General features: G+C 42.4%; 5 protein-coding genes across 8 annotated transcripts; 1 reads left to right on the forward strand and 4 right to left on the reverse strand.

Moving 5' to 3' along the window:
* Positions 1-21,060: 21,060 nt before the first annotated feature.
* LOC115786492 (integral membrane protein 2A-like) lies at positions 21,061-27,626 on the forward strand. Its single transcript, XM_030738655.1, has 6 exons — positions 21,061-21,272; positions 21,661-21,798; positions 23,756-23,935; positions 24,025-24,135; positions 25,127-25,271; positions 26,314-27,626. The coding sequence occupies exons 1-6, from the start codon at positions 21,201-21,203 to the stop codon at positions 26,406-26,408; spliced, it is 741 nt and encodes a 246-aa protein (XP_030594515.1). The 5' UTR covers positions 21,061-21,200; the 3' UTR covers positions 26,409-27,626.
* A 170-nt stretch (positions 27,627-27,796) lies between these two features.
* Positions 27,797-33,645, reverse strand: gpr174 (G protein-coupled receptor 174). Its single transcript, XM_030738654.1, is given in 6 exon segments — positions 27,797-28,719; positions 29,346-29,558; positions 29,560-29,601; positions 29,604-29,808; positions 32,949-33,124; positions 33,403-33,645. Coding segments are annotated over 4 exon segments (1,101 nt in total). The 5' UTR covers positions 29,649-29,808; positions 32,949-33,124; positions 33,403-33,645; the 3' UTR covers positions 27,797-27,918.
* A 568-nt stretch (positions 33,646-34,213) lies between these two features.
* Positions 34,214-38,651, reverse strand: p2ry10 (P2Y receptor family member 10). Of its 2 annotated transcripts, none has more exons than XM_030738653.1 (4): positions 38,546-38,651; positions 35,920-36,148; positions 35,662-35,842; positions 34,214-35,411 (listed from the first exon to the last, which is right to left on the reverse strand). In XM_030738653.1, the coding sequence occupies exons 2-4, from the start codon at positions 36,066-36,068 to the stop codon at positions 34,563-34,565; spliced, it is 1,179 nt and encodes a 392-aa protein (XP_030594513.1). In that variant the 5' UTR covers positions 36,069-36,148; positions 38,546-38,651; the 3' UTR covers positions 34,214-34,562. The 2 variants fall into 2 exon arrangements, with proteins under 2 accessions (XP_030594513.1, XP_030594511.1); XM_030738651.1 differs by lacking the exon at positions 38,546-38,651 and adding an exon at positions 38,083-38,348.
* A 1,516-nt stretch (positions 38,652-40,167) lies between these two features.
* lpar4 (lysophosphatidic acid receptor 4) lies at positions 40,168-47,689 on the reverse strand. Of its 3 annotated transcripts, XM_030738587.1 has the most exons (4): positions 47,314-47,689; positions 43,217-43,332; positions 41,933-42,725; positions 40,168-41,811 (listed from the first exon to the last, which is right to left on the reverse strand). In XM_030738587.1, the coding sequence occupies exons 3-4, from the start codon at positions 42,506-42,508 to the stop codon at positions 41,323-41,325; spliced, it is 1,065 nt and encodes a 354-aa protein (XP_030594447.1). In that variant the 5' UTR covers positions 42,509-42,725; positions 43,217-43,332; positions 47,314-47,689; the 3' UTR covers positions 40,168-41,322. The 3 variants fall into 3 exon arrangements, with proteins under 3 accessions (XP_030594447.1, XP_030594450.1, XP_030594448.1); XM_030738590.1 differs by lacking the exon at positions 43,217-43,332 and having other exon boundaries at positions 47,318-47,689; XM_030738588.1 differs by lacking the exon at positions 43,217-43,332.
* An 8,271-nt stretch (positions 47,690-55,960) lies between these two features.
* On the reverse strand, positions 55,961-58,421 carry LOC115787406 (uncharacterized). The gene is made up of 2 exons (XM_030740100.1): positions 57,762-58,421; positions 55,961-56,872 (listed from the first exon to the last, which is right to left on the reverse strand). The coding sequence occupies exons 1-2, from the start codon at positions 57,794-57,796 to the stop codon at positions 56,089-56,091; spliced, it is 819 nt and encodes a 272-aa protein (XP_030595960.1). The 5' UTR covers positions 57,797-58,421; the 3' UTR covers positions 55,961-56,088.
* Between the last annotated feature and the right edge of the window lie 2,527 nt (positions 58,422-60,948).

The following is a 60,948-nucleotide window of genomic DNA, read 5'->3' on the forward strand; positions in this document are numbered from 1 at the left end:
CGGCATGTCATCAGCTCCAGTGATGTGTGGATGTGGATGTGTGTAAAATCACATCTGCTACTCATAACCTCTGTCTTGTCCCTCAGCTGTCAGAGGTCCGCAGTGTCTCTCAGACTCTCGGGATCCTCAGCGTGCAGGAATGAAACTTCTTCACTGCTTCTGGTTTTATAGCAGCACTAAAGTGGGAATCACTGAGATACTGATCACATCCTTTTCTGCTTGTAATTAAATAACTCTGCCTGCCAGCACATCATGCTCCTTGATTTGATGCTGAAAATCGTCCAATCTTCCAATCAACTGCCTGACAGAGAAATTTGTCTTTTAATCTCACTGGAACGAAAAAAGGGAAAATCTCACCTTTTTAACTTGTTTGATGGACAAAAGCTGGTAAACTCCAGGCTTTGGTATTTGCATCACATCAGGTTAGAGCAGATTAAAGAGCTTCCCAGATATCTGACAAGCTAGTGTTAAAAATACAAACAGTACCAAAATCATGTTAAAAAAAAGACATTTAGAAAAATAACAATCCAAAGGACTTTTAAGTGTTTGTTATATTTTATCAGCAAATGGAATGAAGCACCATAATGATGGTCTTATCGACAACCAAGCAAGATAAGAATTTAAAAATCGTCATCTACTCGACACTGAACACATGAAAAGTGAAGCGCAGACTTTCAGCTTTAATTCGAGGGGTTTAACAAAAGTATCAAAAAAAAGTATCACAATAGTATCACTTTCAGAGGCTCAGAAGTAATGACTGATGAGCAGTTTCATGACCTGCTGAGGCCTGTTCTCTTGTTATTTTATGACAAATTTAGCAGATTAACTGGAACTCTCAGTATGAGCTCCAAAGACGCGTTGGTGCAAGTGAGGGAGGCCATAATTAGAGATAGCAAAAACCTCAGGAGTGTCCAAACCCACAGTCCTTCTTAAAAAGAATGAATGCACCATCCAGCTCAGCAACACCAAAAGACCTGAAAGAAGAAAACTAAAGTAGTTGATTGCAGAATTCTTTCCTTGGTTAGGAAAAACAACTTTGTACCATCAAGCCAAGTCAAGAACACTTGAGGAGGAAGGGGTATCACTGTCAAGGTCTACAATCAAGAGATGCCTTCATGAATGGAAATACAGAGGGTTACACTCAAGAGCAGGAAGGCCAGGTTAGACTTCGCCAGAAAACATCTCAAAGAACCTGCACAGTTCAGGAAAAAACAAACAAAAAAATCTTTGGAGAGATGAAACCAAGAAGAACTCATAGCAGGATGATGAGAAGAGAAAAATATAGAAAAGGAGAGAAGCAGCTCATGATGTGAAACATACCACATTATCTGCCTAACATGGTGGAAGCAGCGTTATGGTACGGGCATGTGTGGCTGCCAGCGGTCATTAGAGCTCATTGATGCTGTGACTGCTGATAGCAGCAGCAGGATTTATTCTGCAGTGTACAGGCTGCACTCTGTGCTCAGATTCAGCCACATGCTGCAAAACTGATCAGACAGCGCTTCACGGTGCAAATGGATAATGACCCGGAGCAAACTGCAAAAGCAACCCAAGAGTTTCTCAAGGCAAAGAAATGGGATGTTCTTCAGATCAGTCACCTGATCGTAACATAACAGAGCACGTTTTTCTGTTATTAAATACAAAACTGAAAGCAGAGAGAGACCCATAAACAAGCAGCACAGACTCATTGCCGTTTACTGTATATGGACAAATTGTACTAATGTGTAAAATCACCCACCAAAGGCCTGTTCTGAGCTAGGAAACCCCTAAAAAAGACCTGGTTGCATTATGGGAAGCGAAAGATCTGAGTCTTTTCAGCTTGACACTTAAATAAATAATAAACAAGCCTGTTTCCTAGAAGTTATGTTGATGTACAGCTAATTTATAGTAAACTCACTGTGTCTTGTGCTTCAAGCTATGTTGACTTTTCCCATATTTAACCAAGACCACAATGTTAATCATGTGCTGGTGAACACACCCATTAATAATGGTAGTCATAACACTTCTCATAGTAGATATTGTGGATACTGCATTATGAATATTATGTTCAAAAGGTGTCCAAAAGGTGTTAAATTTGAATCAAATTATCAGCTACAGATGATTTAGACTTTTTTTTCCCTATAAATTATTACAGTGGTTATAGAAGTGATCAAACTGTGCCTCTGTCTCCGTCCTTTCCCTCTGTGGATCCCCTTTGCTCTCTGCTCTTTGGGTGTCTAGCCTGGCAGCGTGTGGGGATCCTGGGCACGGGGCCTGGTACTACTGCCCCCCCCCCCCCCCTCCCCACATTGTAGGAAGATTTAATGGCTCATGTGTCACGGCATCCAGCCTTTACTGGCTCCTTCTGTCTCAGCCTGGTAACAAGGGGTGAGGGCAAGAGGAAAACAGGAGAGGAGAGGAACGTCTCTGCCAAGATGCAGCCTCCTCCTCTCACCACAAGTGTGTTGTGAATTATCTTCTCCCTTCTCCCACCCTCTTTTCTCTCCCTAAGCTTTTACTTATCCCTTACTACTCACCCTCTTCCCATTAAAAACATATAGATCTTCATCTGTCCACAATGCTTTCATGAGGCCAACTGTGAATCTGACTCTACGGCACATTCGTCTCACTTGTTTGGATAGCTAATTCTTTTTGATGAAAATTGCTTTCTCTTTCTCTCTCTCTCTCTCTCTCTCTCTCTCTCTCTCTCTCACACTGCCCCCCCCCCCCCCCCCCCCCCCCCCCCTCCTGACTGCCAGTAACAGTGTGGTTAATGGCTGTGGTAAAAAGAAACAAAAACAGCCGTAATTGATAATGAGAGTCAGACTTTGCATGTGAGGATCTCGGCCGAGCGTCTTTTCTTCATCTCCGACAGACCAGACGGGGCAACTCTGCCAAGCAGGACGCTGATTGAACAGGGCACCAGGAAAGTTGGGTTTTGGGAACGAGAACGTCTTCCCAGAAGGATGTCAAGGGGTGAAAAACTAATCTGCAGGATGTTAGTGTGTAATTTTCTAATACCGTAATATGTAACTGCCACACGATTTTGGATCATTTGGATAGAATGATGCATAAAAGTGAACAGTGCTCCAACATAAATACACTTTCAGATGGTTAGCTGACTTAAGCAGGAGTTTGAAATGTGTTGAGTGCTCCTTTCGGTGTTGTTAACACGTATGGTGAAGGGGAAGTAGTAATTATTTAGGGGAAATCCATCGTTTTGTATGCATGTGGTGGAAAGCTGTTGAGGAACCATCGCACACGTCTTTATCTGTTTCTGTCCCACAGGACACAATCGTTCTGAACACAAATATTTTTTATCAAAGCCGCACAGCAGCGGAGGGGCATTATTTTTAGATTTCCCTGATAAATGCGGGGTTTCAAGTATCTGGATGTGGTCGTGGGGGAAGAAGGGTGAAAATTTAGGAGTAGAAGAAGTTGGGTGGAAAAAAAAAAAAAGATCTGGCAGAGGCACAAAAGCTTTTAAAACATGTGAAAAATCAGCAGTTCCTTAACAGTTAGCTTGTCATTTTTATTTGCCTCTTCAGATGGTGGCAGCAGTTGTCTTTCAGGCTATGCCAGCTGGGATTGGCTGCTGGCTTGAAGGCGCAGGCCTGGCCCCGGTTAGCACTCTTATTATCATCACCACACACTGTAATTCACATGCCAATCACAGCTCAGAGGAGTGCAGGATGGAGGGGAGTAGGGGCTAGTTAGAAGGGGCCGCCGACTAGAGTGATGGGCTGGGCGGGGTAGTGACTGTATGCTGAATACTTCCAGCAGGCTCTAATCGGACCTTTCATTCCCACATCTCTACAGAATGAGCCCAGATATGGATATGATTGGTTATACAGGGCTGGCCAGAGCTGAAGCAGGAGGCTGTGCTGGACTGGCTGCTGTAAGAATAGGAGTGACCTCTGAGGAAGGTCAAACTGTCAGAGTTTGGTTGGTCTGGCCTGGCTCAAGTTAGACACAAGCTGGGATAGACGGGACAGACTGAGAAGGAGAAAGGAGGAAATAATAATCTAGCAAGAATTCTTAGTTTTTAAGCCAAAAGTCCTAAAAGTGAAAATGCCCGTTTAAGCTAAAGAACAGTCGGTTATGTACTGTACATGAATAGTTTGGGAAATTTTGTTTTACGAGGAACACCATGATTCTCTTTTGGATAAAAACTGCCCTGCAATAGATATCTTTTTACTCCAGCGTTCTTCCTCCAGGGAAACTCTACGACCTTTACCAGATGAGCGTGGCTGTAGCAGCTCCTTGTAAACTCAAATGGAGGATAGTTACTGAATTTAGATGCATCATTAACATTTAAGCCCATTAAAATGGGTTGCACCACACATCGTTTTTAAATACAGATTAGTCGTTATTAATTCTAAATGATACTGCCCATAGTTTTGGAATGATGTCATGCACAAGGATATAAGAGATCTATCTATCTATCTATCTATATATATATATATATATATATATATATATATGCAAGAAAGCAAAACTGAAGCAGCCACGCACAATCCAGTCCACAGACTGTATAAAAGATGGATGTGCAGCGGGGGTTGGCTACTCATTGCCTCTGGCTATCTGGACTCTTGCCGTTTGGCCGTGGGGGGGTCCGTCTGGGGTCTCCCTCCTTCCTCCTCTGGGGTGTGTGCGCAGTTGCCATCGGGATGTGTGGCCTCTCGTCTTCTGATGTCCTGGTGGGCCGTGGATAGGCCGCGTCCCCTGGGTCCTTCCCTGTTCGCCTCTGGATCACGGGGGGCATGATTGCAGTTTCTTGCCTCCATTGGTGAGTACATTCCATGACAGAGGCACATACACACATTACTTGCAAGCAACAGCAGGATTGTGTGTGTGTGTGTGTGTGTGTGTGCGTATGTTTATAATACCTTTTGGGGACAATTTTCCTGACATATACTACGTTGTGGGGACCAATTGCTCCTTGTGGGGACTGGAACCTTGTCCCCACAAGGGGAAACCCTGTTTTTGGGTCAGGGGTCAGAGTTAGGGCTAAGGTATGAATTGAGTTTAGGTTAGGGTTAGGGTTAGGTATGTGATGGTTAGGGTTAGGAAAAGGGTAAAGGTAAGGTTTAGGCTGTAGAAATGAATGGAAGTCAATGGAAATTCCCCACAAAGATAGCAAAACACACTTGTGTGTGTGTGTGTGTGTGTGTGTGTGTGTGTGTGTGTGTGTGTGTGTGTGTGTGTGTGTGTGTGTGTGTGTGTGTGTGTGTGTGTGTGCGCGTATGCGTATGTGTGTATGTATGTGCATGTGTAGATATGTGGATGTGTATGTACATGTGTGGATATCATTCTTTGATTATTCTTTTCTCACCTTTATTTTGTTTTTGGTTTTTTTGGTTTTTTTGTTTGTTTTTTTCTCTTTTCTTTTTTCTTTTCTCTTTCTCACTCCTTTTCCTACCTTTCCTTTCTGCCTGTCACGCCTGGTATAAATAAATAAAATAAAATAAAAATACAAACTAAATACATACTAACAAGAGTAGCCTATTGTAAAACTAACAGAGCTATTCTTGGAAAAGCAAATATGTTTGGTACACCAGCGTATTCGGATCATATTCTGATTGCGAAAACTGCCAGACATGACAGGCTATTTAAAAAAAAAAAAAAGTTTCTGAACATCTTGTGAATGTGATAACTCGAGAATGATGTCAGCTAGGATCTTCAAATTCACACCATAGATGCATCTACTAAAAATCTTGGATTTAGTTCTTACCATAGTAAGAATGCCAATAACAGAATGTGACAATATTCTCACTGGTTTATATTTATTTTGACTTTAGCAGTTCTTATTCCTAGTTCATACTGAGACATTTGCAAATCACCAAGGCTCATTTGCACCCTACTATGATCTACTGAGACCTGCAATTATGTGTTTTAAAACACGTGCTTCCAGGGCATTTGTGCCACCTAAAGATTCTACTGCCAGGAGGCTGAGCGGCAGCAGTGGCAGCTGGCAGTATCTTTTTGTTCAGCCACTGAAAGCATCTTTCCATTCTTAAATTTCATTAAAAGTAAAACTGATCCAATGTAAAAAAAAAAAAAAAGAAAAAAAGATGGATGTAGTTTCTGCATTCTTTTAAATGGCCAGCAGGGGGCGACTTCTGTGGTTGCAAAAACTTTCACCATTGAATAGAAATCTATGGAAGACAGCCTTTGGCTCCCCTGCTCTGTGACCTCAGTAAACACTTTCCTGATGACTTTATGGGCTCGGGTTTCAGGTCACATTGAATAGAACATCAAATCTATTTTTTATATAATATAGTTATTCCTAAATTAAGAAAGGAGGATTCATTTCCAAAACACCTGCACGGAGACAGTCAGCTGGAAGCTTCATAACTTCACAAATTAATAGGTGACCCACTGTAAATGCTGCACAGTAGGCAGAATGTGTTTAAGTTAACAGAGTGCGACTTAGTGCTTTTCTGCTCTGAGCACTCAAAGCACTTTTTTAATATAAGCCTCATTTAACCAATCACACAGATTCATACAAGCACTTTTTTCTATACCTAAGCACTTTGTCTAACATTCGCACACTCACACACAGCATTTTGCATTTTGCCCAACCATACTTTGACATGCAGACTGGAGCAGCCGAGGAATCGATCCTCAGACCTTAAGATCCTGAGCCACAGCTGCTCAGTTAAGTTGCACTGAAAAGGCTTTGAGATTCTCATAACGAGCATGTTGGTTTTATAATACAACAGGTTATGCTGTACTCAGTAACTAATTACATTTGGAGTAATCTGACCCAGACCTGGACAACATTTAAAGACGTGTATGTCCATAAGTGGTTAGCCAGTGAGTGTGCAGGATCTTTTTTTTTTTAAATAACTTTTTAGCGATTTAAAGACAGCAGAGCAGGCTGTTGGTACAGCACTGACTTATCCCCTTTTCAGCTGACACAACAAACTTGATATCAAACAGCTTGTTCACACATGCACCGATGTTTTCAGCCTCTTGATTATAATAATATTAACTATAGCACACAGTCCAAAGTCTGAAACTTGCAAGTTTGAAACTTGCAAGAAACAGTTACTAAGTAATTAACAGTGACTTTTTACACATAAACTGAATTAATTTATGTGCAGCAGCTGGAGCCTAATGCATGCCCCTAGCAATTTTACTGAAAGCCGTCACCACAAGTGACACAACACCCGACAACAGGAAAATTCACTTCTGAGGTTTTGACACCAGTGTGGAAGCTGGAGAAACTAATTAATCCTGCTACTGCACCTCGACCTGCATTCAGAGGAAAAAATCAAGTCCTTCAACTTCCCTTCAGTCACATCCTCGCATGTGCAGGAAAAAAACATCTCCTCTTTTCTGACTTTATTCCCACCCTACGAGACGCTCTGCAGCCCCGTAGAGACACTATAATTTAAACGCTGCCGAAATGGGAGCTCAAAAGACAACATGCTATTTCAATCAAAAGCCCAGCTCTTGCCCCATCATCCCGCCTGCCAAAGCATGGTGTGACTCTCACACACACACACGCACACACGCCTGCATGCACACACACACACATAAGCAGGGCTCGCCTGCCAATGTGCGGTTTGCTTTCACTATGCCTTAATGCCTTGTGGTTAGTGCTCTATCAGGGCCATGAGAAATGATTTATTAGTGGCTCCCGCCTGTATTTATAGATAATGAGCCTCCGTCAGTGTTAATAAAGAGATCCATTCTCAGCCTGGAAACGCAGCACCACTTTAAGAGATTACTGCCACTGCTAAACAATAGCTTGTCCTCCAAAGATAGCCGTATGCTGAAAGTGTATTCGCATATATGTTCTGGGAATGGAGGAAGAGGGTGGGGCGCGGGGGGTGGGGGTGGGGGGTAGAAGCAGTGACAGGCCGGAGCAGGAGAAACAATCCCTCTGCCCTTCTTAGTGCAAGCTCATTCATTACAGATACACATTTGTCTTCACGCAGACTAACTTTCCCATTATTGTTGCAGTCAGAGCTTTTCGGTCCTCTTCACTGATCCAGTTTTATGGAAGCTCTTTGCTCTGCCTCAGATGTGGGAGACGAACTAAGCAGCACAAATAAGTGTTTCCCTTGTAGGCACTTTTGTCTGTCTTCATGTCAGTCACATGTACTAGTCTGAGTGTGTGTGTGTGTGTGTGTGTGTGTGTGTGTGTGTGTGTGTGCGTATGTTTATAATACCTTGTGGGGACAATTTTCCTGACATATACTACGTTGTGGGGACCAATTGCTCCTTGTGGGGACTGGAACCTTGTCCCCACAAGGGGAAACCCTGTTTTTGGGTCAGGGGTCAGAGTTAGGGCTAAGGTATGAATTGAGTTTAGGTTAGGGTTAGGGTTAGGTATGTGATGGTTAGGGTTAGGAAAAGGGTAAAGGTAAGGTTTAGGCTGTAGAAATGAATGGAAGTCAATGGAAATTCCCCACAAAGATAGCAAAACACACTTGTGTGTGTGTGTGTGTGTGTGTGTGGTGATTGGGATGAAAGGGGGACGTGGAGACACTTGAGAGCTCTGTGTTTGTGTGACATCATTCTGTCTCCTTCTGGTTCCAATCAGCCGATCCTCCCTTGTTAATGACACCTGATAGATTAATGACTGATAAAGACTCTGTGTGTGTGTCTGTGTGTGTGTTTGGTAGGGGCCCACACAAAGCCCGCAATCAGACAGCTTTCAAATTAGCGCTCCATAACTACATCCTGACCAGGGCTTTAGACTTCTGAAATGCAGAGTCCTTCCAGACAACCGCACACAAACTCACACCCACAAACACACACGTGGGCTATCACTTTCATCCTCACAGTATGTCTTCTTTCCAGCATGGTGAACTCTGACATGTTGAGAAACATGGGAGGTCATCACTTGTAGCAGCTTAGTTTGATATCATACAGCTCTCCCCTTCCATCTAGCACACACTCATAAACCTTCACACATGCACTGTACTGCCAAAAGTATTCGCTCGTCTGCCTTCACACGTATGAACTTGAGTGACATCCCATTCTTAATCCACAGGGTTTAATATGATGTTGACCCACAATAACAGCAATAATAGCTTCAGCTCTTCTAGGAAGGCTTTCCACAAGGTTTAGGAGTGTTTATGGGAATTTTGACCATTCTTCCAGAAGCACATTTGTGAGGTAAGACACTGATGTTGGACGAGAAGGCCTGGCTCACAGTCTCCGCTCTAATTCATCCCAAAGGTGTTCTACCGAGTTGAGGTCAGGACTCTGTGAAGGACAGTCAAGTTTTTCCACATCAAACAGTCATGTTGGAACAGGAAGGGGCCATCCCCAAACTGTTCCCACAAAGTTGGGAGCATGAAATTGTCCAAAATGTCTTGGTATGCTGAAGCATCAAGAGCTCCTTTCACTGGAACTAAGGGGCCGAGCCCAACTCCTGAAAAACACCCCCACACCATAATCCCCTACCCCCACCCCCCACCAAACTTTACACTTGGCACAATGCAGTCATACAGGTACTGTTCTCCTGGCAAGCACCATCTATTATGCCAGTCCAGAATTTCCCACATAGTTTTAGGTGTTCAGCTGGCTTGGGAACTGGTGACTATGAAGGCCACAGCATATGATTCACATCATTTTCATACTAAACTATTGAGGAAGCCCTCTTTAAAAGTTTATTCCCAGGATAAAGGTCATCCCTCAATGTAACTTTGCACTGATTTTCAGGATCCATCACAGTCACGGTGGTCAAACTTTAACACCAGACAACGTGTGTAATTCACATCTCAAAATAATTTAAACAGATTTTAACGTCTTAAACTCTGTCACCTCCAGCTTGCCCTCCTGTCTTTTTGTCAGTGCCACCATCTTCATACATTTTCTTAACCACTTTTTCACTTCAGGGTTGCAGGGGGGCTGGCTCCTGTCCCAGGTATCGGGCAAAATGCAGAAAACTTATTTTTTTTAAAAAGTTGATCCCTAAACTAAACCCACAAATAGATTTCTTGTGAGGTTTATGTGTCCTGTTTCCCGCCTAGAGTCTGTATCTGCTGCACAATTATGGTATCATTATAAACGTGTGTTTACCATAATGAATGTGGCAACAGGAAGCCTGGTAATTACAGAATGAATTATTTGAGGTATTATTATTGTGCTGTGGGGCTTTAGGGTTGACAGAATACACAGAGGTCTCTACCTCTGGGCTGCTTAAAGATCCAGTTTATCCAAATGACCAAAGCTGCATATACAGCAGGTGCTGTCAGGCTTCAGATATATACATCATTCCCCTCCACAGTCCATGGCCCAGTGTTTCAATGAGATCTTGTAAGCCGTTGTTTTACTGCTCATGCTTACATCTACAATAAGAAAATGGAGCTGAGCAGCTGCCATTTTTATGCATCTTTTCACACTAGTGACCTAAATACAGCTGTAGTCTACACTTTATTTATTTATACAATAAAAGTATTTTTATGAAATCAATCAATCAAATGTAGTGTAATGTAGTGTAGAATGAATAAAGAATTTTGAATGTAACAACATGAGACTTGCATGAAGTGTTTCCACGGTGACTCTTCTAGAATTCTGCTTCAAAGCTCAAAAACAATTCAGTTGTGGAAGAGAGGCGATCGTGTTTGGAGTGTTTTAGTTTGTGTCTTTGAGTTCTCAAAGTTTTCGGAGTATATTTGGCTGGTTTTTTTCCCCCTGTTGCGATACACAACAGCGGCATTTCGATGGAAAGTAGTAGAGGAATCTACAAACCCATCAGGGTATGAGAGCGTTTTTCTTTGTACTGCATTTAAACCATTTAAAGAGGTTGATGTATTTTTTAAAAGCTAAGAAACTGAGAATCAAATGAACTAATGATGAGTAACTTCTTATTTCTCTGTCAGGTGTTGTTTGGCACACCCATTTATGAAACAACTGTGGACACTTGTTGGCATCTTCAGGGCTACAAGACCCAGGTAAGATCCACTATCCATCCAAGCCCAAACTGACATCAAATATGTTGAAGTCTGCAAAACAGTGTGGTCTTGATGAAATATCTGCTTTTATTTTTAGATTGCAGTGATGAGGGAGTTCCTCAGGCTTCAGCAGGAAGATCATATTCCACCTCAGATCACTGCTGAAGATATGAGCAACTTACTGGTGCAGGAGAGCAAAAAGACAGTGAGAGAGCAGTGAGTTACTGAGACACCTACAGAGCATCCAGCTCTCAGCTGAAAGTCTACTTGTAATGAAGTGTAAATGCTGACATCAAACCTGTTTTGTTTCCTTTCAAGGCTCTGGGAGTTTAAAATGGAGGATTTTGAAGAAAAAGAGGCCAAACCTCTTCTGAAACTGGTAAGACTAGGAAGCTGATGAGGCTTGTATTGATCTGGAGTTTTGTTTTTGTTTTTTTTCACTATGTTCACAAAAGCTCAAAACAAAAGTGCATTCTCTATGTTTTTGTTCCAGGTGTGGGCAGTAAATGTTAACAACAGAATGAGGGATGTTGAGTTTCAAGCCCAGATGCTCCTGAAATTTCCGAAGGCCACACCTCCTACATTTCAGTGAGTCCCATTTGACAAACATTCATTAACAGTTCAACTACCGTGTTTCACTATTTCTGGCTTTAAAACAACACATATAACCTTAATCTACAGAAATCCTAAACTCCTCAGCATGGCCAAAAAGTACATTGAGATGCTCATAGAGATGCAGCAGGAAACCCAGACCTCCAGACTGCTCACCGCAGAGGACGTGGTGATAGAGGTGGTTCCACGAGTCCTGCAGGGCTTCTGGCAGCTTCCTCCCAAACCCCTCTTGAACATGGCATCCAAGAGTCTGAGTGTACTCTGCACCAGTGTTACAAAGGCAACTTTGGATAAGGTCTCCAAGACTGTCACAACAATGGAAAGCCAGGCCATCTTCTCCAGCTCCATCAGAGATGGCCTGGTCCAGACCATCTTGAGAGAAATTAGAGAGCAAATGCCACTTGACATTCTTCTGAACAGCATTTCAAACGTTGCACCAAAGCTGCTCAGTACAATTGCTGTTGTAGCACAGAAACACATTTGCACTCTCTTTAAAGAAACACCTTTCCAAAGTCTGCCGACGTCTGAGGTTCTGCCCAGTGAGGAACCCACTGCTGAACCTCCTTCCTCATCTGAGGCTCTGCCCAGTGTGGAACCCACTGCTGAACCTCCTTCCTCATTTGAGGCTCTCCCCAGTGAGGAACCCACTGCTGAACCTCCTTCCTCATCTGAGGCTCTGACCAGTGAGGAACCCCTTGCTGAACCTCCTTCCTCATCTGAGGCTCTGCCCAGTGAGGAACCCACTGCTGAACCTCCTTCCTCATCTGAGGCTCTGCCCAGTGAGGAACCCACTGCTGAACCTCCTTCCTCATCTGAGGCTCTGACCAGTGAGGAACCCACTGCTGAACCTCCTTCCTCATCTGAGGCTCTGCCCAGTGTGGAACCCACTGCTGAACCTCCTTCCTCATCTGAGGCTCTGCCCAGTGAGGAACCCCTTGCTGAACCTCCTTCCTCATCTGAGGCTCTGCCCAGTGAGGAACCCCTTGCTGAACCTCCTTCCTCATCTGAGGCTCTGACCAGTGAGGAACCCCTTGCTGAACCTCCTTCCTCATCTGAGGCTCTGCCCAGTGAGGAACCCACTGCTGAACCTCCTTCCTCATCTGAGGCTCTGCCTAGTGAGGAACCCACTGCTGAACCTCCTTCCTCATGTAAGGGTCATCTCAGTCAGGAACCCACTGCTGAACCTCCTTCCTCATGTAAGGGTCATCTCAGTGAGGAACCCACTGCTGAACCTCCTTCCTCATCTGAGGCTCTGCCTAGTGAGGAACCCACTGCTGAACCTCCTTCCTCATCTGAGGCTCTGCCTAGTGAGGAACCCACTGCTGAACCTCCTTCCTCATGTAAGGGTCATCTCAGTGAGGAACCCACTGCTGAACTTCAACATAAGAAAAAGAAGAAAAAAATTGGATTTTTCCGTAAATTCCTGAGAACTCTGTGCTGTTGTTGTGTCAGTCACACAGCAACTGACTGATTATAATTGGATTGAATTAAATTGAATTGTAGTGAATTGAATTGTATTGAATTGAATAAATGTTGAATATTACTCCACATCACCTACATTGGAAATTATTTGCTTAGTTAGTGTCCAGAATTAAATCCTGTCCATAGCAGGACATCAGTATATTTATCAGGACTCGGGAACATGAGTAAAAGCAGCATTTACACTCTGCAAAGAGTGTAAGAACCATCAGCATCTTCCAGCATTTCCAGATGTGTGTTTTACAGTGGTTTATTTAGGAACAGAGCTGTATCAGTCTAACATAAAACTATCAGCATGAAGGGATGCATGGAAAAATGCCCATTTAGATAAAGACCCTTGTTGTATGACTTCAACGTTTCACTCCTTAATTTTTACTTATAGTACAGCATGTGTGAAACAGATGCCCGTTATGGAGTCACAATATCATTTGGAGTTCAAAGTCTTCAAATCAGAAAGAGTAACCACTTGGGTAGTTGCAGATATTTGAAAATATGCAGAACTGTGTGTATCAGGAAAGAAACTCAAGTTCCAAAAAACTGTATTTTCAGATAAATAGTTTTAAGAGTCACTCCATGGAAAAGTCAGGTTTTCTGTCCATAGCCTTTACAGAAATGTTCAATTTGAATAAGACTTTAAAGGTACAATTTGCTGCTGTGCTAAAACAAAACAAAATATTATTTGAACAATTACAGCTTACGGAAACATCAATTTTCCAATTAAAAAAAAAAACAGATAAAGAATGATTGTCAGCACATCAGTCTGCATCCCATGTCTGAATGCATAGAGGATGTATGAGTGAGAATGTACCAAAACACTTTGTCAGCCAAGCAGCCTCCAAGAGGATCAAAAAGGAGTCTCCCGTAGGTTCAGGCAGGTGGGCTCCACCCAGTAGGTACCTGAAAAAGGTAGACACCAGCAATAAGAAAACAAGGCCAGCCCAGTGGCCCTCACAGTTGTGTTTTTCATTATTCCAACATTTCTTCAGTTTGCATTTTATTATGTGTATTGTGTGTTTTTGTAAAGCATTTTTAACACTCATTTTTGTGATGTAAAAACAAACCTGATTACTGTCATTCATATTATGAGCTGTCTCGTGAGTAAGGTTAACTTACCTCTGGGGCTGATCTATGAAGATAATGGAGTTTGACAGGACTAACATTGTATTTTTGCCACAACAAGGTGATTCCCAAAAACCTGGGATATCTCAGCATGGTTTCCAGTGCCTTCTTTAAAAAAATTAGGAAACTGGGCAAGTGGAAGAGGAACGAAGAAGTGTCAGGCCTAAAAAAACAGTATCTGAAAGTCCTATTTTTAAGAAATAGAACAAATTCCAGCAAAGGCACAGCAAACCTTGCATTTTATCAAATTATTTTTAAGCCTAGCATTTGCTTATCTTCTTCCACTTTTTAACTGACTGAACACAAATTGGAACACATGAAAACACACTGTTTTTTGCTGCCTATCTTTTTATTCTTTTAAATATGCTGACAGCATCCTGCCACCTGTTGCGCTCAATATGGACATCTTTACCTTTCTGCACTCATTCATGGCTGAAGAACTGTATAGAACACATCTCCACATCTGTAGAGTCCAATGGCGGCACGCTTTACACCACTGCATCTGACACTTTGCATTGTGCTTGGTGATGCAAGGCTTGGATGCAGCTGCTCAGCCAGGGAAACCCATTCCATGAAGCTCTCTGCACACTGTTCTTGAGCTAATCTGAAGGCCACATGAAGCTTGGAGGTCTGTAGAGACTGACTCTGCAGAAAGTTGGTGACCTCTGTGCACTATGTGCCTCAGTATGCACTGACTCTGCTCTGTGATTTTATGTGGCCTACCACTTCATTGCTGAGTTGCTGTCCTTCCCAATTGCTTCCACTTTGTTATAATACCTTTAACAGTTGACTGTGGAATATTTAGTATGGAGGAAATTTCACAGCTGCACTTGTTGCACTGGTAGCATCCTATCACAATACCACGCTGGAAGTCACTGAGAGCGACCCATTCTTTCACAAATGTTTATACAAGCAGTCTGCATGCCTAGGTGTTTGATTTATACACCTGTGGCCATGGAAGTGATTTGAACACCTGAATTCAATGATTTGAATGGCTGAGTGAATACTTTTCTCAATATAATGTATCATCCCTAAAAGTGTCATGGCGTATCATTATTTTTAGGAGTCACAAGTCACGTGAAATCATCCTGACCTGTTTAATATTCATATCTCTTCAGTTATAACAATAATAACAACCATAACTGTCATCACGAGATTACAGATTTTGTTAGAAAGAAGATTTTTTTATATATCATTCTTTATATGGGCTGTTTTTTAACTAATGACTTTATAAGTGGTCAATAAATAGAGTTTTTAAGGCTTTTTGTTTCTGCTGGACTCACTGATACTGAGCATACTGGGACCTAATTGCTTCACAGCAAGGCCACGGTCTACTTTCAACCACAAAATATTCTGTTGAAACGGTCAGCGGTCACTGGCACATCGACAGCGGTTGCAAAGGGAAAGCAGTGTCACTCCTCCCCTCTCATTTTCCCTGTCATCCTGGGTTATAAACCAATGGCCTCCCAACGGCCTCTTCCCTAACCTCTGCAGGCTACTAAAACCATATTAGGGGCATTTTAAAGTCCAGTGGGGACTCTAGCCTCATGGCATTCAGCCATAAGAATTTAAGTCTGTCAGTCCTGTGCTGTGCCCACACAATGATGTGAGGATAGTTCCTCTTTGAGCTCAGAAAAAGAAGCTGGAATAAAAAGCCTTGATTTGACCTTTGTGTCATAAGTGAGGAGAAAATAAAGATCAATCTGTTGCCCTCTGTTGGAAAGGTGTGTGTGTGTGCGCACGCGAGCGCATGTGTGTGTGTGTCTTCGTGCGTGCTTTCTGCACCTCCCGTGAACCTGACAGAGGTGACGTTACTGAATCTGGAAGTGATTCGCACAGGCTATGATGCTATTGGCCACAGTTCAGCAGAGGGTGTGTGTGTGTGTGTGTGTGTGTGTGTGTGTGTGTGAGTGTATGCTTTACCAGTGCAAAATCAACATGGCTGTAGCACTCTGGAGCAGTCTTGCGATGAGGTAATTTCCCCAGAGTTGAACCCTCAGGAACATAACAGACATGCGTCCGTTTCCATCCCTCTGTTCTTCTCCGCTCTCCCATCCTTGTTCTCTTTCTACCTGCGCCAGTTGTCTACCTTGAGTCGAGCACATAGTACATGTGCGATCCACCTTTTCCTTTTTGCCCTCTCCCAGGATTCAGAATTCCTCTCGCTCCAGGGTGCTCTTGTTCTTTTTCTTTGTTGCCTCAAGCAGACAAAAGATGGACAGACAGGCAGCAACATGAGGTCACAAGTTAAGAAAACAGCCATTCATCTTAAATACAGCCAGCTTTTTGGACATTCAAACTCACCCTAGCTATAACTTAGAGTTTACTAAGTGCATGTATAACTTAAATAACATTGGTTGACTTTGGCTAGAGCAGGTGATAAAATTAAATATATAATAATATAAATATTTCAAGATAACCTTTCACAAAAAAATCATAAAAAACACAAAAACTAGGCTAATAATAGAGGCCAAATTAGCTTAGTTAAATATTTAATTGTGTAAACTAGCTACAAAAAAATCACACTATTTCCTTGTGTATCCATATAAATATAGCAAAATTATAATTACAGTCAAGTGAAAAATAGGTACACCCCATGATTCAGTAGCTTGCAGAACCTCTTTTAGCAGAAATAACTTGAAGCTTGCATAGTTTTCCGTGTGACTTTTTCAGCCTCTCACATTGTTGCGGAGGAATTTTGGCCCACTCTTCTTTACAACTCTTTTAGTACACACGATGGCTGTGCTTTATCAATAGCAGGGATTGGTTCAGCCAAAATGAGTATCACTCATCAGCGCTAACTGTGTGTTTTGGCTGTGTAAAATTGGCAGGCACCCTGAAGATATCGCATCCATTTTTGGATTGTGCTGTAATTATTCTGTATAAAGTGCACTCTGTCAATTCTGAGCTTTTACATATCTGGATATTTAAAAAGAAATCATCCAGTCCTTACCAGGTCTTTTTAAAAATATTTAAATACAGCCTCAGATGAACAGCAAGGCATGACATATTACACTGTGTCATTATTGATTTAACAAAAACTAAGCCAAAATGCAGAAGCAGTGTGTGAAAAACCAAGTGCATCTCATGATAACAATAGCTTGTAGAGCCATCTTTAATTTGAAGTAATTGTTTTCAGTCTAACTTTATCAGTCTCTCACATTGTGAGGGAGGAATTTTGGCCCACTCTTCTTCACAGTGTTGCTTCAGTTCGCTGAGGTTTGCTGGCATTTGTATATGTACAGCTCTCTTCAGGACCCACCACAGCATTTCAATCAGGTTGAAGTCTGGACTTTGTGCCACTGCAACATGTTGATTCTTTTCTTTTTCTGTTATTTTGTTGCAGATTGGCTGCTGTGCTTCATTGTCCTGTTGCATGATTCAGTTTCAGCCAAGCTTTAGCTGTCAGACAGACGGCCTCACATCTGACTAGAATACTTTGGTACACAGAGGAGTTCATGGTCAACTCAGTGACTGCAAGGTGCCCAGGTCCTGTGACTGCAAAACAAGCCCAAATCATCAGCCCTCCACCACCATGTCTGACAGCTGGTATGAGGTGTTTGTGTCGATGTGCTGTGTTTGTTTTTGGCCAAACATGGTGCTGTGCATTATGACCAAACATCTCCACTTTGGTCACAAAGGACATTGTTCCAGACGTCTTGTGGTTTGTTCAGAGGCAGCTTTGCAAACCAAAACTGTGCTGCCGTGTTCTTTTTAGAGAGAAGAGACATGGTAACCGCTCCAAACAACCAGGCTTGTTCAGCCTTTTTCTAATTGTGCTGTCATGAATTTTAACATTTAACACGCTAACTGAGGTCTGTAGAGTCTGAGATGGCGCGCTTGGGTTTTTTGCAGTTTCTCTGAGCACTGCAAAGTTTGCATTTGTGGTGAATTTGTTGGGATGTCCACTGTTGGGAAGATTGTGTTAATTTACAACTGAATGCTCTAGACCAGCAAACTGCCAAAACTTCTGAAGAGTGAAGACATGAAGAGTTTTTTTTTTTATATATACAGTTTATGGATTAAAGTAAATATAGCTAGATAAAAACTAGCTTAAGAACTTCATAAAGGATTCACACACAAACTGAAGAACAGCGGGTGCAACCCAATCCTACCCTGTTATACCCCAACCGGCCCAACAGAACTCCTTCAGCATGAAATTATTACATTTCCCAGAGGTGAGCCAAGCCGAGAGGATGAAGAGCACAAGACAGGCAGTGCTGTGAGGGAGCAAACTTAGCTTTAGAAGCTGATACTCACAGGAAAGACTCATTTGTCACCCTTGTCTCAAATCCACATGTGATTGCCAGAAGTGTGTGTGTGGTGGGGCAAGGATCATGAGAGTGTGGTGCACGCTGAGTTTGGAGGCTGTGAAGCGGCCTCGCCGCTCATTCCCCGAGAGATCTGCCGCTCTGTTTCTCCATCTCCTTCTGCTCTCCCTTTCTCTTTGACCACTAAATGTTCTCTCACTGGAGGCACATGGTGATTATGGTGGAGCCACATGAAGACATGTCAGTGACGTTATGAAGCACCGAGCACTGTCTAACTTTTTGGGATCAACGAAACTCTGTGGCCAGCTGTTACCATAGCAGCTTTTTTAGGGCTGTGTGTCTCTGTGTGTCTGTGCTGTGTGTGTGTGTGTATGTGGTGTGGGAGCAGCAAAAGGGACAAAGTCATTTGTCACTTGCGGTTTCACATGTCTGGTATTGAAATCGATGACAAATCTATGAGGTGTGTGTCTGTATGTGGGTTCATATTCACTGGCAGGAGAGGGGGGTGATGTCATGCATGAGACCGTCTTTTTTCTCAATCTTTGTGAAGCCAGCTATGCCCCTGCAGACTCTCACACTGTGCTGACTGTGCAGGCGCGGGGTGTGCATTTGTGTACACATGTGCATGTGTGTAGCCTTATTGCTTTTGTTGGACGCTTGCTGCAGACCACAGTGAAACACTGGCGCTCAGACTCCATCATATATGCCTGCCATACGCCATTATGACGCTCACCACCTCTGTGTGCTTGTGCACAAAAACACGGGTGTCCAGTTGTGTGTGTGTTTTTCTGGTCTTTTCAGTTCCACCTAGCAGGCGTGTTAGAAAGTTTGAGATCTAAACTGGATGGACTGCACCCTTAATCTGCCGCTAATCAGCTCCTCGGAAAACTCACTCATGCATCAGACTCTGCAGATTGCTCTGCCTCTCCCAGCAACCCCTTCTCTGTGTTTTTCCCCAAGTCATCACTTCACTTTCTACCCGAATCACTCGATTTCACCCCCCACCTGCTTCCATGCCTCTCCCACCTCCGAGTCATCCCTTGTTTCCTTCTGGAATGAGAATCTAGTTGCCCCCCCCCCCCCTCTCTCCTCTGCTTTTTCCCCTCTCCTGCTGTTGTGTGTGATGCTGAGAAGCCCTTAGGATTAAATATAAGCCTTTTGTTTATCATCTCAGCTATTACTGCTAATGCTGTCTCTCCCTCTCTCTTGCAGCATGTGTGTGCGTGTGTCCATGCTATGCATGTGTGGGCAAACTCTCAGATCAAACGTAAGACGAGCTCATAAACAAGCCTTCAGGACCACTTAGGATTTTCAGGGAGAGCCAGTGTTGAGGGGGCGCACGGAGGGGGAGTAAGGTACAGAAATCAGCTGCTCTGTTTATGTACCTTTCAGTGGTGATTACCGGTCCAATCTGTCTGTTTAACAGAGCAAGTATCATAACCTCGCAGAGTGCGTGTGTGTCTATGTGCATGTTTGTGAGAGTGGGAGATGCATACAGTGCAGAAGGCTGGAGAGGTGCCACTGAGTTGCGTGGAGTTAGAGCGGCGGTGCAGCAGTTAAGTGTTTATTTACTCATACGTACAACCCTAACTGAGAGAGAGTAAACGGAGGAAGCAGAGGACCACCGCAAGACTGAGGATATGTGTCAGACTTACTGTACAGCCTTGGCAGCGGCCCGTGTTTGCACACAGTGCAGTAAAAAGCTGTGTACTGTGTGTGCTAATGCAAGTGGGCAGACACGCTGGCAGGTAGTGCCCAGCATGCAGGAGGGAATATATTTACAGAGTGGAATATTTGCAGAGATGAATGAGCTGCATTATACACTCAGATATTATTTTCATTGCATTACAGTGCAGTCGGTGCAAGATTGAGTCGTTTGTCATATAAGTAGTGAATGTAGGCAATGTAGCTGACTGAAAGTGTAAACAGTTATGTCTTTTTGTGTTAGGTTCAGTCTAATGAATGGAAGCTCAATTTTTCCTGCATAGGAAGTTGTTTAGGTTCCACCTGCGGCCACTAGATGGCACTAAAACTACAACTAAAGCTCTCAAGAGAAACTACTAGAGCAGCCATTCAGTGCTGCGGCCCACTTAAATAACAGAAAATCTCACGGGTGCACCCAATATTAAATCTTCACTCTAATCAAAATACAAGAGAAAGTGATGTATTTCCTTGAAAATGTTATTCAAACAACACAAGCTGTTGGCTATAAATTTCTAATGCTTCCCTGTATGTAAAGTGCTAATGCCAACTCAATTGCCACTGGGGCACAAGGGCAGCAAATTTAGATCAGAATGAAGAGTAATATCACAAACTAAATACGTCCTAATGCCATTTTAGTTCTCTTTTTATATAAATAAATACATTTATATAAATATGTAACTGTACATACTTGGGAGTCATTTCAAACGGAATTTCTGTTATTACTGCGGCCAGGCTGCAGTACCTTCGCGGCCCACCAAGGGGCCCTGGCCCACACTTTGGGAACCACTGTACTAGAGGAAATAAATTCTCAATGTTAGTATTAATGTCAATATTAAACCAGTTCCTATAGTTGAATTAGAGCGGGTATCGGCTGCCTCTGCAGTCTGAGGTTTGAAGTATATCCTCTGGTTTATTGTTTGTTTGTTATTTTCACCCCCCCTTCCCGCAGCCACCGGAAGCGCTAGATAAAGCCGAGGTTGCAAAGTGCGTCACAGCGCTGAGCTGCGGAGAATAAACGGAACCTGCAGTCTAGTACCGCAAGCTACCCCCCGGCCCCCCCTCTCTATTTTTGTTTTGTTTGCACAAGAAAACCTGAGCTGACGTTTCCGCTTTCAGCATGGTGAAGATTGCCTTTAATTCGGCTCTGGCGCAGAAGGCGCTGGGCAAAGAGGTGCCAGCTGCTGTTAAGGTGAGCTAACGGGACGAGCTGCGGCGCCCGAGCCGGTGTCCGACTTTAGCCTGGTAGCAGGCCTGTGCCGGCCGCAGAGCGTGGCCAGCTAACGCTGCGGGCTTCATTCGTGTGCACATTCATATGCGTATTGATGTGCTTACTGCGATCTGATATGCGGATATTTGCAGCGATTGTTTTGCATAACGCGTGGAGTCAGATTGCACCTGGTGCAGGGCACGATGGGACCGCCCATCTCCTGCCCAGCTGTTGTGCAGAGAACAAAGATAAAATGGGATTAAAGGATTGTTAAATCAAAGTTGAATACGCTCATATTAATATGAAGTGTGTGTGTGTGTGTGTGTGTGTGTGTGTGTGTGTGTGTGTGTGTGTGTCTCTTTGTGTTTAGGACCCTGAAGTGGCCTCTGCTCCAGTGGGCACTGAGGGCTCCACAGGTCGCTGCCTACTCACCTTGCTGGGCATCGCCTTCATCCTTAGTGGGCTCATCGTGGGGGGAGCGTGTCTCTATCGATATTTCACCCCAAAGGTGTGTACGTGTGTGTGTTTCTGCTCATTGTTAGTGAAAATTCTCTTACATATGTTAACATAATACATTTTTAATCAGCATCAGATGGGACGTCGTGGGATACACCGGGGAGATTATTTAACATTTGGGTACCTGTAAGCAGGCCGGAGCCTTTACAGGATTTATTATTATTATTATTATTATTTATAAGTGGTGGCAAAGAGGGGCAATGGGAGGGGAGCACTTTCATGAAATTAGAATGTTTGATCAGAAATAAACAGCATTTGCATGAGAGCCTGGAAAAATGTTTTTAGATGGTTTACTGCACAGTGACAAAGTAAGCATTTAAAGTCTTAAATAAATTCAAAATAAATTTTTGATTGGGGGTGGTGGGGTTTTTTTTTTAAAATTAACATTTTTATGTTGCAGATCAAGATCAGTGAAGTTACCGTTTGGTGAGGGTTAGTGGGAATCTGTGACGCGGTCTTTGCTGACTGGCTCGGAGAAATTCATGTGGTTGTACGACCTCCTTGAGAGGGGAGGGAGGAGGGCCGACAATTTGGAAATCCACTGAAGTTTCCAAATGTCTTTCTCCTCTGATAAAGGGTTAAAATCTCACTTTTTTATATTTACAGCTGTTAGCAACCTGCGCACTTAAAATTTCCCATAAATTTTTTCTGGCATATTGAGACGTGCAGTAACCGAGAACAGGAGTGATATTTCAGTTTGGGCATAATTATCAATGGTGGCTCGGTCACTCGTGTTTCGCTGGGAAGTGCTGTACTTCACGCACTTCTGTTTTTAGAGCAAGTGCAGACTTCATCTTTTTGTAGTTTTGCCTGGGAGGGTCTTACAGTCGATATGATGCAGCACCCCCACGCCCATCCAGATGAAGCAAAGCAAGAGGAAAAAAAAACGTCTGTTCACATGTTGACTAACAAACTCAGAATTCAGTTGAAATTCACTTTTCTTCCGGAGGTTTCATCACAGGAACGTGTTGCTCACTTGTACCGTGCCTTTGATCTCAGCTGTTTCCTGACTTTTAACCTTTGGAACTGTAGTGACAACATCAGTTGTCTTCATGTCAAAAAAATGACATGAAGACAACACAGCAAAATTTGGTGCAATACATTTAATGTCTATTTTGGGCATTTTTGTGGCTTTACTATAGCTTTGAAGTGAGCCTACGATGATGTGGTTGTTTCCAGCTTTATTTATTCTTTATGGAGCCTTTGGTGCAGCCCCTCGGTGCACCTGTCTCAAACTACCCATTACAGTTCGCCTTTTTGTGCGGGTCTTCTGATTGGTTCCCCCTTGCAAACTGTGGGTTAGAGTACCAGGTGTGATGTTTATATAATTATCAACCAAAATTTGCTGAAGAAACATGCTTCACATAGTCAAGACTGATACGTAATAAGGTTGTACTAAAATTATTCTTTATTGTAAAGGCATCTGCAGGGTGAGTGTGTCTGTGCTGTGGGAATGTACAGTATTCTTAAAAACTGATATTATTGAAGAAATTATGATCAACAGGAATCAGATCATTTATTGCATGCATGAAAAAGTGTAGATCCACTGTGAGTTTACTATTTACTTGTTTCTATATGTCCTTTTGAAAGAGGACATTTTTGTGGTAAATTACGTCCTGTGTGTCATGTGTTAGTGACTAACTATGCTGGACCCAAACTGAACCTGTGCTTTGGCTCCCCCTGGCAGCCTCAGCTTCCACAGCAGCTGCATAATAGCTGATGCAGTTATAAAACTTGAACTTATGATAGAATGCAGAGATAGACTAGCTGAGGCATTTGTGGCTGCAGAGGCAGACCCCAACTGTACCGCTGGTTGAAAGTAAGCATGCACCGTCAGGGCACCTTGGTGTGTTTTGCTAAATTAAGCAAGTAAGATAGATGTTACCAAACATCCCCACATACCCCACCCCAGATGTGCTTAAGGTTAAATGAAATGGATTCTTCCTCAGAGGCTGTATCATGGCGCGATGGAGTTCAGAGACGTGTCAGCCGGAGGAGAGAGCCAGCCTTACTACCTGCCGCGGGTGGAGGAGGAGGTGGAGATCTCCGACAGCATGGCCGTCATCAGCGTCCCCCCTCCCCGCTTCAGGCCTGGAGACCCTGCTTACATCCTCCACGACTTCAATAGGGTGAGGACCGGGGTCACTCACACACTGGGTGTAGCCCAATAGATGATTTCTGCTGCTCTAAATTCTTGGCTTCATGTGTTTGTGAGCAGAAGCTGACGGCTTATCTGGACCTGACTCTGAGGACCTGCTTTGTGATTCCCCTGAACACCTCGGTGGTTCTCCCCCCTCAGGACCTCATTGACCTCTTCTCACAGCTGATGGTGAGTCTGTGTTAACAGGACCCGGAGACTCAGCTGAAAGACCAGACTCGGATGACAGAGGACAAACCAAACACAGGGTGTCTCACTAAAGCTCATGCACAGGCACTGCTATTAAGGACAAAACACTATATAGGAAAATTGAGGGATTTATAGTCATTCCAGTGATTATCTGTTCTCTAATCCTCCACAGATCTATCTCAAATTTGTTGATTTTATCTTTTTAAAAAGAACTTCACCTGCCACATCCTGGTAAAGATGACTCAGTTTTGCCTCTGTTGGCAAATATTTTAACAACTACACGACATGAAGGTGTCTCTAGAGCACAGATTAAATGTATAGTAGGTTTTAAGTGTGCGCTCTCTAGAACGCTAATCCATAAGCTGCCTTCATATATATTGCTTTTCTACAGTTATCTAGAAGCATGTAAGCTTTTGAGCGTGCCTGAGTCATAGACTCTTAACAGGAAATGATAGCTGTTAGTGAATATAAATGAGCAACTGTCACCCACAGGCATGTCCTCACCTTCCTTTATTCACACACTGAAGTGTTTATACTGCACACATATTTAAAAAGTTTCTATATTCAATTAAGGACTTTTTTCTCCCTTGTTAATAATTGGGTTGGGGAGGGTGAAGCTTTTAGTATCTGAAAGGGGGGTAGGGGGGGCCATACCAGAAAAATTTGACCGTTAAAGCCTATTTTTGTGTATAAATTTAGTTTGATTTGGCTATTAAAGTGGAATGTGGTCAGCAAGTGATGAAACACAGTATTTAACCAAGGATGCACGTAGGCATGACAAATCTAATTTGCTTAAAACAAAAACATCATTCACACGGTGCGACTCACTGGACAGATGTTGTAAAGCGTTGAATATTGTTGGGGAAGGGTGGCGGCGAAATCAGGAAATTTCATTACCAAGTGTGAAAGTGTTTCACAGAATGCATAAGTCTGGAGCTGGTTTATCAGCCTCGCGCTCTGGTCTCTGTTCCAGTCTGACTCGTACCGCAGCTACCTGGTGCACGAGGACCTGGTGGTGACGGAGCGCATCGACGATGTCAAGCCCCTGGGCTTCTACATCCGCCGGCTCTGTGATGGAAAAGAAACGTACCGAATGCAACGCCGTGCCAGCCTGCCAGGTGTGGATATGCATCTTTCTAAATATGCAGCTCCAGCCACTGTGGCGACCCCTTGGAAATACGGGAGCAGCCTGAAGTACCTTATGCTCAATATCAAATTGAAATCTCAGTTCTTTTCACTCATCTTTTCTTTTGTTTAAACTTGAATTACCACACCACTGCTGATACGCAGTAAGTCTGTGCTTTACTCAGCAAGCAGAAGCGGAACAGTTTGATGAGCTCGCTACTTTTCTGTGCTATACTTCTTGGCATTAGCTATAGTTCCTCTGTGGGTGGAGTCATAGTGAGAAATAACTAGACTGTCAAAATTAGTAACTATATAAAAGATGGACATTGCCGACGTGACTTCACCCTTTAGTTTGTGGGCTACAGATTTGTAATCATCAGTTAAGCATTTTGGCAGGAGCGTAGTGTTGAGTCATCAGCTAATATTAATTCTAGGAGGGCTCGTTTGGTTAGCGAAGTGCTAGTCAGCATAATTCACTGCTGCTAGTTTTGGCTAACAGAAACAGCTTTGAAATAAAATATACTGACTCATGATGAACATGACACAATGCAGCTATAACATTAAGCCTCTATACATCTCAGATGGTTGAGTTATATGTAAAAATGTATCCCTGTGTAGTTCCAGTGAAGGGTGAAATTAGCTACTGAGATCGATAACCCTTTTTGTGCTAGGTACACATGTAAATTTGGGGTATTTAAAACGGGACTCTAGGAGGATTAAGTCCCTTTTGGAGCCAGCTTCAAGTTTGGAACTAATCACAATGGCTTCATTTTTTTTATTATTATTATTTTTAGCTCTGCAGGTTGCTGCTTAATCAAAGCTCAAACAGAAGCTGCTGACTTGTAACATCAGCTCTTCTGAAGTTCTGCACAGTGTTAAACGCCCTGTAGCGAGCAACCAAAATAAGAAAAGTCCAAACGGACCCCGCCTCACAAACGACTTCCTACTTCTGATTTAAATGTAGTCCTGTTTTTAAAATGTGTCGAGCGTGCAGAATATTTAGTACTGCTGTTTGTGTGTCTTTGTGTTTGTCAGGTGGAGGCATCCAGAAGCGCTCTGCAGACGAATGCTTCACCATCCATCACTTTGAGAACAAGTTTGTGACTGAGACCCGCATCTGCAAGGCTTAAGCGCGAATATAGGTCAGAGAGAGTCGGTGGGAGTGGGCGATGAAGGGAACAGCTTTCATCAGAAAGTTACTTTTGTACAAAACTCTTTCCAGTTTTTGCCTCCCCTGCTTTTAATCTAGTGTTGAGTGAATTTAAGTTGCAGCATTAGACAGCCTAGCCCCTTCTCCTCTGGTGTATCCCCTCGAACCCATGATAGGTTATAGCGTAAGTATTCAATAGCTAGTCTTGTACTGATAATTTAAGTCAGTGAGCTGAAGTTAGATAAACTAAGTTTCATTTGTTCCGTTGCTTTCCGTTTTGTTGCTGTAGCTTCCTGCAGACTGACCTTATTGATGTTACTGTATAACAACATCCAGACCAGAGCCGTTAGTTGTCCTACTGAGTATTCTAGTGAGATCATATTAGACGTGTCTAGCGTCAGCCTCCTGTCACCGCTCCAACCCGGGTGCATAGAGCAGGTTTGACCAGGTGTTTGTGTTCTCTAGTTACAGCGTGATTATAGCACAAGTCAGCATGGAAATGTCTGGTCCAGTATACACGCAACATGCTTGTCCGTGGACGGTAACACAAAGCTCTCAGTCACCACTTTTGTTGATATTTCCCAGAGTGCTGCGCTTCCTTTACGGGCCTCTGCTGTCCTGCTGTGTGATGACTTTAGTGTAACTGATGGTCTCGTGCCTGATGGGGACAACAGTCCAGCACCCTCACAGCATATGACCAGTTTTTGTGTTTGTGTTTAAACTTCATGTGTGACTCTAAAGCTGAGGGATGAGCTAAAGATGAATAAGCTAAAGGGAAATTTCACTTAATTTGACTTGAAAATGATCTGGTTTTGTCTAGTTTGAATATTATGTGTCAGCAGTCTTATAACATACCTTCACTGAGATAGCTGTAATGAACAACATTGATGTTAATATAGATGCCTGCAATGATTTGATTTGATCCCCATTATTTAGACACGTTATGCGCTTAAATGAAAGCAGCTGTCTTTGATTTCTGATGTCTGAGTATATTTTAAGTCATTTTCAGTGATTTCCTACTTGACGCCTGTACAGAGAGACAATCAACAGGAAATGTGTTTGTAAAGATGGATTTCTGTCTCTGCTTTTTAATCGAGCACTAGAAGATTAGGGGGGAAAAAAAAACCCAAATGTTGTGCGCAACTACTGAACTGAAATCTGCTTTGTTGTTTGAATAAAGTTGCATTTCTTTACCTAATGAACATCTCAGCAGTTTGGTTATTGGTGCAAACACCAACACTTTCATCATCCTCTGCAAGCCGTTGGCTTATCGCGACACTGGATCTGGAGGAAAAGTGTCGCTGGTTTTAGGGGCTTTCCTTTCTTCTGTTTCCTGATACCGCTCACTCTTTATCAAGGTAATGCAAATTTAGGGGAAAAAATGATTTATTGAGAAATAAATAGATTAAAAAAATAACATTATAAAACTCTTGTGTTTTCACATTCTTGTTTGGGATAAATGTTCAAAGTTTGCATAGCCCTCAGTCAGACTAGTCCTCCTCTAAGTCCTGTTCTCCAGTTATACAGGACAGACGCCTGTTGAAATGTATGCCCTCTGGTATCTCCGGCTTGCTCAGTCGCCTCCAGAATTCATCAGTTGTGAAATAGTACATGATGGGATCCAGGCTGCAGTTCAGGCTGGCCAGGCAGAGTGTGACGGGGTGACTTCGCAGAACCATCTCCTGGAACTCACAGTTGGCAAGTATCTTAGCTTTGACCACAAGGTCCAGAGGCATAGTGGCATGGTAAGGTACGAAGCACACTAAGAAGACTACAGCACAACTTAGTATCATCCTCAGTGCTCTTCGTTTTTCCCCTCTGTCAGAAATAGCACCTGCTGTGTTTTCCCGAAGGCTCCAAATGGTCATACATGTGCAGGCTAGCACCAAAACCAGGGGGATGAAGAAGCCGAACAACTCTAGTAAGATTAGGAGGGCCCACATTGCTCCATAGTTGAGTTTCCGTAGAGGCAGCTCTGTGAAACACAGCGGTGAAGTGCTGTTTAATACAGCGGTGGAAGGTTCATATCTCAACAGAGGGAATCCCAGGCAAACGATGCAGACCACCAGCCAGATGATCCCACATATGAAGATGTCTCCTTTTTGCCGGGCCGAGTTGTACAACAGCGGACGCATGATGAGCTCGCAACGGCGTATGCTGACAAAAACCAGGAAGTAGATGGAGGCGTACATGTTGACATACTTGAGATAGAAGCAGAACATGCAGAGAAGATGACCAAAGGGCCAGGTATGATTCAGGTAATAGTAGATCCGCAGCGGCAGAGAGAGCACCTGAGGAGAGGCAAGGGTGACAACGTTGTAGGAGAAGAACAACAGACAGAAGTAATTCTATACTGCTTTGCCCTTTTGTCATGGCAGACTGAGGAGCTCACTCAGCTGCTTAACAGAAACATTTGTAAACCGTGTTTACATGTTTTAGACGTCTCATTCCCCCTGGTAACCACTTAATTGGAATAGAGATGCACTTCTGCTATTTGTTGTGTTGTTCTAAATGACTGGACGTTATTTCTTGTGGTTTGAACTGCCTCCCACAACTCTGCCAGCATGTAGGAGTCAGTTTTTCTTCTTTTTTTTTTCTTAGGTTTTATTCTGCTTTCATATGCTAAATTAGGAAGCCAATCTGGAAAGAGGTCATAACACAAATTTGCTTTATTGCAGTCTTAAAGGTATTTTTGTAGGCTCGGCATTATAACACTAATCATTATTGCCGTGAATTTTTTTTCTTACATAAGTGTTAACTGAGCAAACTTCTTCCACTAAGGAAGGCTTGACCTCAAGCAGGGCTAGGAGCTGAACTAACCACACGATCGTCATGTGACTTCAGACTAATGAAGCCATATGATCGAAAGCCGGGAATGAAATATGACTTAAGAAAAGGCACGGAAGGATTTTTTTACCTGCAGCAGGTCGGCCACAGCCAGGTTCATCATGAACACCACAGCCTTCTTGGTCTCTCTGATATAGACCCTGAACACCCACAATGCCAGCACATTACCCAAAAGGCCCGGTGCTAAGATCACACTGTACACCACAGCATACACATGGTGTTGGTACTTCTGTAATTCCTCAGGACTGGTACAGTTCATTTTAAGATAAGTGGAGTTAATGGCGAATGTCAAGATGAGCTGCCTTGCAAATGAGCAGGAAGCTTGTATATCAGGGGAGCCGCTTGTAGTCCGGTGACAGGTTGATTTGAGCATCCATGCTGCTCGTTACAGTGAGGAGGAGTTCATGCTGTGACCCGGGCTGCTGGTTCTCTGTGGCGTGCCAGACGGAGGAAGACCGATCTTTTTTTCTTGATGTGCGCTGATGCCACTGATCAGTCCTCCAGGCTTCTTGAAATCCCAAAAGTCTGGTATTCTGGTAGAAGTAAAAAAAAGAAAAGAAAAAACTTAAGTCGACTTAAGCTGAATACAAAGCTTAGGAGGCAGAAAGTGTGACCAGAAAGAGGAAGAAAAACACCCCAAAGGTTTCTCTGCTGTCACCTCACACCAACAGGTCCTGTCTCTGTCCGGGCTTTCTCACACACTGCAGAGCAGATGAAGTATTGACAGAGATGCTGTTATATTTTAACTGCTGCATGCTCTACCTTTTGCCTAGTGCAACCTGGGGATATTAGTGTGACTGTAATTCACCTACTGTTTTGCATGTTGCACAGATAGCCATCAGTATTAAAGAAAGAACCTTTCAAGATGAGACACAGGTCACATTGTGTTCAGATGCAGCACCTGCCAGCCATAAACTCACGTGTTTTTTTTTTTTTTTTTTATACAAATGGCATAATGAGTCAGTGGTCCCTGATAACTGTGTTTTGCAGTGCCCTTTACAGTAAACATGCAAACCCACAGAGAAGTCAGTAAAGTCTCCCACATGCTGCTTTACTGACGAGCATTTCGGTGCCTGCAGTAAGTCGGTGTGAAATAAATTCAGCGCGAGGCATTGAAGTGAAACCAGCGTGGTTAGCGCAGGCAGACCAGGCAGGCTGTTAACAGGCCAGATCAAGGAAAAACCTATATTCTCTAAGTGCGCTTAGACATGAGGAACAATACTGCGGGTGGTTTTTCGAAATAGGTGGCGCCTACAACGTGCTCTTTTTTTTTTTCACACAGAGCACATAATGAAAGCAATTCAGATGTTTGGTTTTTTTTAAGCTGTTAGGTGACCTTATACTGTAATTATGTTCAGATAATGGAAACAGTAATGTCAGGGACTGAACTTCCAGCCTGTAGGTGTATGCACCCACACCTTTAAACATTAGTAGGTGTAAGCAAGTTTAAACTGCTGGCTTTTTATTTACTTGCTGCTCATATGAACTGTTACACAGTCATCTTAGTTTTGATCCACTTTTGTCTCGTACCATCTATTTTTGCTCATACTGATCAGACCCTAGCAAACTAGCAAATACCTGCTACCGGGATACCTGCTATGCTCATTCCACCTCCATGTGTTTATTTCTGGCCTCTGCTAGAGCAGCTTATTTTGTGGATCTGAGTGCAGAGCCACTGTCTCCCACCTTTCCCCATCTCTTTAAGACAGCTCTCTTCGGATTGGCTGCCCCTTGCAAACAAAAGGCTTGAATAGCAGGTCAGGAGCTGCTGTGCTAAAAACATTAGGACATCTGACATCGTTCAGAGCATAGAGTAGGAAAAACAGAAAACAGTTTTTAGAGCAGTCTGAAAGCTTGAACATTTGACTCTGACTTCATTATTTGAAACTTTGGCCATGTTTAATGTCCACTACTGGGATAGTATTTATGTGACAGAAAATAAGAAAATCATGATACGTCCACTTTGAACAGTTCCTTAAGACCCATTTTATCTTTGGTAAAATGTAAATCAGCCAGTAAATATTTAGATAAGATGAGATAAAATTTTAATGATCCCACGATGGGGAAATTTGCGCATTACAGCAGCTCAGTACAGAGAAGAATGAATGAAGGAGTAAAACAAATGGAATGAAATAGAATAGAATAGAAAACACTATATCGAGGGCTCGGAGCCAAAGGGGCGTACGTGACATTTCGCCAACTTTACAGGAGAGCCAAAACAAACAAACAAAAGAATGAACATAGTTTGCTCTTAATTTGTATACTGATTTTATTTTTTTTAAGCATGTTTCTTTTTACAAATTGATGACACAATGCTTAATGAACAATATTGTCTTTGTCATAAATGCACTTACACCCTTTTGGCACCAACTTCTTCTGTGCATTCAGATTTAAGCCTTTTGGTTTTGTTGAATAACTTTATTTCTATTAATATTTTACTTCTGTAATTTTGACAGCCCTCGATATACATAAAATATATATCAATGTCAATACATATACACACACATTAAAACACTATATACAGATATCAAAAACACTATATACATTTGTAGCCAGAGGCTACGTATGTACATTTGTTATCATTAAGTTACTGTAGCATAAAGTGTTCAGAACAGCTTTTCTTAAGATCTCACAAGCAGCAAAGACTGACTGTTTTTGGTGCTGTTAGATAACACTTAGCACACTCAGGACAAACAGTGGTTAGTAAAACTGCTTTTAGTTCTCTTTACAGGCAGTTTTTGTAAACTATATTCACATCTGTTGCTTAACTAGCAGGGAGCAGTGTGAAACTATTTCTTTATAGGAAAATAACTAAAAATAGCGCCAAATCTAAATATCATGCAGTTGCACATTTAACTACATTTGGCTGCTAGCGTTTTACTGCTGCTTTATCTGCAGCAGTGAAAACCCAGGAAGATCAGTTTTTTCTGTGTGTACGCCCCCCCTCCCAAAAGGAGTCACGAGATGAATTTGAGTGGGAGGAAAATGACTGATGGTGTGGACCATTTATTTTTATACCTGGTTTTGGTGAAATATAATTTTACTTGCATCAGTCATAAGCAGTTATTTATCTAAAGGGGAAACCATGCTTTCACTCTGTGCTCTTGACAACTTGGTTCCCAAACTGCTTTTTGCCAAAAAAGGTTACAAAGCAGTCCTTTAACAATGTGTTGTTGAGCAGTTCATATTTGTAGCAGTATGTCAGTAAATATAGTGGAGTGTAGACAGTGATCATACACAAATAAACACTGGAATTTTATTTGTAAAAAGGGGAGTTTGGCTCAGGCAGAGCCCCCAGTAGACTGTCAGCCTCAGGGCTGCCTTTTAACTCCAGTGACCGCTGACCTGTGTGTTACTGTTTTTTTAAATGATTCCCCACTTTAACTTTCGCTTGTGCACGTACCATGGGTTTCTGTCCAAGGCTGTCTGTTGATCTTGTATGATCTCAAAAGGCCAATCAGTGTGAAGCTCTCATTTCCTCCTTGCGGCAGGGGCTTTACATGTATGTCCAATAATGACCCGTCAAACCGAGACCATCTACTGTGAAAGTAACATGTTTATGGTAACCTGTTCGGTTCAAGCTGACGTTTGAATCTAATCAAGAAAACGGAGGGGTTCGGGCTACAGCTGACAGTTAAACTAATGGTTCAAAAATGAATTTCTGCACCCCTACCTTAGGATTCAGCAGTGTTCGTCAGGTCTTGCCAATGGAAACACATAACTTCATCTGCTGTGAATCATCTCTTTGTGGGCTTCTTGCGTGTAAGCAGCTTTTCCACAAGTTCTGACCTCGTGTTTCAGCACCCAAAATGTTGCCGGTGAGCACCTGGGTCCCTCCACGTGCGTTTGCTGTTCAAATACACAAGGAAACATGCCATGATCTCCATTAGGTCCACACACATAATGAACAGACAGCCCAACACTGGCCCTCACACACACACACACACACACACACACACACACATTTCAACATTACAGACATTCCACACACTGGAGAAACAGACGAGGTCCCCCATGAGGCATGACTCCACATAGAAAGCATCCAGTTGTTGGTCATACAAAACCCCACACTTACAGCTTTCTCTGACACTTACGAACAGTTATATCATTAATGATGATCCTCTCACCTCTGTCTTTAAAGATGCTGAAGCAGGAAAAAGCAGAAAAACTGGAGCATCAGACGAAAAACTCCATCCCCTCTTTTCTCCTCCTCTAACACGCTTCACTTTCTGCGTCCCGCCTCTTTCTCTCTTTCTCTCTGTACTTCATTTTACCTCGTTTAATCGTAGGCATCCATATAGCTTTGTATTCACTCGCGCTCTTTCCTGTTTTGATTTCTTATCGCTCACTCGTTACACATCTATTGCCCGTCTGTGTGTGTCTGCTGTTCTGGGGGTTTTAGCACAAGCAGGGCTTCCTGTGAGCGTAGGGGTGTGGTTTACAAGAATTTTCTTTTGACACTTCTGCTATTATGCTCTTGGCCACTATTTCCTTGTGGACTAAGCCTACCCGCTTTGCATCTCATTTTTAATGACAGGACATTACAGCGACTCAAAAAATGAGAATTGACACTAAAACCACAAGCTGAACTTTCACGTGTCCCAATGTGATGGTCTCAGAAAATGAAAGGTAAAAGCTGATGCTTTAACGTGACAGCAGAGAGACGAGAGGCAGGTGGATGATTCAGACACTTGGGAGTTTTCCTGAGGTGGGCTGCATTTGTGCGTCTGGGGGCTGGTGCCTTGGGCGGATGGGTGGGGGGGCGCCTGACAGTTGCTGGTTTCAGCGCTGCTGCAATTGCTGCCAACTGTCTTTACCACTTAGCACTCTGAGAGGAAGTGAAGCAAAAATGAGCTGGCACCTGTTTTCATTTTCTGCCAGAGACAAAACCTCACAGTGAAGCAACGCACACATCAGAACCGCAGATGACAAAAAAAGCTTTTAATTGGAGTACAAAGCATTTTACATACAGGTTTTACATAGCTTATTTCAAATTGTTGCATTTTATAGACTGTGCAGAGGAGAGAACATGAGGCAACTGTTATGAGACCATCTTTATGTAAAGTCAAGTCCTTCCTGCCTTTGAAAAGGCGAGCTTCACACTGTCAGGTCAGTGCCATTTGGATCAGTTTGTTTTCCGACAGCTGTAACATGTCAAATGTTTGGACTTTGTCACTCTGTTTAAAAGTTCAGCAGATTCCATCGTGGATAGCCATCAGCTCTGTAATTAGACTGAAAAAAAAAAACAAAAAACAAACCAACAAAGAAGCTTTTCCTCTGAGTACCGCTACTCCCTATATGAGGAGGTGCTCATGAGTCTGCTCTGCATAGGACACTGGGTCGGTGAGGTGGTCGGGGAGGAGAGAGAGGAAGAGAAGGAGGAGGTGCGCCTTTTGAGGTGCATTCTAAATTCAGTTGTGAGAAAGTAATAAAGAATGGGGTTGACGCAGCAGCTCAGGCCTGCTATGCACAGAGACACCGGGTGAAACTGGAGTACTGCCTTCCTGACTTCACAGTTGGTCACAATCTCCTGCCTCACCATCATGTAGAGGGCGAAGTTCAGGTGATATGGAGCAAAGCAGAACAAAAAGAGAGCGAAGCAGCTCAACACCATCCGCAGAGCACGCCGCTTCTCACCGCTTGTCTGCTTTTCATTAAATTTCTCTGTCTGAGAGTTGGAGGTGACTGAGTGGAGGCGGCTGCGCGCCGAGGAGTTGAGGGAGTTCTGATCGTGGGTCTGGCTCTCCTTGAGGGACCAAGAGATGCGGAGGGTGCTGTAAGCGATGCAAGCTAAAGGAATCAAGAAACCGCACGCTTCAGCAAAGACCACCATGGGGATCGTCAGAGAGAGAGAAGTATGGCGCATGGGCAAGTCTTTAAAACAGCCCACTGAAGTGTCGCTGGAGTTTGAGCTCAGTTTGCTGGGGGTCAAATGTTGATTGGTGACACCTGAGGGCGGTTGGGTGGAGGTGGCATTAGGTTCGCCGCTGCTACTCCGCATTAGAATAAAAGGCGAGCAGGCCAGACCAACCGTCACCCACACCACAAAACTGATCAGCAGGTCATAACGACGCCTCCACCGTCGAGCAGTGAATGGCTTCTGCAGGAAGATGCACCTCTGCATGCTGATGCACATCTGAAAACAGAGAGGCGTGACATTTTTTTTTTCAGCTTTTTTTTTTTTTGGCTCAGGAAGCAAAAAATTTCCAAGGAAAATAAAGCCTTTCATTCAAGCTTTTTTTCTCCAAAAGTGACATTTAAGAACTGACTTTTGACTCATTTTAAATATAATGAAAACTAGAAAGTTCTCATTTGACTATCCTCGTTCCCACTCCCGAGTATTATCAGGAAATTCAAGGCCTGTTTCCCATAAACTGTCTGCTTACCAGGAACACTATAGCGGCATACATGTTGAGATATTTTAGGTAGAAACAGAACAAGCAGACGCCTCGTCCAAAGGGCCAGGTGTGCGTGAAGTAATAATAGACCCTGAGGGGAAGAGAGAGGATGTGGGCCAGGTCTGCAAAAGCCAGGTTTATCATGAAGATCACCGCCTTGGTCTTCTTGCTGTTAAACAACATGCAAATGGAGTTAATCAAAATGTATTTGATATTCTTTATATGTGTGATTTTGTATGAGTGTACCTAATGTGTCTGCAGAGGACCCAGAGAGCAATGGTGTTGAGTAGCAACCCGGGGATTAAGAGTAACAGGTAGAAGTAGGTGTACATCTTGTCCAACCTCTGATTCCAGACCGTATCATTGTACTGGCATTCAGACATATTGGCAGTCATTTTGTTCCACTCACAGAGACACAGATGGGATAACTGACCGAACCTTCCCTTTGATCATTTTACTCAGGCACCCATAGCAGCTGAAAGAGAAAAGCAGACATACTTAGAAGACCTCTCAGGGCGTACACGGCACAAAAATGACCGAGAACGCAGCGTTTCTCATTTTGTAGGTGTGAAAGCTGAAACTAAAAGTTCATTTTGAAAACTGGAATCAGCAGCTGGCAGAGTAGCACCCAACAGTGAACATTTATTTTCATCTTTGGCAGGTGTTCAGACTCCTACAGCATGACACTCTTTATCCTTCTACCTCCAGTTTTACTCAAAAAGTGCTCCAAAAGAACCGTTAAGAAGAGTCATAAATGAAGTCTATATGGAAAATATTATGAGTTATAATCATGAGATTAAAGTCATTGAGTATAAAAATCAATGTTAACAATTCATTAAAGGAGCATTCCACAAGTTTCATTTATTCACTTTCATTCACTGCTGTTGCTCCTGAGGACGATGCGGTTAGCCTGAAAAACAAATCCCGATGATGTCATTAGCACAACAGGAAAAACCAGTCATGATATTTCAGCTGCTTTTGACTTTGAACACAGCTGTGCATCTGCAAGCAACCCTCCAACTCACCTAAGCTATTCCCTTCATTCTGCATCATTAACACCTGCTCTGTCCTGTGTGTTTTGCTGCTGCTCTATTGAGTCATGTATGCACATGGAAAAGTAATGAGGCGCACCCTCCCAGATCAGAACCGTGCTGCTAAAAAAAATTAAATTACTGCAAATAGAAATAATCTTTCTTCACTAAAGTGGTCCCAACTGAGCAAAAAGTGAGGCTACTTCTGCCATTTTGTGCCTTGTTATTGTTTCTTAATGACTCTTGTGAGTCTCCTAACCTTATGGGAATTTGAGAACAAAGAGATTTTGAAGCTTTCATCTGGGAGATAAATGCCACACCAGTTCACAGGACTGGTGAGCTGCAGACCTAGATAAAAACAACATGTCATGTTAGTCAAAGATTAAACAGCAGCCAACAGAACACAGAAAATGTTTGTACTAATGGATAAATAAAACAAACAAACTAAGCAAATCTAAACTAAGCAAATCCATTATCTGATGTGATATCCAAATATTACAGGAATCTGACAACAAAATAATTTCTGTTAATCAGCATGCACGCTAACGTGACACAAAACTGATTCAGTTACCTTTGCCCCAGTTCTTGTATGACGGTTAATTGCTCAAGGAATCTGTGTTTTTTTGGGGGTTTTCTTTAAATATGAAAAAGGCATGAAAAAGCTGTTAGAAGTGAAAATAAATCAGACGCTACTTAGGACTGCAGCAGGAAATGTGGAGAAGGATAGAGCACTGACTCTCCTTATCACTGGAGCATCATCCTTCCTCTACCATCAGCCTAAGTCCACACCCTTCCTATAACCGGCCCATGAGGGGAACAGAGTGATAGTGGCAGTTTTTTTGTTTTTTTAAACTTATTTTACTATAATTGTGACTGGTTTTGACTCTTTATCCTAACGGCCACTGAAGCGCTCAGTTCACTACAGTTTGACAAAAGACTCCCTAACGATACGTGTACAGTAAAAAGCTGCCTCATTCTGCCTCAAGACTTGAGTTTAGGGAAGTCACGGCAAGGCTATGATGAACAGTGAAATCATTTTCATGTTACACTGCGACGCACGTGTGACGAGTTTCTTACATGCTTCTTACGTGACTTACAAGTGCACTCAATTAAATATTGGTACAGTGATGATTTACTCTTCATCAAAACAAAATCAAACAATCCAAAACTGTAACAATTTAATACAGTTTTAACTTCATTATGTCTTACAACATAAATGCTTTAATATGTCCACCACACTCATATATGTACATTTTAGACGCGATGCAAAATTATAGTTCTAACAACAATCCACTATCGTCAGCAAATATTCAAAACATGACTGACTGGAAGGCACAACGGCATGACATATCTACCCAAACAAACACTCTGTCATTACCTCGTTTTCTGCGTCTTCACTAAATTATCAGCGTATGCAGAGGTTAGAGGTCAGAGCCAGGAGTGACCACGTGCAGCATCGCTGTAAAGTCCTCGAGCTGTGCAGCAACAAATCCTTCAAGGTCCCAAAAGCAGAAACTGCCAGCGTGCGTATGTGAAGTCAGCACTAAGACACCAGTGATGTGGTGTGAGCAAGTATGAGCATGTTTGCTGGAGGTGGCGGGAGCCAGTGTGGGTTGCTCTCTGATTCAACTGGCTGCCGATTTTTGAGGGGAAGGGGAAGCTCTGCCCTGTTGCGTGTTTTTCTACCGTTTTCTTACGACGTCACATTTGCTTAGCAACTGAGACAAAAACTAAAAGCAGCAGCATGGGACACACATGCGGTTAAACCAGATGACAGCAGGAAAAGAGGTTACGCTAAAAGAGCGCAGACAGATGTAGATGCACATGCTTGTTTTTCTTACCTCAGAAATGTTTTGAAGATGTTTAAAGAAGATCTGGACAGCAGATGCAGCAGGTGCTGATGAAATCAGCTTGTTTGTTGATTTCTGGGTGGTGGTGGTGGGGGGGGGGTTCAAGCAGTCTATATTTCTGTATCTACACTGTGACACTGACAATGCAAATTTACCTCTCTTCATCTCCTGCAATGACTGCACTTGTGACAAAAATAATGGCACTCATTTGCTTCCCCAAACAGATTCCTTACTTCCCTTTTTAAAATCACTATATTTATTTAAACACAGTGTAAGTATTGGGCTTCTACTCCTCTTAAAGTTTAAAAAGCTGCATTTAAGGGTCTCCTGACACTCAGCAGCGGTTTTTGTGCTTTGGCCTTGCGGTTATGGTTTAAATTCACGAGGCACCTCGAAAAAAAGGAAAAAAAAGGAAAGCCTTCACGTGCCCTAGAAATGCTAAACCACACTTCAGCTTTATGGCAGGCACTCTTCATCCTGTTACTTTCACAGCATGAAGCCACACCCAGAGAAAATGGCTTAATAACGTTTCCCACACTCAGCCCGGCTGCTCTGTGGCTTCTGAGACCTACAAGATTACTGCTTACTTTAGTTTTCACCTGCTGAAACACCGGTGACTATAAAACCAAAACATGTTTTGTTTTTTTCAAATTAAAATTCATATTGTTCCAACTTGTGGCCACTAGATGTCAGAGCAGGCCACTACTCACAGTTGACTGAGCAATATGCATTTTTCACTTCTAGATTTAGGACAGACTGTTCCTTTAACAGACACACTTGAGTGGTAAACATCTGAGTGCTATCTGTTGGGGAAAAAAAAAAAAAACAAAAACTCTTGGAATGAGCCACTCGAGAGGGTGAAGCTCGTGAATACTTAAACACTCCCACTGTTTTTATTTCCTGGTCTTCTTTACCCCAAATCTGAGAATCCAAAGACTGCTGCCTCTCCGTCTCTGTTGCAAAATGGTCCCATCACTCACACAGCCAGACACTTGTAGGATTTCTCAGTTTTCTCCCCTCATTTCTCTCTGTGCATACCAATGCAGCTGTTATAGTCTGTTAGATTGCCAATGGAAAGAAAATGCTGTGTTGCTTAGCAAAAGAATGGGGCAGTACTAACACTGACGCCCCAGTTCCCCTCTCCAGTAGGGGGCTAACTATGAGAAACCATAGGCCTGCTGATCATCCTCAGCCCTATACAGTTTGTCCTTTAATGACCAAAGAAGAGGTGGTGCTAAAAACTTGGTGGCATGGTGGACTATTTGTTGAACTGCTGAAAGTATCAAGGTAGGAAGATACTAGACTTCAGCACCATAGCGGAGCTGAACACCTTCCTGGTTTCTCTATACTATGTCGTTTACTCTCTGGACTGTTTATAATTTCATTCAATAAGGTCTGAAGATTAAATCGAGCCCTCCAAACTATCTAGCTATCCAACTCAAACTTGTAGCTTGGTTGATGACAGAAAGTCTGTTCAGTTAATTCAATATCTATATGTATCATTGATTCCCACTTTATAGTTGACCTTAACTCATGCGTCTGATGTAAAGCAGTTGAAATTGATTGAGAAGATTCACCAAAAAATCAGCTGCAAAATCGATTTATTTTGCTGTTGTAGATGCTGCTGTGACCAGGTCGTACTACCTCTCGGGACTTTACGATGAAAGGTGCGACACTGATTGCAAGTTCTGCACATTTCTTATAGCATGGTCCACCAAACGGCCATCAGTTTCACACATGCAAATTCAGGAATACTCAAACTCCCAAACCTGCTGACACATGAGTGTTTAGTGCTCCATGAAGTTTAAGTCCATGATTTTGGGTAAACAGCTAAAGGCGTTCATCTGTACTTTGGAGTGTTTGCGCATTGCTGTGTGTAAGAGACTTTGAGCAGATCTGCAGTCTAAGGCCAGATTAAGACAGAGAGACCTCATTCAGAAGCAAACAATGGACCATTGCTCCAGTCATAATAAGCATTTGGCCTGTGACACAGCACACAGGCCAAGGTCCTCAACTAAATCAGAGTTGCCCTCTGCACTGAGAGCAAGCTTACACTGGCTGCTTGATGAAAACCAAGAAGCTAGAGTAGAAAAACTCCTCCACAAGTTCAAACGTACAGGCACGCTGACAAAGGGCAGCTCAGAGCAGGTTTGACCGGGAGGACAGGCACAAGGCCGGAGCAAAGAAATAACAAATGCAATTCAAAAACAGACATTTTACTGGCCTCAGTCTTCAATATGAAATACATCTGACTCAGCAGGTCAACACAATGCTGCGTTATACAGTGTTAATACTAGTAACACACCACAATGATATAATGCACTGTGAAGGCTTAAGCTTTTTAACAATAATACTTAAGGAATTGTTGTGTTACACAAGTACTAAACAGCATGTAGATGGACATCTTCTTATCCAAAATCCAGTGCAAGTGTGTGTATGTTTGTGTGCGTGTCTTAATTCTGAGTGATTATGCATTGGAGTCTCTTTTAGACCCACTATGTGTCTCTGGACTATTGCAATAGTCCCAGTGTAGCTGGGTCTCTGGTCCCTGTAGTGATCGCTCATAAAAACCACAGATACATTCCTCTGTTCTCCAGTGCCGGGTTAATCCATAAAGCCCAGGCCATACCTCAGGACTTACCTCAGGACTTAACTAATCTGGTGAGTTATGTGTTTGCCACTTCCAGGACCAAAAAAATGATTGTTATATTTGTCAAATTCAAGGGTTATCCTCAAATTCTTTCTGTCCTTCTTCACATTCTCTTGAGTCACAACTGGCTTTCAGTGATCTTTGTCTCTTTTCCATTGCTAGCCAGAGTGTGGGTGTCATTCGGGACAGCGTTTGCTGTGTCGTGGGTCTCGGTGTCACTGCGGGGCATACTCTCAGGCCGAGAGCCGGACCCTTTGCCTCCCATGGTCAGGCTCTTCTGGAAGCTCTCTGAGGTGAAGTAGTACACCACAGGATCCAGGCAGCAGTTGAGACTGGCCAGGCACAGAGTGATGGGGTAAAGGGTTCGGACAAAGCGCTCCACGGTGCAGTTAGCCAGGGCCTGGGTTCGCACCAGGGCATACAGGAAGAGGATAGAGTTATAAGGAACAAAGCAAATGATGAAGATGCCTAGATGGACCACAATCATCCGCAGGACACGTCTTTTACTGTCACAGCCATGACCAACAGTCGCTGGGCGACGCAGCGTCCGCAGAACCAGCGAGGAACATATTAAATTGGCCAGGAGCGGGAGGAGGAAACCGACGATCTGGAAAAAATAATAAAAACATAATGAAAATGACACCATAATTCTAAATCTTGGTTACAGTAATAAAGAAAAAGAAATGGTTTGTATGTTAATGAGCAACTGTCAGAGCCTCTCTTTTCACCTCGATGAAGATGGTGATTTTAGACAGGTAGGTTTTCCAGGTGTTCTTGGAAAAGCCCTCGAAGCATGTGGTGGCTTTGTGTCGGCTGTTAATGGTGGAGAAGAAGGTCACCGATATGCCACCTCCCACGATGGTCAGCCACACGGCGGCACACATCAGCGCCGCATTCCTCCGTGTGCGGATGGCGCGTGAACGAAAAGGGTAGACTATCGCCAGGAAGCGGTCTACGCTGATACAGGTGAGGAAGAGCATGCTGCCATAGATGTTGGTAATGAAAGCCGTTCCTGAAATCTTACACAATCCATCTCCAAAGGGCCAGTGGCGGTTCACATTGTAGAAGACTTTGAATGGCAGCGTAAAAACAAACACTAAATCAGATAATGCTAAGTTAGTCATAAACATTGTGGTCTCGTTCCGCATCTTCATCCGGAAACAGAATACAAAGAGGGCAGCACAGTTGGTTATCAGGCCTGAGACAAAGACCACACTATAAACCACAGAGTACAAGTTGTACTTGAAGGAGTCGTCAATCCCACAGTCCATCATTCCAGTCTCGTTGATCACAAGGCTAGCCATGGTGAGAGCTCAGCCAGAGAAGAAAACAAAAGCAAAAGGGTGCACAAAAGTTCAAAAGCTGCCAGGAAACGGAGTGTCAGAGCGGATAGCTGAGGATGGAAGATGTCAGCAGGGGATCCACCAGTGGAGCCCCCTCCAAGTCATCATTGATCCTCAGACACACACAGATGGAGGCAGAGACAGTCAGCATGCACGGATGCAGGGTTGGTCAGCCCCCCTGTGGAGAAAAAGGAAAAAGCACTTAGTCACTTCCTTATTATAAAATCATGTAGTGTAATGTAGTGTAATGCAGTACAAATGGAACATGCCGCAGTTTTAATTTTAGGAATACTTTTAGGAATAATTTATTATGTGTTTCAATAACTGGATTTCAAGTGTAGAATTCTTACAAAACAACCATATAGAGGAAATATTTGAAAATAAGACAGATACAAACACAGTTTCTGTGACGAAGTATTTGTTTAATCAAATTCATCTCATTAAAATCAACAAATAATCAGCACAGATTATCCATCCCAAACCATTTACCATCAACTGTTGTTCCTTTTAATGTCATCACAATATAACGGCACAACTTGTAGAGCCTACACCAAGTGTCTTTCATCCTCGAGGATAATACTGCATAGGTAACCAACAAAACATTGGATGTTTGAAAAGCAAATTCAGTGCATTGATATTGTTATATGTAAGTATTCATGCAGCTCTTACATTTGGGCATGTTTGTATGTGGTTGGGGTCATGGAGTAACTCGTGATCACAATACATCAATTCCAGGATAGTCGATATACGGCGAGACACTTATATCCATATTATATCCATGATACCTGACACAAAGAAAAAAAAAAGTCCCTCAAAAGGCAGAAAGGAAGAATTGAGTAAGGAATTAGGACTTGGGAGGGTCTTTATTTTTACACTACCAAAGAAAAGTGTATATTTGTCATATACACTGTGTATATGTGCATCAGACAACTAAAAATAGCATTGTCATTTAAGGTGTTTGCGTTGTTCTAATCTTAAAATCACTAATCAATACTTTTAAAAAAATAATAATTTTTTAAAATATTGAGCACTTTCTTTGGTATTGTATCAAGTTTGAAATTCCAGCATATATCAGGGATGTTCCTGGTGACTATTTTTGTAGTCGACTAAAAGAGGAAAAAAAAGGTTTTGACTAAGAAACACTCAGATATGAAATTTGAGGACTGTTTAATGGACAACATCAAAAACTGTCTAAACAATGACACCATTAATCATATTCTTCAATAATGAATCATATTTTAAATACTGCTCAGCTGTGTGGAAACTCATGAATTGTGTTAAACTCCAAACAGACAAAATGAAAAAAACTATGTAGTAACTACATTACTACAAAAGAATATAGTAATTAAAATTTGACATCTGAAAAACGAATAAACTGCGACTGAAAAGTGTGGTGCATTTTGAATGAAGCACACTGTTCTACAATTCATGATACTCATTTCCATAAAAGTTAAAACCTAAAATGATAACAAGTCATCCAGTAATTTTATTTTGTTTATCCGGGGCCGGGTCGCGGAGACAGCAGCTCAGATCCCCCTCCCCCCAGCTACCTCCTCCAGCTCAACAGAGGGAACACCGAGGCATTCCCAGACCTGGACAACAACAATTTACTGGCACTGAGCATCAATTAAAATCAAGCAATTAAAGAACTAGTGTGTCTGGCATCATCTACTTGACTAGTCCCACACATCCAAAGAGGATGGATGTATGGATGTATGGATATAGAGAAAGAAACATTAGTTGCTGGTAAATATAAAATTTCTCTTAGGTAGCTTAGGTAACAAAAAAGCTATATTTTTTAGGTTTTCTGATGTAGTGCTAGACTTCTGGTGTCTTGGCATCACACGTCTGTTGCTGATCAAACAGAATTGATGAGGCAGGCCGCGAATGATTCTGTCTAGTTGCTGGACGACTTTTCTCTGCTTCCTTTTGGGGCTTTTACGAGAAACATAACAGCTTTTAGACCCAAATAATTGTGTTATCCTGTCAAATTCACAATGCCTATTAGTGTCACAGCTAAACAGGACTGATAATTTATCTCCCACATTATCATTATTATTTTATTATAAGCCAAAACCGTTGCGGCTGTTGGGTAACTGCTGATGATTAAGCGGCCAGCCAGGTTAAAATTTATAACTGTTAAATACGACAATGCTGTTGAAATGCGAGCTTTACTGACCTCTTGAAATTCTTTATCAAGTGTTCAGCGCTGTGAATGCCAACTTTCAGTCCATTATTCAGCTGCTGTGTGACACTCTGGCTGCCCTCAGGACTGTGAGAGGTAACGCTGCTAGGGACGGGAATACGCACTACAGCGGACAGTAAACTTTTCTTTAGATACCATTTAGGTCCTTTCGTGAACCAGTGTTAAAGAGTTCAATGTGAAATGAATCTATGGCAGAACTCCAGCTGGAAGAAGTAAATAACTCAGCACGCTGGCTCGGTGGAAAAAGCAGCTGAGAGCGGCTCCCACCGTCACAGAGCACCGCTGTGCAGAGAAACACAATAGTTTTGTCAAATGTTAACAATTGCAATGATCTGATATTGTTTAAGACAATGCATTTTCAACTTGTTTACTTAAAGCTAAATTTGAATGTGTGAGCTCAGGACAGGAAGTAGGCTGCTGGATATAAGCTGCACTTGTAGAGCGGTAATTATCTTATCTCTGTCACAGTGGGCTGCTTAGTGTGAACACACTCTACAGCCCATATCCACAACAAACTCAATATCTGTATTGCAGAAATGACGTCCAGTGAATCACCGGTTATGAAAAAGCACATGTAGCGTTTGCAAGTCAAATAACCACACAGAGCTAAACTAAGTTAAAATAAAGGAGCATTTCCATGTGGAGCAACAGAGGGAGAGCACTGTCTGACAGAATTACACACTGGCACTAAGTTGCTGCAAAAATATGAATAATTTCCCCAAGAAATCAACTGTAAACCAAAAGAAAAAGGCAGATGGCAAACTAATCAAAGCTTTACAATGAGAAAAAGGTGACATCACAGAAGAAGAGAACTACAAACTTTTAAATGCTGAGTAAATAAGTAACACATAACGCAGGATGAAGGTTTCGCAAATCTTGGCAATGTCATCAATATTTTTTTAATCCAGCTATAAAAACAGAGAGTTTAGCATCTTAAAGATGATCCCAGGTTGTATCATAGGATCTCGCTCATCTTTTGGGGATGTTTTTTTGTTTTTGTTTTTGTTTTTGGCTCTCAAACTTCATGGACTGCAATACTAAATTGCCGCAGCACCCAGTTAAATAAATAACCTAAACAGATCTAGTCTCGTGTTATGCAACAAAGTCAAACCGGCAGGCAGTGAGGCGGTCAAGATTCATTCTGCCTGTTCAACACACACTAACACACAAAGGCGATGCTGTGAGCGTAGTCCGTCAGCACTGTCCTGTACCAGCTGCAGTGCGTGACATCTTTACTGTGTTTTCACACGCCTCCCAAAATGCCCCCACCAGCCATTACAATACCCCCACTGTACTCATCTGTACCAGACACACACTTACATATGCACAAGGCTCCACATGTGAAAGCACAAGGAGGCAAACACTTAAATGTGCCAGTCTTCTCTCTCTCACACACACAAACACTACAGTTTTCCGTGTACTGTGGCTCTGGCCCAGGACCCCTGACAGTCCCGGCTTCACAGTCAGCTGTTGTTGCCTTTAAAGGCAGCAGAGTCTATAGAAGCAGGAATCTGGCAGCTAAACAGTTTGTTTAAAAGTTAGAAGAACTTCCTGCATTTGAGCATGTTGCGGACTGCTAATGGTCCAGCTGAGGGGATTTCAGCCTTTGAGCGTGTGACTTCACGTACAGGTCGTGGACAGCTGCACAGTTACCGGGTCTCCCCCCGCAGCAGCGACAGAAACAGGCCTCTGGAGACCCGCTGATACCAACAGATCGAGTTCAGCCTCAGCACAGATCCAGCTGTTCCTTTCTCTCACATGCTAAGAAGAAGGAAAGCAGACAGGGTTGAAGGTGGAGGACGAGGAGGCGCACAGTGTTCTGTTAAAAAGCAGACATCTTCACACCTACACCTTATGGTGTTACTGTTGAGGAAGTTCACACCCAACCAACACCTCAGACACATGCACATTAAGTCCTCTGGGACTTTTCAGAACATTTTTTTAGAGCATTTAGAGTCTTAAATGTGAATATTTGCTGGTTTTCTTCTTCTGTGATGGCAATTTGAGTATTTAACAAGCAATTAGGAGATGATCTGTGACCTGGGAAAATTTAATGGATAATTTTATTTATTTATTTTACTATTTTATGCCAAATAATCACATTAAAAAATAAGAAATTAAAAAATAAGAAGAGAAAGAAATAGGGTGCTGGGCGTAGCGTAATTTAAACGGGCTGTTTTAATTTGTGATGTTACATACAGAACAAATACTCAAAAATCTACTAAAGCAATGCCATCCATACTGCAAAAAATTTGTAGTAATTTGCATTATTGAAAGATGTGCGCGCTATTTCTTTAAACAGCTACCCTTGGAATTTATCTTCAATAAATCCAACAGCTTTTAGGTTGACTTTGTTAAAGGTGTAAGACCAGCTGGGTTTAAAAAAAAAAAAGTGTTTTGTGGCTTCAGAAGTTGAGCTTAAAAACTTTTCGCCACCTTTTCTCTAACGTGGAAAGCAGCCCGACAAAAGTTTTCTTTTTCTCCATTAAGGACAAAACATGTTATCGTCCGCTATAAAGGAAAAATGTTAGTGTCTAAAGCCACAGCAGAGCGAACTTACTGACAGCTGAATGGATGGTGACAGCTCGCCTCCCGGTCACTGATGTTTGTCGGTCTGGCAGCAGTGCAGTGGCGCAGCTGTCAAAGAGGGGCACCCCCCCCTCCCTAAAAAAAAAAAAAAAAAACCTGATTTTTTTCAGCTCAAATTTTTTGCTGCTGCTCCGTCTACAAACGACCTTCCTCCGAGTCTCTCACGAGTCAAACTGTGACCAAGCAGCGGGAATGAGTCGTTTTTAAGCGAGCAACAAATCCTGCGGATCTCGAGTCCTCCAATAAATCCTGACGACTCACTCCGTCCATCCGCTACAAATGGGACCGCATCACAACCCGCCGCGCCTGCTGCTCGTGTGCGGAGCGGAGAGCTGCTTGCACGGTGACAGGAAACGAGACAATAGCACCTCGGCCAGGCGGTGAGGAGGACAGGAGAGGAGGGGAGAGGAGAGGAGGGAGTGAACAGAGAATTGTGGAGGAGAAGAAAAGGACGGGGAGGGCCACACAGAGTGGTGTGTCTGTCTAGCTGTACAAAAATATGTCCTCATTTCTTTATATTATGCTAGGAAAATGAGAAAAAGATGCAGACGTTTCCTGAAAGATGTGCAAATAGAAATACAGTATATTAGTCACAAACAGATTTTTTACAACTCTAATGTGTTTGAAAATTAATATATGTTATGACCACCTTTATCCTTCAGCACAGCCTGAACTCAGTGAGAGTCACTGTTGTACCTCTCTCCTGACCTCCTCTGTCCATATTGATGACTCATCACTCCCTCAACCTGTTGCCACTGATTTTCAGTCCAGTTCTTGTGTAATGTGGCATACCTCAGTCTTTTCTCCCCGTTTCCCTTCTGTAAGAATGGCTTCTTGACAGCCACCCTTCCACTGAGACCATTTCTGATGAGGCTTCAGTGAACAGGTGGATAAACTGAAGGGCCAGATGCATCTCTCAGGTCCCGTGTCAGGTCTTTGCTAGATTTTTTTCCCCTATTTCTTAACAACATGGCTTTCAGATAGTTGCTGTAGATGGTCAGGTACAATGACTGGACTGAAAATGAGAGAAAAAGAAAACATTGAAAAATTGTTCAAGACCACTTTAAAAAAATGAAGGTCTGTCTCCTTGAAGCAAAATATAAAGAAATGAGGGGTGGCTCAAAACTTTTGCATGGTACTGTACTCACAGACCAACAAATGTGCTGTGGAAAAGGTTTACACACTCAAAGATGCTTAGCATTTCCTGAGCATCTTGGAGAAGTCTGTTCATGTAACCCCACAATGGCTCCATTATTTCAGGGCTCTGCTGATTGTAGTGAGTTCAAAATGCTGCCTACACATTATTGCATAATCCACAATAATAGTAACTGTTAGTACCAATGGTGTGATGTGGGATAATTTTTTGAGGAAGCCAAGAGAGAAAACAAGTCTAAACTTAATTTTTACTCAAAACTGTATCATCCAGATGTTTTCTGTTATCTAACCAATACTATCAGTGCACACAATCAGAGCATGTTTAAGTTTTCACTGTCACATCATGTGTTAAACATGAGTTACAAACAGCTGATGCTTCCTCAAATGTTCACTGCACAACATGTCACACTGGCAACAGTACCAGGCCTGCAGAGCTATAAACAACCACTCCAGGTAACTACAGCTGCTGCACACGCTGCTCATTTTCTGACAATAAATACCAGTCATAAACTTTTTAAAAACATACTTCAGTGAACTGACACGTGCAGCACTGATACACGAGCAGTTCTGTTTGTCCAAATCATCTCTTTTTTTTTCTTTTTAACAAACATATCTGTTTTGGGTTTTGTTTTTATAATATTGCAGAGATCCGTAAACATCCATTAGGAGTAAAGTGCCGCCTCATAATTCTGTGGCATTTCTATTGAAGTACAGGATTCAACTGCAAGATGACTACAGTAATAACTCAGATAGGGGGCTAATCTTTAACACATCCTTTGTTTCCCTTTTGCAGAGTTCACGTATTAATGAAGCATCTATGGTTGGTGGTGGAGGGGTGATGATTTGTGGCTTTCTGTGCACCTTGTAGTCACTGAATTGACCACAAATACCTGTGTATACCAAAATGGTTTAAAGTCAAATGTGAGAACATCTGGCAGCTTGGGTGAAATTGGGTCATGCAACAAGACAATGATCCCAACACAGCAGCAAATCTGCAGAAGAATAACTGAAAAAGAAAAGAATCAACGTGTTGCAGTGGCCCAAAGTCCAGACCTCAACCTGATGGAAATGTTGTGGTGGGACCGAAAGAGAGCTGTGCACATATTAATGCCCACAAACCTCAATGAACTGAAGCAAAGTTGCAAAGAAGAGTGGGCCAAAATTCCTCCACAATAATGTGAGAAAACAAATTATTTCTGATAAAGATGGTCTCTGCAAGCCATCGCTATCGTGGGATGTACTGAGTTTTTAACACACTGCTTCTGCATTTTGGCTTAGTTTTTATTAAATCATTAATGACACGGTGTCATCTGTCATGTGGTGCTGTTGATCTGAGACTGTATTTAAATCATTTTAAGACCTGTGACCTCTTTAAAATCTTTTCCCCATGACTGTATACAGTACCATTACAGCACAACCCGAAATGGATGTGACATCTTCAGGGTGCCGGCCAATTTTACACAGCCAAAACACACAGTTAGCTCTGGTGAGTGACACTCAGAATAACAGCACAGTGCTATTTTGGCTGATCAAAGCCCTGCTACACTATTGTTAAAATACAGTCATAATGTGTACCAAAAGAGTTATTTTTAACCAGGTGACAGGGCAGCACTGGATAGGTTTCCATTGTGCTCAGGCTGGCATGGGGCGTTACAGTATGAGCATGGGTGTGCTTGCATATGTGTGTGAACAATGTGCTTTTGTGTGACAGAGACACAGAAAGAGGGAGGCACTTGACAGAGGGGAAGTGGTCTTTTGGGGGGTAGCTTCTGGCAGGCTGATCACTCCACAATAGCAGCAGGGAGGACAGGACATCCTGCTTACAGCCTGAACTGAACTCACACACGTTCGACATGCACGCACACAATGCTTTACAAACCACCAGATGTCTTTAACTGTCCTAATTGTTGATGTTGAAGAACATGCATTTAAAGAAGTGTGAGTCACGCAATGTGTGTCCCATTTATTTGGTAGGTCCTAATTTCAGCCACAGTGACACACAGTGCACACACTTCCAGTGGAAATAGGATCATCTTTACAGTAACTTTAATTTATTCAATAATCAGGGGTGAGGCTGGAGGTTAAAGCAGTAAAATAAAGCTAAATGTGATCATTAATCATTATTGGATGAAGATCAGTTTCGACCTGGTGATGGTGATATACCGTAAGACTAGAGTCTAGAAACATCCCCCAATCACACAAACACACAGACACATACACACTCCTCCCTCTTCTTTCTCTGTGTTTGGTAAGGGTAACTAAGCTGTGCTGCCCTGGCCGAGGCTTTGTGAGTCACACCAACCAGAACAAAGACCCCATTACTGCCACCCCCACCCCCTCCTCCTCACCCCTCCGCCTCCTTCCCTCCCTCTATGGCCTCTCTTCTTGGACCCTTCTGTCCAGTGCTCCTTTAATGCAATGATGAGTGTATTTCCTTTGCTTTTCTCCCCTTTCCTCTGCCCATCCTCTCATTCACGGGCTCCAGGAGGGTTTAGGGGCAGCCCCATCGTGCCATACATGCCTCTGCCCTGACAACAGAGCTGTACAAAGGCAGCAAGGCAGTACAACGTGGGAGTCTGGAGTCTTGTGGGCTTTTCTGGACTGATATTAACAGGACTGCAGAGGGCTGTGCTAAATGTGCGTGTGTGTACATCTGGAGCTGACCTTAACCCCTGAGACAGCATTCAGCCCTGACCTGATTAGACACTTGATCGATCAGAGCCCGGATCAATGCTGCTGGCTTTGTCTGAGGCCTCCGAGAGCGGCCGCAGCCTCTGCCGCTACAGCTCGAGCTCGAGCAGGAGCTGTTTGCCCCACAGCACTGATAGGTGCAGCATGAGCAGCCATGGGTGAGCGCCCGTTCTCCAGACTGAGAGGCGAGGCAGACAGACTGACCAGACTGACCTCAACCTGTTCAGACTGAGCTGTTTGTCTTTGTGATATAATGGGCTGATGTACCTCATTTCAGGGGAGTAAAAAGTCAACTGTCAAAGACTGTATCAGCTCGTTTCCAAACATGGTCTTCTTAAAGGGGAAAACTGGCTCTGCTCCAGGGGACAATTGAATTGAGTTTAATTTTAACCTTCTTTATTGGTGTGACGCAATAGATAAAAGGCCTGTGTTACCATAGCTGAAGCCAGGAGTTTGGAAACACTGAGGTGATGAAGTAAAAATCCATAAATACTGCTAATGAGACAGGAAAGAAGGCTGTCTTTCTTCCTAACAGTGTAGGCATTACAACCACCTCTATATATTTAAAGTTCAGAGCATCTGCAGAAAAACAAAACCCAGTCAAATCCATTATGTGAACCTGTGTCATGTTGACAACATGGCTCAAGGGATTTAAATGCTGGTCTGTCAAGAAAAGGGGTCAGCAAGCTTTGCTATCAAAATTCTGAGCAATTTTTGACAAAAAAAAAAAATCTGCACAGGGGAACTTAAAATAATAGAAATGATTTCTTTCTTCATATTTGTTGCCAATAAAACTGAAGAATTGTGACATGGTGGAAAGAATACATATTAGCATATACAGGCCTTTGAGATCTACTTGTGATTATGTGGGGGGGCAGTTTCCAGTCAGATCATGCAGTGCTGGCAGCGAATATGTTTTGGGACTGTTATATTCAATTAGCTTCGACAACTTTTCTTCTTTTTGATTTTTTTGATTTCTAATCCACATGAAGAGATTCAAGGCTGTCCATTCATGTGTTTATAACCACTGCTAAACAGGTTCAGCAGAATTAAGGGAATAGGCGTCAGGTAACAGAAGTATGCTCTGATGTAGAAAAATAATAAAGATGAGAGGAAAACTCGCTGTCATCATCTGTGATCTGAGGTCAAGGACTTTAACAGGTTCTTGACACTGGAAAAAAAAAATGAAACAGTCCAAAGGGGGGCGCCATTGAACTGTATGTCAAAGCAAAAGGCTGTACTCTCTAATATGCTGTTGACCGTTTCATTCATGACAAATAACACGTTTGTGATGAAGGTATTACAACCCTGTCTTCAAAAAAATATTAGTAAAAATAAATCAGCTGCTCTTAGGACTGTTGGCAAAGAGAGGACACGGGCCCTGCATGCAGTTAATGTGAAATACTTTGTGATGGAAACAGCAGAGTGGTAGGAGGATCCCTGGAAGGAGAATGGCAACAGGGGTGTGCTGCCATACAAGTTTTTGAAAAATGGACTCCCTCTCTCAGTGGTTTGGTCCATTTCCAAACTAGTAAACTCAAACAAAGGATTTTGTTATTTAATTCTCCCGTTAAAAAGTATAAAGGATATTTACCGTTGTAGCCAGGGTACATTTTGCCTTTGAATCTTGTGCATTAGCTGTCATATTGTTAACAGATGGCCACATTGTTTAAGGACAGCAGCAATACTTTGCATTCTGCTGCATTTCCAACCAGTTTTAAGGTGGTTTGGTTTGGTATTTATTTTCATTTGACTTTTTCTGATTACAACCCCAAATTCTCCAGGGTCTCCACTGTGAAACCACATTTTAAAAAAACCTGTAAACGCACCTGGAACTCAGGACGCCGAGGACGACCAATGGCTGAGCAGCTGAGCGGCTGGTGAATCAGATGGGCTGACAGGCAGCTTTCTGGTGACTTTTACACGATGGAGTTTTGAGCATAAACAAAGAGCAGATAAACACAAGGAGAGCAGAGAGAAAAAGGCACACTAATGATGCAAGCACAGCCTCCCCCAGTAACAGAGTTAGCAGGATCAGGGAAGAAACCCTTCCCAGGCACGCACAAAGACAAAACAGCAGACACATTATTATTACACAGACAAAGGCAGGAGGGTAAAAACAGGAACACGAGAAGGAAAATACTCGAGACAAGACGGGCCATGAAAAATGCAGCAATTTCAACCTAATATTTAAAATATTTAAAGACATCACATCAAATGTGAAAACTGGGGAAAAAAACAAAACAAAAAACAAAGCACCTGAAATATATGAGCTCAACATAAAATGCAACTTTTTTTTTTTTAACCTTTCGGTGCCTTTTCATACAGATGTCTTTACTTTCTGCCTTTACATAACAATGCAAGGCCTCTCTCTCTGCTCCTTTACAGTCTGCGGTGCACGGATGAACCTTGACTCATTTGAGAACACAAACAGGACATGTTGTTATTTTTAAAAGTCTAACCTCCCACATTGTTTTCTTATGAGTGACAGCCACAGTGCCAAAGTACTCTGTGGAGGGCTACCGCTCCCAAACATAGAGCATCATGGGAAGGACGTGGCCACCAAGGCCACACTTCAACAAGCTGTTCCTCGGTTTTCAGCCTTAACTGATTTGTTCCAGCAACACTTGAAGTTGCAGCTTTGCAGCTACACACTGATACACACTCACTCACACACACACACACACACACACACACACACGCACACACACACTAACACAGTACTAAATAGCTCGGTGCAGACGCTGAGATCCTCCCTCCTCTTGAGACTTACACTGTGTCAAGAGCTCCTTAAAGCAGAGCAAACAGATCTGCACTCCCTTCTGCTGGACACACCTCACACTGCAAGAGCAAAGTCTGGATTCACTCACAAGTACATCAAACCTGCCGCGTACCTTAACTTTAAACCATGTGATGTGTCCACCACAGATCTGTGGCAGGAGCCTCCTTAATTCAGTTGTTTATAGCAGCGTGAGAACTGATATTTCTCAGCACCGACTGTTTTCTCTGATGAGATTATGTCACAGATTCTATCCAGATGCAAGCACATGTTTTTATCTTGAATCTTTCACGTCCTCTGTGATAAATTTGTGGAGTGCGAGTATGACTGTGGTGGTTAGTATCTGAGGCCAGGATCATGTCCTGATACAACCAGACTGCTAAGCCATGTGTTTGCAGCATTTGTCTTGTCAAAGTGACTCATTTACTCAGAAAATTGTTTTCCACTCAGTGCATGTGTGTTGGTAGTATCCATATAGTATTAAACCGGATCGATGGATGACATTAAAGAAATGATGCTAGTGCTCATTTCCATTCATTAGAACTCGCTTCTGTCCTTCAGTTTGCTTTCCTTCAGTTTTGTTGTGTAGATGACGTGCTGATATGTTGTAATGCACTTCAGATACAGTTGTACTTAACATGCTCCTGTTTTTGTAATTGCAAACAGTTTATTGTGTCGTACTCACTTATTAACACCATTTCCTGGGCTCTGTGCCAATTTAAATAAGGGCGAGACAACAGGATGAGAGCATGTTTGCGCGTGAAGCTCTGGGCACATGTAGGTACGCTTCAAATGTTGCCTTTAGTTTACTTTTACAAATGAAAAGTTGAGTTTATAAGAATTATTAATAAGCTGCTTCTTTCCTTTTCTTACACTCAGCACATTAAACACTGTACATAAAAGATGGACATTAAAAGTGGCTTCTGAAAAGTGAAATCTGAATTCTTCCTGAATTTTTTGAGCATTGTGTGTTGACTCTGGATACAAAAGAATTGTATAGAAGTTTATGAGAAAATTACCCTTGATATGTGACCTCAATAAAGAGTTTCCTAATGAATTGTTACAGTCGTAAGTTTTAAGTCTCCCTGAAAACACCATGACATTCATTGTGTAAATTATGGTCCCATTATGACTACAACAGATGATAAAGGAGGAGATGCACCAGTGCACGACTACCCCTGTGACTGATAAGTCAGAAATGTTCAAAGATTAGGGCTGAGGTCATGTAGTCTAATCTTTTCTTTGACCTCAGTGGAAAACATAAAAAGGTGAAGGAAAAATGCAAAGAAGACTTCAGAAGGATTCACAGTGTTCAAAGAATCCCAGTGCACTTCCACTAGGTCACCTAATAATGTGATAACAGATGCTTCTGACATGAATCTGCTGTGCTGAAACTACCCAGAGACGGACTTCAAAAAGCTCATCTTAGTCGGTTAGCTCTGAGTTCTTACTGTGTTGTTTCGTGCAGGTCATATAAAAGAGAACAAGTGGTGAAAAATATGACTTTAGGAACAGGAATATGTCCATCCATCCATTTTCTTCCTTTCCTGTCATAGGGAGAGAGGCAGGGTACACCCTGGAAAGGAATATGTATAAACTTAAATGACTGGCACATTGAAATTAGTTGCTCAGCCCTGTGATGAACCATCAGCCTATCCATGGTTTACCATTTCCTTTCACCCTATGACAGCTGCAAAAGACTTCAGCCTCCCTGAGACCCTGAACTGGAAAAGCAGCTATGAAAATGAACGGCTAGCTTGATGGATTAGTTGCTGATTAGTTGTCAATTTATGAGTAGTATGAGACACTCTTTGAGCTGAACAGATGAGCCAGTTTAACTCCTATGTTGCTTTCTGTTGCAAAATTAATTAATGACAATTCTAAAGGACATTAAAGGACATCAAACATTTTAATATAGCTTTTTTATTCTTCTTTACAATATCTCTTAGCATAAAAATGTAATTGGTTTCATGTGTTAAAATAAATAGCTTGTGTGATGAGTCTTTTTAAATAAAGTTAAATAGTCTCACTTTAATGCCCATATAATCCCACTTGTAAAATAAAATTTTATATATGAGATTTTTTTTTAAACACAACCATTTCCCATTCTCTTACAGAAATCTAATGATATGAACTCTTTTTCCTCAGTGGTTGACCGTAGAAGATGGCATAATGCAGCCATGAATTCACCAGCCACAATGCCTTCCTCAGGTAGAGCGAGAAAGTAGGCAGGGAGGGGGGAGGCACCATACCAAGAGAGGAAATCTGAGCACCTTGAAATGCTGAGGGATGCATGTGAAGTCTGAAGTCCTGCAAAGATTTTGAGTGTAGCAAAGACATGAGTTCCAGCAGTACAAGTATCCAGAGCAGACAGCAGCTGAGCTGTGCCCAGCGAGAAGTCCTGAATCTCCGCGTCTGCACAGGCCAGCGTGACACCAGTGTGGCCTCGAGTCCCAGCAGACCCAGCAGTAGCAGAGAGGCCAGCTGATGTGCATCAAGCAGCTGATGGCAGAGCACATTTGTGGCTTCTTTCCACCAATCTGACTTCCCCTTCTTCATGAAACTCACCTCCACCTCGTAGCCCGCCCCCTCCATCCACCGGCCCACTGTTGCTCCCAGTCGAAGCGCCCAGTGCAGCAGTACGAGGCTATCTGTGAGAGCCAGCTGGCTCAGGAGGACAGTGGAGGGTTTGGTGGAGATGTAAGGGGAGCGTAGCAGCAACAGAGCACGCAGGCTGAATACACAGCCTAGCAACAGGGGAAAGCTCACTCCATGGGGGAACAGCAGCACTGTCACCAGCTTCAGCAGTAAGAACCTGCGTAACCATCTTTTGGAGGTCAGGTGAGCTCGACCAGGATGGCAGAGGCAGCTTATCTCCCAGATTGACTTTAAAAGTTGATGTGACCTGCAGAAAGTCCAGCACAGGGTGGTTAGAACAGACTGACACATGACATTTTGGGCAGTGTCAGTATTGTCTGTGCTCCACCACAGACAGACTGGTGATTTCATTCTTCTACATAAATTTCTTAATGCCGCTCTCCATTTTTGTGAGTGGGCAGTGTTACTCAAGAGGGTAAAGGCCCAGGCAAGAGAACAAGCCATTGATAAATTCCTCAGTTTTACAGGCATAATTTAAGATGACTCATATTAACTTCAAACGGCCTGAAAAAAGGTCACTTCCACTGAAAAAGCCGCAGTACAACATGCTTTTAAATTGGAAAATAAATAAATGGAAAATAGGGGGGAGAAGTAGAACCACAGTATAGACCAATTTAAAGGTTTTCAATTAAAAGCACTCATGATTTACAGTATGTATTTTCTCAGACCTTATCTGAAACTATCTGGAAGATATTAAATTTGAAACTGCTGATATTAATTGGATATATTAGTTTCTTTTAGATTCAAGCAAGTAGCTCCACAGCTCTCTACATGCTTATTTTCCAAGCCCTGTGAACCTCAGATTTATTTATACAGTGCCAAACCACAAAAACAGTCACCTCAAGGCACGTTATATTATAGGTAAAGACCGTACAATAAAACAGAGAAAACCCAACAATTAGATGACCCCCTATGAGTAAACACTTGGCAACAGTGGGAATTAAAAAAGCCCAGTTTCATTAGGAAGAAAAGTCAGGCAGAACCATGTTCAGGGAGGGGAAGTCATCTGCTTCAACCATTTGGAGATGAGGGGAAAAGAAGGGAGCAGAGGCAGACAGGAAAAAGCGCACACTATGGAAGTGCAAAGTGGTTGTGGTTATCTCTTCTGCGGGTGCTAAGAGATCTAAGGAACTCACCTGTGTATAGACAGGAAGTTGCGGCTGAAGGTCATTGCCCTGTTTCACCTGCTGTGTGTTGATGCCCTTTTTCAAAATCCCATTTTAGCTCCTCGTGACAGTCTGGTTACCAAGGTTGATGCAAAATAGTGAATAAGAGGAGTCCCTTCTCTGGTCTCCTTATCAGTGCTGGTTGCTTCAGCTCAGCTGGCTCATTCTCACTCTGTGGTGTCACGTCTATGAGCAAAGCTAGACTGCATCTGACTCATGAGGGAAGAGGATCTGTGCCCAAGGGGTTTCTTTTCATTGCTCACATCAGTGTAGACCTGTATGTTTTTTCCATTGTAACACAAAGACATAAAAGGAGTTTCCTGTGGGGGTGTAACTGCCTGAAATAAGTTGTCATGCACACCTTGGTAGGTTAAGGCACTGCCAAACCCCTATCCACAACAACTGAGACGTAATCACTACAATAACTCATCTTTGTAACGGCTGCCAGCTCTACACTGACTCAGCTCTTGACTCACTTTTAACATTAATTCAAATTGAGTTTTTTTTTATGCAGTGTCAAATCAAGTCTATTTATACTGCAAGCTAAAGACCCTACAGTATTAAGGAGAAAAGTCTAGCAATAAGAAGATCTCCTATGAACAAACTATGTTAACTATTTTAACAGAAAGAACCAGGCTCAGGGAGGGGCAGTCATCTGAGTGTAGACAGAACAAAAGACACACTATGGGAAAGAAAAGGCACAATTTAATGACATGCCACAATGGTTTAAACACCTGGGGAGTGAAAGGCTGTGAGTGGAGAAGAAATGGATGAGAGGAAGGTCCGCAGCAGCCTGAGCTTATAGCAGCATAATTAAGAGAGGATTCAGGTTCACCTGATCCAGTCCTAACTACATCAAAAAGTAGTAAAAGTTTCCTTAATCAAAAAGGAAAATTTTAAGCCTAATTTTAATTTAGGGTAATACACTACTATGATGTCTTTTAGACATAACAGTCTGATTATTCAGGTCTTTGTACGTGAGGAGAAGGATTTTAAATTAAATTCTGGCTTTAACCAGCAACTAATTAAGAGAAGGCAGTATTGGAGAAATATGATCCGTCTTTCTCATCCCTGTTGGTATTCTTACTGCAGCTTTTTTGGATTAACTGGAGGCTTTTTAGTGAACTTTTAGAACATCCTGATAATAATTAATTACAATAATCCAGCCGAGAAGTAATGAATGCATGAACTTATTTTTCAGCATCGCTCTGAGATGGGATGTTACTGCAATATTGTGCAGCTGAAAAAGAGCAATCCCATATATTTGTTTTAATATGTGCCTGGAAGGACATATCCTGGTCAAAAATAAGTCCAAGATTCTTCACAGTGTTACTACAGGACATCCAGGCCTTTATGTCTTTAAGGCATGCCTGTAGTTTAACTAGTTGAATAAGCTGGGTATCATCTGCAAAGCAATGAAAATGTATGTAGTGTTTTCTAATAATATTGCCTAAGGGAAGCATATATAATGTAAATAGCACTGGTACCAGCACAAAACCCTGAGGAACTCCATGACTAACCTTTGTGAGTGGGGAAGACTCCCCATTTACATGCATAATTGGAATCTATCAAATATTATCTAGTGCTGTGCTGTTCCTTTAACACCAGTGGACGCTGCATTGAGGTTTAACAGGACATGCACAGAAATTAGTCAGAGGCCATAAGAAGGTCATTAGTAACCTTCACTAATGCTGCTTTTGTGCTATTGTGAACTCTAAATCCTGATTGAAACTCCTCTAATAAAGCATTCCTCTGCAAAGTTAACTGACTGCTGTCATGTGGCGCTTGGAGTCTCCAAATGGCACATGTGAGACCTCGCCTGGACATCAACACACAAAAACCTTTACAAAACAGTAGGTTTTTGTGCTATCTTGATAAAATTTGAAATGCACGTTGAAAAGACTTCATTCTACAGCTTCATTATATTTTCCAGTCCATACCTTCTACACTCAGTGTGTAGTTACATGAAAACAAACAGGAACAATCTAGGCGAGGCAAAATTGGCCAATTTTTCTGTGTTCAAAATTTAATAGCTACATACTCATTACAGTTAGAGCATTTTTGACTGCAAAAATGGAAAAATATAGGTTGTCTTCTTCACAAAGAGACCAAGCTTTTGCATGTTCTCCAAACAGTTCAGGAATAGCAGCTGATTTAATTTGGGTATGCTTTTTCATGCGTTTTTGTTGATTTTGGAACGGCCAGTTAAAATTAGATAAAACATCTGGATCAATGAATGCTTTTTAAAGAGTGGTTTAATCACCACTACCTCGAATGCCTGTGGTGAGTATCCTGTGGTACATATCCCGTGGTGCGTATGGAGATAAATTGATCATATTTAAAATTGAAGCAGTGATTAATGATAGGACCACTTTAAACAGTCTTGTAGGAGTGGGTCTAATATTTGAGAGACTGAGTCCACATAAACATTAGTAAATACTAATTGTAAAATCTTTACCTTACAATATATAAAGCACCTTCAGGCGAATGTGATTTAGTAAATAAATAAAATTCAATTGAATTGAATTAAGGTTGCTATAATTGATGTTAATGCCATTGTGGGAAGGCTGTAAATATTTTTTTCTCTAATGCTTTAAATTTTATTTGTAAATGAGGTCATGAAGTCAGTATTAGTCAATGTTATGTTAGGTTAAGGTTAATGGAAATGGTAAACAGAGCTCTGACTCTTTGTCAGCCTGGCTACAAAAGCGAAACCCGAGTTTGTTCCTGTTTTCAGTGACAAACAATAAGATGTCCAGGCTTTACAGTAGGCGCTTTGTTTTTTTTAATAGAGTAACAAACTATTTTTCCAGGGTGTTTCAAACTTACACCAGGGAGTTAACTGTATCTAGTTTATCGCTTTGTTTTTCAGAGAAGCCATTGTATCCAGTGTTGGATGTAATACTTCTAATAACAGTTATATCGTAATATTTAGCCACTAATTTTGCAATTTGGATTGCTTCATTTATTTGTTGCTGCACTTCTCAGTAACCACAGGTGCAAATTAATAGTGGTAACCACTTCTGTGATGTTGGACTGAGAACACTTTGCATAGTATGTTTACACAGGGACCAGCCCAGGTGTGCGAGTATGTTTGTATCAACTAGATCTGATATCTTTGCCAAAGCTAACAAGACAATGTTTAATAGTGTCTGGT

This window comes from Archocentrus centrarchus, chromosome 10 (genome assembly GCF_007364275.1).
Source record: "Archocentrus centrarchus isolate MPI-CPG fArcCen1 chromosome 10, fArcCen1, whole genome shotgun sequence".
NCBI lineage: Eukaryota > Metazoa > Chordata > Actinopteri > Cichliformes > Cichlidae > Archocentrus > Archocentrus centrarchus.

Bases quoted from the DNA above. Each gene is read 5' to 3' on its own strand.
- LOC115786492 (XM_030738655.1), top strand. From the start codon at position 21,201: ATGGTGAAGATTGCCTTTAATTCGGCTCTGGCGCAGAAGGCGCTGGGC. The intron at 23,936-24,024 runs GTGAGGACCGGG...GTTTGTGAGCAG, and splicing joins TCCTCCACGACTTCAATAGG to AAGCTGACGGCTTATCTGGA. The intron at 25,272-26,313 runs GTGTGGATATGC...TGTGTTTGTCAG, and splicing joins ACGCCGTGCCAGCCTGCCAG to GTGGAGGCATCCAGAAGCGC.
- p2ry10 (XM_030738653.1), bottom strand. From the start codon at position 36,068: ATGACTGCCAATATGTCTGAATGCCAGTACAATGATACGGTCTGGAAT. The intron at 35,843-35,919 runs GTACACTCATAC...GTTGTTTAACAG, and splicing joins GTCCTCTGCAGACACATTAG to CAAGAAGACCAAGGCGGTGA. The intron at 35,412-35,661 runs GTAAGCAGACAG...CTCTGTTTTCAG, and splicing joins ATGCCGCTATAGTGTTCCTG to ATGTGCATCAGCATGCAGAG.
- lpar4 (XM_030738590.1), bottom strand. From the start codon at position 42,508: ATGGCTAGCCTTGTGATCAACGAGACTGGAATGATGGACTGTGGGATT. The intron at 41,812-41,932 runs GTGAAAAGAGAG...TATTTTTTCCAG, and splicing joins AAATCACCATCTTCATCGAG to ATCGTCGGTTTCCTCCTCCC.
- LOC115787406 (XM_030740100.1), bottom strand. From the start codon at position 57,796: ATGACCTTCAGCCGCAACTTCCTGTCTATACACAG. The intron at 56,873-57,761 runs GTGAGTTCCTTA...GACTTTCTGCAG, and splicing joins AACTTCCTGTCTATACACAG to GTCACATCAACTTTTAAAGT.